General features: G+C 43.5%; 1 protein-coding gene and 1 long non-coding RNA gene across 2 annotated transcripts; both read left to right on the top strand.

Moving 5' to 3' along the window:
• Positions 1-42,962: 42,962 nt before the first annotated feature.
• Positions 42,963-44,291, top strand: LOC103626789 (uncharacterized). Its single transcript, XM_020537710.3, has 5 exons — positions 42,963-43,108; positions 43,218-43,378; positions 43,469-43,630; positions 43,725-43,871; positions 44,004-44,291. The coding sequence occupies exons 2-5, from the start codon at positions 43,332-43,334 to the stop codon at positions 44,050-44,052; spliced, it is 405 nt and encodes a 134-aa protein (XP_020393299.1). The 5' UTR covers positions 42,963-43,108; positions 43,218-43,331; the 3' UTR covers positions 44,053-44,291.
• Positions 44,292-53,811: 9,520 nt separating this feature from the next.
• LOC103626788 (uncharacterized) lies at positions 53,812-55,272 on the top strand. Its single transcript, XR_002261989.1, has 2 exons — positions 53,812-55,003; positions 55,089-55,272. It is a non-coding gene; the product is annotated as an uncharacterized lncRNA (long non-coding RNA).
• The last annotated feature ends 16,817 nt before the right edge of the window (positions 55,273-72,089 follow it).

Raw genomic sequence — 72,089 nt, 5'->3', positions numbered from 1 at the left:
GGGTAGAAAGACGGGCTGCCTGGTTGTTCTGACGCTGGTATTGATTTCCTCCTTGCTGGTTGTTCTGACGGTACTGCTGCTGTTGAGGAAACTGCCTCTGGTGCTGCTGCGGCTGGTTCTGATGCTGATGCTAGTGACCTTGCTTGAATTGCTAGGGCGAGTTGCCTGAGTAGCGGGGACGACTGCTGCTCCCGGCCTAAGGTCCACCAATCTTGCATTTCCTATCCTCCATCTCCCGACGCTTCCTTTCAGTCATGATTGCTCAATCTATCAGATGTTGGAAGGTAGGGAAAGTGTGGTTCATCAAGTGATAATGGAGGGGATCAACCAATTCTATCAGAAAGTGGTACTGCCTCTTGGCATCTGTGTTTACATCCTCTGGGGCATAACCCGACAACTGCAGAAACTTGTCCCTGTACTCACTGACGGACATGGGACCTTGCTTCAGGGCGAGAAACTCCTCCTTCCTCACTATCATCAGTCCCTCGGGAACATGGTAGCGACGGAAGTTGTCCCTAAACTCCTCCCAAGTGATGGCTTCAGGGTTGACATGGGTGGCGAGGTAAGACTCCCACCAAGACTGTGCTGCTCCCCTCAGCTGTCGGGGACCATACAACACCTTCTCACAATCGTTGCACTGGGCAGTGTGCAACTCATGCTCCATGGTACGCAGCCAATCTTCCACGTCCATGGGGTCAGCAGAGTGAGCAAAGACTGGGGGATGGCCCCTCATGAACTCTGCCCGCTTGTCCCTGGGCACTTGAGGCATCTGGACTTGCACTAGAGGCTGAGGCAGTGGTGGCTGCCGCTGAGCTTGCTGCATGGCTGCTAATGTCTGACCAATTGCCTGAACTGCCTGGGTCTGCATCTTGAACATCTCCTCAATGGTCATTGGGGGTGGCGGTGGCAAATGCTGCTGTGGGGCTGCCTCCTCTTGGGGTGCCTGCTGCTCTGGCTGAGCACGCCTCGCACCTCTGCGCCTGTTCTCAGACATCTGTAGAAATCACACACATATCAGATCTGACTCTATAGTCTTTCAGCATAAGAAAAGGTATACGGAAATCTTCACAGTACTGAACAATTGATCATCTTCTCTGACATCTTCTCAGATAAAGAGGAAAGTGGAAGTAAATGGTTTACCCAACTAAATAACTGGCTTTATTAATAACTACACCAAGTTGTAGGGGATACCCACACCTTGGTGACAATCATTACCAAGATCCAACTTCATTACATGATCATCATGACAAGCATCCAACAAGAGATAACCAAACTAACTCTAACTAAGACTGACTAGACTAAGACACTGAATTAAGCATTATTACAGACTCCGTCTCCATCGATCTATGGATCTAAATCTATGCGGGTCCTACAGTCTGGGGTACCATAGTCGAAGCGACCACGGGGCGGTGAACGGTAAGGGTGCTGAATCCCAACAGGGGCGGGAGAACCACCATCCAAATAGTGGTGTGCCACGCATTCAGCACGCAATTCTGCAACCTTCGCACGAACCTTGCCCAGCTCATCAAGGGCGTGGTCCAACTCTGTGTTGAGCACGGCGACCAAATTGACCATGCTGCTCAACCTGGGATTGCCCTCACCAACTGGCGAGACAATCACACCTCGAGCACTGCCGGTCGAACGACGAGGGTAGTACTTCAGGTCAAGGCCATCAGCTACCCCGCTGAACAACGAGCAATACTGATAAAGTGCCCGTCGTGCTGCATCTTGCATGGCTGCCTCGGCAGTATCCCTATCAGTGATAGAATAGTGCTCTAAGAAGGCTTCTGCACCCCGGAGATCATCGTCCGGATGGTGCACCAAGCAAGTAGCCTCCCACTGGTCCGGGTATAGCCCGCGACGATGCTGGTAGACTACACAACGGTATTCGATAGACCAGGTGTGTCGGTCAAAGGCCTGACGCAGCAAGGTATCGAGAGCATCGTGGAAGTGACACCCGCGAGCTTTGTCACGTGTGATGGGTCTAGCGATCCATCCATCCGGCTCGGGCTCCTCCGAAAGCTCTATGCCATGGCTCGAACTGCCACCGGCGTCGTCGTCGTCTCTGTCTTCGTCAGGGTCTCCTCCAGCAGCTGGGATGCCCTGTGGTGGTGCAGGGGGCATCTCTGGCTGAGGTGTAGGGGAAGGCAGCCTCTCAGACTCCACTTCCTACTGAGGCAAGGGGGAAGAGTCCTGCTGCTCCTGCTCCTACTTCTACTCCTGGCGTCGGCGCTCCTGCTCCTCGTGCAGACGACAATGCAGTCTCTCTAGGTGACTGGACTGACCTGACACCGTGCGACGCAGGGGACGCTCCACCAGGCGAGAAGGCAAAAAGGGGATCACAGACTTACATGTAGTGCACCTGATACAGGCTATCTACAAAAGACATCGTAAGCACAAGAGAAAGAGTAGAACTTTGAGACCAGGAAGTAAACAGAGAGGAAAGTGAGACAAAATTTTTGAGATAAGTAGATAACATAGAGTTGGTCAAGATGACCAACTTTTGAAAAGACTCTAAGATCAAGGTAAGAGTAAGGGTCTATAGTCCTTAAGGCGACATTCTAGTCTAGGTTAGCGGTCCTACAGTCAGCAAGGCTTTGATACCACTTATGTCACACCCGATTTTAGAAGGTAAACCGATTGCGAACCATGTACATGCCAGGATTAGAAACTCACGTACACAACGATTACATAATTGGGCATCATCACACAATGCTCGAAATAAATAGCGGAAAGGTACTTTATTACATCAAGATGTCCAAGACATCCACAGCGTCTATTACATAATCATTGTTCAACTTAAATATCAAAGTGTGGAATTACGAAACGTAGATGCTAAGCCTACATAGGCAGCTGACTGGGGTTTGCCACTAAGAAAGAACTAGAACTCGTTGTGACACCCCAGTGTCACCTAGGGTTTCTTCTTTAAGCTAACCCAAACCATTATTACATGTAAACCAAATAGAGGAGTGAACATCAAAAACAATTATTAATAACGAAGGTTGAAGTGAGTCTTTTTATCTTAAGAAATTCTCATTAATCATGTCATGAACCTCAAAGTAAGAAGAAGACTCAAACCCTAATTAACCCTAAGAGGTCCATTTAAGCACATAAAGGGAAATTGGGAAAAGAATTGGGAGAGAAATACAAATTTTGGTAAAAACCAAAATACAAAGTTTTAGTTCACTAAATAACCAACAAAATATAGTAAGAAAGTTTTGCCATTTGAATTGTTCAAAATCCCCAAATCCGCCCGTGAACTAATGCACTTGGGGAAAATTCAGAAATTCAGAAATCTGAATTTCAGCCCCTTTCCAAAGATCAACTGTGTTCTCTGTTTTTCAAAACTTGAATCAAACAAGTCCAAATAGCAAAGTGGCGCCAAATCACCTTGAACACATCGTGACAAAGTTCGGAAACCTATCTCCACCATTTGACACAATCTTGACATGAATTTACCTCGGGACTCGACCTTGTGACACTGCCACCTTGGCGACGCGACAACTCTCTGTACACGGCCCCAAACCGCTCGACTTCCACACATAAACGACAAAGCTAAGTTGGGAGAGCAAATCTTGTGCAGTGATCATGCCCAAATACGCGAAGATTCCCAACCTATGAGCGTTTAAACTCGGGCAGAAGCAAAGAGCCACGTGCTCGACGTCGTGTCAGGCCGGCCGAGCGCGGACTGGCTGCGGCAGCGCGCGCCCCATGCGTGGTCGCCCCACCCTGCGTATCTGCACCTCGCCCCCTGCCTATAAGTACCCTAGGAGCCTTAGTCGTTTGCACTCGCGCACCCAAAGCCCCGCCCGAGCCAGAGATCACCGGAGTTCGCCGTGGACAGCGAGCACCACCGCCCGCCATCACTGCCCGAGCGCGGTCGTGGTGGCCAGTCCTTTCTGTTGACCCCCAGCGTCGCCTTAGCCCCTGGACAGCTTCCCTGATAGGGTGTGAAGCTTCTCCAAGTTTGAGCTGAGGCATTCCCTCACCGGAGAGGTGGATTCACCCTCGCCGGACTTCGGCCACCCGCCACCGCGCGTGGACCAAGCAATCCGGTGAGCCATTCTCTAATTACTTGCACCCTTGTCCTTCTTGACCTCTGGTGAAGCTCACTGACCGGTTCATTTGGACTATCGAGTCGTGAGCAGAACGGATTCCTCACCACCGACGAGCATCTCCCCCTGCGCACGTGGATCGGCCGACTCCGACCATTCCCGACGGCTATCCGCACATCGCCGTGACCCTCAGGACCTCCCCTATGCCCTCGACCACCTCACCGGAGCAGTCTCGCCGCCAGTAAGCCCCTCCACCCCTTTCTTCCTCTGCGGCCACTATTCCATTATGGAAGGACCGTGGGTTCGATTCCAATAAACCCTAGGAGGGTTTTCTGCAGAGCCTTAAACTCATGTGAATAGTGCACCGAGGACCTGTCTGTAATACACTTAAAACCTTTCGCCAGGGACCCTATTGCAAAACCGTTTTTCCTTTATCCATTTCTATTTAATCTTTTTAAATTCGACAGAAAACTTAGGAAAATTATATCTTGAGTTATATTCAACCAAAATTAACCAAACCAATTTTGCTGGATTCAAAATATTATGGACTATCAATAAAAAATGCTGAACTATATGGTTTCTGTATTGCTTTTTAGAGTTTAGAATTAAATAAGGAACTGCCCCAAATCTTGTTAAAATAAAGAAAAATAGTTATGCTTCTGTGCTGAACTTAAGAAAATTTGTAGAAGTATAAACCCCACCTAGGCACTGTTTAAAAATAGTGAGCACCCCAGTATTAAAGATTTAGACAAGGTTACTTATTAAAAGCCATATTTGCCCAAAACTTAGGAAAATGAGAAAGACACTGAAAATGATGAACAATGAATGCAATTATTTTTCCTAGTCTACTTAAGTAATAAGGAACCTAGGAAAAATAAAGGGAACTCTAGTCCAGAACCAATTCAAGGAAAATGTTTTATTAGGCACTAATCAAGCTAGAAAAGCAATTATTAGAATTATGAAAACCATTTCAAAATTGATAGGAAAAATCTAGTGGACTTATAACCACTAGGACACCACTACAAAAATGGTAAACACCCAGTCCATCATTTTAAGTAAGGTAAACAAATAGAACTTGATATTAAACCATATTTCAATTAAATCATAAGTAAGCCAAAAAGTGTGCAACAGTGGGCAAATAAATTTTTACCAGGTTAATATTGAAGTAAGCCACGAGAGAAAAATGCAAAAACCCAATTGAAAGCTACAAGTAATACCCATTGCCAATACTTCATGAAAAAGACCATTTAGTTCAAGAAATTCCTACCACCTTTCCCTTAAGCAAAAAAACTACCAAATTTCAGAATAATTGCTCTTGCACAACGAAGATAGGAAAATCAGAAATCTGTTGTTTGATATTTTTCAAATATAGTGGTAGTAGAAAGCACCCCTTTGGCTAGAAACTTTAGGAAATCATAGTAAATTAACTAATAAGTATTAGTGGCTAAAAATTTGTACAGGGTCCTATTATAACCCCTAAATGCCAGCAAAAATAAGTCTTAGAGAATAACCTACTGTTAAAAGGTAGTTGTAGTTCAAAACACCCCCTCTGCCCTAATATTTGATAATTTTATACAAAGAGAACCACTCACTTTTTAAGCCCCAAATTTTGAGACAGAGACTTATACACCAGTAAGAAGCCACTGTAATTTCTGCAGAATTTTGGGAAATTTATTAAGCTATCTTGTAGTTCAAACCCACCTTAAAAGCATAAAAGAAACAAGAAGGAAAAAAGGGAATAATAAATCTCACTCTAATGATTCAGCTAGAAACATTAATGAACTCTCATTAAGACCTTAAAGAGAAATCAATGGAACACCAAAATGAACTTACCAAATAGCTTAACCAAGCTTGACCCTAATTTGCTAAGCATGCCACAAGAACCTTCAGTAGCAAGATTAAGCTCAACCTTATTAAATTGATCATTCACCATCAAGATTAATTGCTAAATTGCATATCATACCATGCATGTATCTTACTCATTGCATTCATTAGATTGCAATCTTGCTAACGGAGAGTACATGCTCATCCCCGAGCAAGGAGCTGTCCACGAGGAAGACCAGGAGCAAGCTCCCGAGATTGCCATCGAGGATCTCCCTGCATCCTCAGCAATTGAAGGCAAGCCCCGGTTTATGCATAACCGTGTCTATATATGCTACTTTACTACACTTAATGTTTGTAGGCTTGTAATGTGCACTTAAGTGTAGGAGTTGCTTGAAACCTCTAGTTGCATGAACTTAGGATTCCTTTTTGAGATGGATACTAGTATGATAGATCGAATATCTGTTATGTTAATCAGGATCTCGATAGAAGTCGAGTGATTTTTCTAGCACTCGTCCGAGGTCAGGAATTGATTGTATACATCTTGATAACGGGATCTATGATGGTCCATGGACTTGGATCCAGGGAGGATGCCTTGTCCATGAGACGGGAAAAAGGAATTAAGGGTTAATGTGTGGATACCTGAGTCAAGCGTTTGAATGTACTAAGCACATGTCGGGAAATATGGTAACCGGTAAACCTAGTATTTGAGTGAAGCCGGGCGCGGACTTTACCCCTCACACGACCTGAGACTGGGTCTCCCATGCTAGCTATGGTGGGTACAAGTGCGGTCACTGCACAGCGGCATCCAGGGTCAGTGGAGCATTGTATGCCAAGGCGGTGAGGCCTGGTCGCGAACGGGGAATCGATGGGGACGGTAGACGTGTGTGGGGACAGAGTGCCCTGACATGTCGTGTGTTTAGGTTTACCTTGAAAGGTTTTAAAACTCGATTCGAATCGTTTGGTTCTCGCAGCTAATGAGACTGCTTGACCCCTTGTACTACATTGAGTAAGAAGTGAAATGAGGTTGCTAAGATAACTTGTTGATTGTACTAAGTGCTTGTTACCATGTATGCTTAGAAGGAGCAATTTAGCTAAATAATGATACTAGAAATGGAAAAGCTAAAAATGGACCTTAGATACAGCTAGTGCTTTTGGCAAACCAAACCCCTCAGCCAAACAACTGCATGGTCTAGAGGTAGAGGAGTAGTTTCCTCACACCGAGTAAGTCTAGCTGAGTATTAGTATACTCAGCCTTGCTTGTGGCATGACTTTTGCAGGTACGCTTCAGGATATGGTTGATGGTGTGACTTGGCCTACCACCCTGCCACCGGGTTGGATGGTCGAGTGGGATGCTGCTCCGACAGGAGAGGAGTAGGAGGAGTAGGGGGCTAGGCCTTGCCCGATTCCTTGTTTTTGACGTTACCGATTATCCGCTGTTGTTTATTTTGTGAACTTATTTCAGCTACTTGAAAAACTCCGATTTATGTAATAACTCCAGTACTTTAATTTGAGGTTTCCTGTTTTATTGTATTTCTTCTGTGACTCACCTTCGAGTGATATTGTGGTATTTGATCCTGGTTAAGTGGCTTTATCAGACTAGATCTGAGGGACTGACGGGTTATTCCGATTTAAGTGTGTTACGGCCCCTGAGGCGTGACTTAGGCACTTAAGCTGGAATAATTCGGGCGGTTCTGCCACAGCTGGTATCAGAGGAAATACCACCACAGTGAAGCACAATAAACCATGAATACCAATTTTCGAAAATCTAAAACTTGTTTAGAAACTAGTATGAATCGTGAGGACTAGACCGCTAGACCTAGGACGAAAGGCCTTAGGAATAGAGGGAGAAATAGGTGTCTAAGTAAGTAGGCCCTGTGGGCCAGTCCTTAGCTTTTTAAAAGGGATGCCCTAAGAGCACCCTTTATTTCGGAGAGGAGACGTTATTCTCAGCATGCATGCATTACAAAAAAACTAACTAAAAGGGATTAGACACTAAAGAAGTAAAAATTTGAGCTAACTCGCTTCCTTTTTAACCACTCGGGCTCTTTTATTTTCTTCCTTCCACCATAATCTTTACCTCTAATACCATTCCGCAGATGACTTCACCCACCCCCGCCAGTGGAGGAGACACTCGTTTTAGCTCTAATTTCCTTTCTCACGATGGCTTTCCTTCCATCTTGTGGGAAGTGCTTAACTCCGCCGGTTACCCTACGCCCCCTTTGTACACGGTGCAGCTATACGAGGAGCATCGGGTGCCACGTTGCCAAGTCTGGCTGACTTTGGAGGCTCATCCCCTTCAGCCGGGTTGGCGTTCTCTTGACTCCAAGACGATTGGATTCAGGACGGACGATACCACTGAAGCAGCAGCCATGAAGACTCTGACAACTTTTTGTGGCTACCATCCCCTGGAGATGGTGATGCACCCCTTGGGACTCTTCCCTGCTGAGAAGAAGGATGACCCCATGTGGTGCAACCGTGTGAGCCATGTGAAGGATGTATGGGCAATGTATCCTGACTTGGTTGGGAGGGTCACTGTTCCGTGCATGAGTGCGCTGTACCGCCTTCAAGCCCTACAGAGCGACGCCATGGCACATCTCGCTAACCTCGCTCAAACCACCAAGCTCACCCTCGACAACCAAGAAGACTTTGTGTCGACTTGTCTTCCGAGTTGGTGGAGAAGGACCTACAGGTGGAAAGGCTGAGCCATCGCATCACCACCTTGGAGCAGCAGGTGGAGATCCGAGACAACACTATTGATGTCTTGGAGAACTAGCTCCATGATGTGCAGCGGGAACTCGAAGAAGCTAATGACCACCTGGACATGCATCACTTGGAGATGGAGGCCAATGAGGCTGGAAGCGAGGGAGAAGAGGCTCCTGAGGAGTTAGGACCAGGCCCTGGTGCCAATGTGACTACCTCCGCGGTGCCCCCTTCACCCGCATCAAGTGTCGCTTCCACTACTCGGGGTTAATCAGTCGTTTTAGCGCTTTAGGCGGATAGAAACCTATGCGAGCTTAGTAATGGCAGATTTTGGACTAGGCTTACGGGTACTTTCCCCTAATTGATGTAACCCTGAAGGACTTTTGAGATCTGTGGGATGTTTGTAACCATGTTATCTTCATTCAAACCTAATATTATGATTATGGCAATTCCTTTCCATATGAGATAATAGCATATCGTTCGAAATTGTGAATTGGGATAACAATGGCGATAATCTCTATTTTCACATGGCAGCTAGACAGCGTCGCAGGCATAATGAGCAGGTTCCCCCGCCACCTCCTCCAGCTCCCACAGTGCAGGAGCTGATGGCTCAGCAGAATGAGATTTTGCGATAGCTTTTGTAGCGCCAGCCCCACCCTCAGCAACATGGTGGAGGCCAGCCGCAGTGACCTCCGGCAGGGGCAACCTACCAGGAGTTCCTGAGTACGCAGTCGCCCTTGTTCACCAAGGCAGAGGACCCGTTGGACGCCGACGTGTGGCTACTCGTCGTGGAGTCCAAGTTTCCCCTCCTCACGGGAGACTGCCCTGATGATACCAAGGCTCGCTTCACCGCATAGCAGCTTCGCGGCCTTGCTCGGACTTGGTGGGACCACTTCCGAGCTATGCTACCTGCTGGTCATGAAGTTTCTTGGGAGGAATTCAAGACTGCTTTCAGAGGACACCACATCCCAGCTGAAATTCTTGATCGCAAGTTGAATGAATTTCTAGCACTCAATCAAGGAACCCGCACGACCTTGCAGTATGCTCAGGCCTTCAACGACCTGTGCTAGTACGCTAGTTATCATGCTGATTCCGATGAGAAGAAGAGAGACCGCTTTCAAAGGGGTCTCAACACCAAGCTGCGTGAGCGTCTCAACACTGTTCGAGCTGATAGTTTCAATGAGTTGGTCAACCTGGCCATCTCCCAGGAGGATTGTATTGTAGCTCACCGGGCAGAGAAAAAGAGAAAGACACCAATGGTAGCACCCTCCACTCAGACCCAGAGGTTCAAGATTGTTTCCCACAATCAGCAGGGGATTTCAGCAGCAGGCAGGCAGATGGGTGATCAGGCCACCTCAGCAGCAACTAGCGCCCACTTGTTTTCTAGCTCCCGCTCCAAGGAACAATCAGCCTTTGCAGCAGCAGTTCCGCTAGGGAAATGGGAACCAATGCTTTACTTGTTGCAAGGTGGGCCACTATGCCAAGAATTGCCCAAGAAATCAGCAGAGGCAGATGCCAGCACCAAATCAAGACAAGGGAAGAAAGCAGAAAGTACAAGTCAGACAAGGGAAGCTCAACTTCACCACTCTGGAGGAGTTATCTGAGGGAGCCCCCATCATGACTGGTATCTTTTCAGTTTTAAATCAACCTGCATTAATTCTGTTTGATTCTGGTGCATCTCATAGTTTCATTAGCCAAAATTTCAGTGCTAAGTGTCAATTGCCTTTCTAACACACAAAAGGGTCATTCATGATAGCCACACCTGGGGGTAAAATTGCAACCAACCAATTAAACCAAAGTGTGCCTATTCAATTGGAAAGCCACATTATCAAAACCACCCTTCTTGTCTTGGGTTTGGAGAATGCGGATATTATTCTGGGAGCCAATTGGATGACCAGACATCAAGTAGTGCTTGATGTAGCCAGCCGCATCGTCAAAATCAATTCCCCAGTCTGTGGGAGTTTCACCCTATTTCTGCCGAGTCAAGATTCCACTCAGTCATGCGCTTTCGCTATGACGGAGTTACCCCTGAAGAAGATTCCAGTGGTCTGTGAGTATGCAGATGTTTTCCCGGATGAATTACCAGGAATGCCACCAGACTGGGATATCGAATTCGCCATCGAGTTGCAGCCGGGAACGACACCTATTTCCAAGAGGCCTTACCGGATGCCACCCGCTGAGTTGGCAGAGTTGAAGAAGCAATTGCAAGAATTGCTGGACAAGGGTTTTATCCGCCCATGTACTTCGCCTTGGGGATGTCCAGCCTTGTTTGTAAAGAAGAAGGATGAAATCTTGAGGCTATGTATAGATTACCGCCCACTTAATGTGGTGACTATCAAGAACAAGTATCCTTTGCCTCGTATTGATGTTCTTTTTGATCAGTTGGTCGGAGCCAAAGTGTTTTCCATGATAGACCTTCGCTTCGGCTATCATCAGATCAAGATACGGGCAAGTGATATTCCGAAGACTGCCTTCTCAACCAGATATGGGCTGTATGAATTCTTGGTGATATCATTTGGGCTAACCAATGCACCAGCATATTTCATGTATCTGATGAATTCTATTTTCATGCCTGAATTGGACAAGTTCGTAGTGGTTTTCATTGATGATATTTTGGTGTACTCGAAGAACGAAGAAGAGCATGCCGGGCATTTGCATTTAGTGCTTCAACGTCTGCGAGAGCACCGTCTTTATGCCGAATTGTCAAAATGTGATTTTTGGCTAAAGGAGATCAAAATTTTGGGTCACACTATCTCTCAGGCAGGAATACTTGTTGATCCTTATAAGGTGCAGGAGGTGATGAACTAGAAGCCACCAACGATTGTCCGTCAGATTCGAAGTTTTTTGGGATTAGCTGGTTATTACCGAAGATTCATTCCGGATTTCTCTCGAATTGTGAACCCCATAACTGAATTTTTGAAGAAAGAAGCCAAGTTTGTTTGGGGTCAGAAGTGCGAAGATGTCTTTCATGAATTGAGGCAACATCTGACCACAACACCGGTGTTAGCGCAACCCGACAGCAGCAAGCCATTTGATGTGTATTGTGATGCCTCTGGCACTAGACTGGGTTGTGTCTTGATGCAAGACAACCGAGTCATTGCTTATGCATCAAGAGCAATCAGGCCTCATGAGCAAAATTATCCCACTCATGACTTGGAGTTAGCAGTCGTGGTTCCTGCATTGAAAATGTGGAGACACTATTTGATGGGAACCCACTGCAACATCTTCACTGATCATAAGAGCCTTAAGTACATCTTTACTCACGCTGGTCTCAACATGAGGCAGATAAGATGGCTAGAGCTGATCAAGGACTATGAACTGGAGGTACATTATCACCGAGGGAAAGCCAATGTGGTAGCAGATGCCTTGAGTCAGAAATCGCAATGCAACTGTGTTATGATGGATTCTCGCATTAACACCCTATGTGATGAGTAGAGCAAAATGAAGATCGAGGTGATTTCTCCTAGTGCATTGTCTCACATTTCCGTTGAGCCAACTTTGCAAGACCAGATCATCATGGCCCAACTCAGTGATAAGGGAGTGCAAATTATTAAGGAGAACCTCCATCAGAAGACCAAAAAGTATAAATGTTTCCACCAAGATGGAAAGGGTATATTGTGGTTTGAAAGCAGATTGGTGGTTCCTAAAAATAAGGACCTCAAGAAGAAAATCTTGGATGAGGCCCATCTCTCCAAATTCTCCATGCATCCAGGGAGCACCGAAATGTACCATGATCTGAAGCCCTTATATTGGTGAACCAGAATGAAGAGGGAGATAGCCCAATATGTATTAGAATGTGACACATGTCAGAGAATAAAGGCATGCCACTTGAAATCAGCTGGAGCTTTGCAACCGCTATCTATACCTTCATGGAAATGGGATGACATCAACATGGATTTCATTGTGGGTCTGCCCAACACCTCTCGTCATCATGATTCAATTTGGGTTATTATGGACCGATTGATGAAAGTGGCACATTTTCTCCCAGTGCACACCACTGATAAGGCTCAAAAGTATGCAGAGTTGTACATTGACCGAATCGTGTGTTTGCACGGATTGCCCCGGACCATTGATTCTGACCGAGGAGCCCAATTTGTTGCCAGATTTTGGGAACAACTGCAAGAGTCATTTGGAACCAAGCTAATTAGAAGTTCAGCTTACCACCCGCAGACTGATGGTCAGACCGAGAGGGTAAATCAAATTCTTGAAGATATGCTGAGAGCTTATGCGATCGATTGTGGCAAGAACTGGGATAAGCACCTCTCCTTGGCAGAGTTTGCTTATAACAACAGTTATCAATCCAGCCTGAAGATGGCACCCTTCGAAGCTCTATATGGAAGAAGGTGTAGAACACCGCTCAATTGGTCTCAGCCTGGAGAAAGAGAAGTTTTTGGACCTGACTTAGTGACTAAAGCCGAAAGGAAGGTCAAACTAATCAGGAAGAATCTAGAAGCTGCTTAGGCCAGGCAGAAGAGTTACCATGATAAGAGAAGGAAACCTCTCCAGTTCGAGGTGGGAGATTTTGTATATTTGAAGGTATCAACCACCAAGGGAGTGCAGAGGTTTGGGATCAACGGCAAGTTAGCCCCTCATTACATTGGACCTTATGAGATCATAGAAGAATGTGGACCCATGGCATACAAATTGAAGTTACTTCCAAAAATGTTTTCCATCCACAATGTATTCCATGTATCCCAACTGAAGAAGTGTGTTCGATTGCCGACTGAGATCATAGCAGAACCAGAATTGGAGATAGAGCCAGATCTATCGTACCAAGAGTACCCTTCCATGGTTCTAGATTGCAAAGAATGATCAACTCGGGCTAAATCGATCAAGATGTATAAGATCCAATGGAGTAATCACTCAGAGGAAGAGGCTACTTGGGAGACCGAGGAATTCCTGTGTTCCAACTTCCCCGATTGCCTACCTAAGGAAATTGGTATGTAATCATGCCCAACCCCTCCTCCTGCCCTTCGAATCTAAAATTCAGAAAAATGATCTTAATATAAAGAGAGTTAACTGTAAAACAAAAATTAAAAGGACTTCCTTCTAAAGTCGCAAAGAGAATGACATTCGAAGAGCAGTTTACCAAGAAAAACCTTAATGAATAAACCACCCACATCAAGGAAGCTTTAACCCTCACTTCACCCCGGGAGGACTCCGACCCGAATCTCGGGATGAGATTCCTTTAAGGGGGGAAGGCTGTGACACCCTAATGTCACCTAGGGTTTCTTCTATAAGCTAACCCAAACCATTATCACATGTAAACCAAATAGAGGAGTGAACATCAAAAACAATTATTAATAACAAAGGTTGAAGTGAGTCTTTTTATCTTAAGAAATTCTCATTAATCATGTCATGAACCTCAAAGTAAGAAGAACACTCAAACCCTAATTAACCCTAAGTGGACCATTTAAGCACGTAAAGGGAAATTGGGAAAAGAATTGGGAGAGAAATACAAATTTTGGTGAAAACCAAAATACAAAGTTTTAGTTCACTAAATAACCAACAAAATATAGTAAGAAAGTTTTGCTATTTGAATTGTTCAAAATCCCCAACAGCCCTTAACTAATGCACTTGGGGAAAATTCAGAAATTCAGAAATCTAAATTTCAGCCCCTTTATAAAGATTGACTGCGTTCTCTGTTTTTCAAAACTTGAATCAAACAATTCCAAATAGCAAAGTGGCGCCAAATTACCTTGAACACACCATGACAAAGTTTGGAAACCTATCTCCATAGTTTGACACAATCTTGACATGGATTTACCTCGGGACTCGACCTTGTAACACTGCCACCTTGGCGACGCGACAACTCTCTGTACACAGCCCCAAACCGCTCGACTTCCACACATAAACGGCAAAGCTAAGTCGGGAGAGCAAATCTTGTGCGGTGACCATGCCCAAATACACGAAGATTGCCAACCTTTGAGCGTTTAAACTCGGGCAGAAGCAAAGAGCCACGTGCTCGACGTTGTGTCAGGCCGGCCGAGCGCGGACTGGCTGCGGCAGCGCGCGCCCCGCGGGTGGTCGCCTCGCCCCGCGCGTCTGCACCTCACCCCCTGCCTATAAGTACCCCAGGAGCCTTAGTCGTTTGCACTCGCGCACCCAAAGCCCCGCCCGAGCCAAAGATCACCGGAGTTCGCCGTGGACAGCGAGCACCACCGCCCGCCATCACTACCCGAGCACGGCCGTGGTGGCCAGTCCTATCTGTTGACCCCCAGCCTCACCCTAGCCCCTGGATAGCTTCCCCGAGAGGCTGTGAAGCTTCTCCAAGCTTGAGTCGAGGCATTCCCTCACCGGAGAGGCGGATTCACCCTCGCCGAACTTTAGCCATCCACCACCGTGCGTGGGCCAAGCAATCTGGTGAGCCATTCTCTAATTCCTTGCACCCCTGTCCTTCTTGACCTCTGGTGAAGCTCACTGACTGGTTCACTTGGACTATCGCGCCATGAGCAGGCCGGATTCCTCGCCGCCGACGAGCATCTCCGCCTGCGCACGTGGACCGGTCGACTCCGACCATTCCCGACGACAATCCGCACATCACCGTGACCCTCAGGACCTCCCCTACGCCCTCGACCACCTCACTGGAGCAATCTCGCCGCCGGTAAGCCCCTTCGCCCCTTTCTTCCTCCACAGTCACTGTTCCATTAGGGAAGGACCGCAGGTTCGATTCCGAGAAACCCTAGGCGGTTTTCTGCAGAGCCTTAGACTCATGTGAATAGTGCACCGAGGATCTATTTGTAATACACTTAAAACCTTTCGCCAGGGACCCCAGTGCAAAACCATTTTTCTTTTATCCATTTCTATTTAATCTTTTTAAATTCGGCAGAAAACTTAGGAAAAATTATATCTTGAGTTAAATTCAACCAAATTTAACCAAACCAATTTTGCTGGATACAAAATATTATGGACTATCAATAAAAAATGTTGAACCCTATGGTTTCTGTATTGATTTGTACAGTTTAGAATTAAATAAGGAACTGCCCCAAACCTTGTTAAAATAAAGAAAAATAGTTATGCTTCTATGCTGAACTTAAGAAAATTTGTAGAAGTATAAACCCCACCTAGGCACTGTTCAAAAATAGTGAGCACCCAGTATTAAAGATTTAGACAAGGTTACTTATTAAAAGCCATATTTGTCCAAAACTTAGGAAAATGAGAAAGACACTGAAAAATGATGAACAGTGAATGCAATTATTTTTCCTAGTCTACTTAAGTAATAAGGAACCTAGGAAAAATAAAGGGAACCCTAGTCTAGAACCAATTCAAGGAAAAATGTTTTATTAGGCACTAATCAAGCTAGAAAAGCAATTATTAGAATTATGAAAACCATTTCAAAATTGATAGGAAAAATCCAATGGACTTATAACCATAAGGACACCACTACAAAAATGGTAAATACCCCAGTCCATCATTTTAAGTAAGGTAAACAAATAGAACTTGATATTAAGTAATATTTCAATGAAATCATAAGCAAGCCAAAAAGTGTGCAACAGTGGGCAAATAAAATTTTATCAGATTAATATTGAAGTAAGCCACCAGAGAAAAATGCAAAACTCAATTGAAAGCTACAAGTAATACCCATTGCCAATACTTCATGAAAAAGACCATTTAGTTCAAGAAATTCCTACCACCTTTCCCTTAAGCAAAAAAACGACCAAATTTCAGAATAATTGCTCTTGCACAAAGAAGAAGATAGGAAAAATCAGAAATCTGTTGTTTGATATTTTTCAAATATAGTGGTAGTAGAAAGCACCCCTTTGGCTAGAAACTTTAGGAAATCATAGTAAATTAACTAATAAGTATTAGTGGCTGAATATTTGTACATGGTCAAGTTATAACACCTAAATGCCAGCAAAAATAAGTCTTAGAGAATAACCTACTGTTAAAAGGTAGTTGTAGTTCAAAACACTCCCTCTGCCCTAATATTTGATAGTTTTATACAAAGCGAACCACTCACTTTTTGAGCCCCAAATTTTGAGACAGAGACTTATACACCAGTAAGAATCCACTGTAATTTTTGCAGAATTTTAGAAAATTTATTAAGCTATCTTGTAGTTCAAACCCACCTTAAAAGCATAAAAGAAATAAGAAGGAAAAAGGGAATAATAAATCTCACTCTAATGATTCATCTAGAAACCTTAATGAACTCTCACTAAGGCCATAAAGAGAAATCAGTGGAACACCAAAATGAACTTACCAATTAGCTTACCAAGCTTGACCCTAATTTGCTAAGCATGCCACGAACCTTCAGTAGCAAGATTAAGCTCAACCTTATTAAATTGATCATTCACCATCAAGGTTAATTGCTAAATTGCATATCATACTATGCATGTATCTTACTCATTGCATTCATTAGATTGCAATCTCGCTGACAGAGAGTACGTGCTCATCCCCGAGCAAGGAGCTGTCCACGAGGAAGACCAGGAGCAAGCTCCCGAGATTGCCATTGAGGATCTCCCCGCAGCCCCAGCAATTGAAGGCAAGCCCCGGTTTATGCATAACCGTGTCTATATATGCTACTTTACTACACTTAATGTTTGTAGGCTTGTAATGTGCACTTAAGTGTAGGAGTTGCTTGCAACCTCTAGTTGCATGAACTTAGGATTCCTTTTTGAGATGGATACTAGTATGATAGGTCGAATAGCTGTTATGCTAATCATGATCTCGGTAGAAGTCGAGTGATTTTTCTAGCACTCGCGCGAGGTCAGGAATTGATTGTATACATCTTGATAACGAGATCTATGATGGTCCATGGACTTGGATCCAAGGAGGATGCCTTGTCCATGAGACGGGAAAAAGGAATTAAGGATTAATGTGTGGATACCTGAGTCAAGCGTTTGAATGTACTAAGCACATGTCGGGAAATATGGTAACCGGTAAACCTAGTACCTAAGTGGAGCCAGGCACGGACTTTACCCCTCATGCAACCTGAGACTGGGTCTCCCATGCTAGCTATGGTGGGTACAAGTGCGGTCACTGCACGGAGGCAGCCGGGGTCAGTGGAGCATTGTATGCCAAGGCGGTGAGGTCTGGCCGCGAACGGGGAATCAATGGGGACGATTGACGTGTGTGGGGACGGAGTGCCCTAACATGTCGTTTGTCTAGGTTTACCTTGCAAGGTTTTAAAACTCGATTCGAATCATCTGCTTCTCGTAGCTAATGAGACTGCTTGACCCCTTGTACTACATTGAGTAAGAAGTGAAATGAGGTTGCTAAGATAACTTGTTGATTGTACTAAATGCTTGTTACCATGTATGCTTAGAAGGAGAAATTTAGCTAAATAACGATATTAGAAATGAAAAAGCTAAAAATGGACCTTAGATACAGCTAGTGCTTTTGGCAAACCAAACCCCTCAGCCAAACAGCTGCATGGTCTAGAGGTAGAGGAGTAGTTTCCTCACACCGGGTAAGTCTAGCTGAGTATTAGTATACTCAGCCTTGCTTGTGGCATAATTTTTGCAGGTACGCTTCAGGATATGGTTGATGGTGTGACTTGGCCTACCACCCTGCCACCGGGTTGGACGGTCGAGTGGGATGCTGCTCCGGCAGAAGAGGAGCAGGAGGAGTAGGAGGCTAGGCCTTGTCCGATTCCTCATTTTCGACATTACCGATTATCCTCTACAATTTATTTTGTGAACTTATTTCAGCTACTTGAAAAACTCCAATTTATGTAATAACTCCAGTACTTTAATTTGATGTTTCCTGTTTTTTGTATTTCTTCTGTGACTCACCTTCGAGTGAGATCGTGGTATTTGATCCTGGTTAAGTGGCCTTATCAGACTAGATCTGAGTGACTGACGGGTTATTCCGATTTAAGTGTGTTACGACCCCTGAGGCGTGACTTAGGCACTTAAGCTAGAATAATTCGGGCGACTCTGCCACACTCGTCGTATTGCTGGAACTCCATGAAGTCATCCATGTTGCCAGCGTCACCTCCTGAGCACTGAGTACAGTGGGGACAACCTCGGGTGGGGTGGTTTGTAAAGCAAGGGTGAGTACACATCAATGTACTCAGCAAATGTCCCGTTTGGCTAAAGTGGACTAGTTGTATATGGGGTTGAGGTCAAGCAGTTGCTTTTAAGTTAGTCCAGTATTTATTACTATTAGTAAAGCCAACTTTTAGTAATAAACCCAGTTATTACCCAAAAGTACTTCCTCAAACGAGGAAATACCAGAGATCAGATTTTATAACATCATTGCTAATCATCATCATAAATGTATCCAAAGTTCTTCTATTCAAAGAGGATCCCAAGGCTGCTCTTAACCATGAGCTCGGTTGATATACTAGTTTTTAACACTCTGCAGAGGTTGTACACTTTACCCACAAGTCGTGATCCCTTTATGCCTCGGCTTGATCAAACCCTCAAACACTACCAAGGTGAGTCGGCAAAGTTTCACTACATAGCCTTTACAAAGACTCCCCTGATGCATAGCTGCTCGTTAGGTTTCACCAGTCGTACAAACGCAGTACACCTCCCCAAGGTCGGTGACTAACAAAAACCAAATCAAATGAACCTCTGCACCCCAACCTTGGCAGAGCGAGCACTACGCCCCAGCCCCCATTGACGGCCCTCCGACAAAGCCAACTACACCCACAGGTTCATCTAATTAATCAGCTAAGGGCATCCCATTCCACCATCGTGGTTGTACTGTTATCCCAGGTGGTCACTCCATGAATAGGTCCTTACGGAGAGGTACTCAGGAAAAAGGCCTGAGCCCCCAAAGGTATCACAAGATCATCCACATAATCAGGATAACAATATCGTATCATAAATGTTCACATCATGTTCATTGATTAAGTTAAGGCAATAGCAACATGCTAACCATGATAACCCAAAAAGGTAAACAAGGATAAGGTATATAGAAAGCTAGTCAATCCTTAGGTTTCATAAAGTAATGCGGGACAGTGAATTATAAAGTAAGTAGGACATAATAGGTCAGAGGACACTTGCCTTCACCAGGTTGTTGCTCAGGGAGGTCTTCAACAACACACTCAGGAAACTCAGACTGCTCGTTGTCTAAATAAAGCGAGCATGCATTCAATACATTTGGAAAGTTCAAATGAACATCACACCAAACATGTACAAGCATTGGAACACGTCTTAAAAAGGAACAATACTTCATAAGGGATAATGAATTCAAAGTATAACATGAACTATAACATAACTTAACTTCATTTGGAAATCAATTATTATTTCCCTAAGTGTTACTTACAAGTACATAATCATAGTTCAATTTATTTTATTGTGAGCAAAAATTTAGAACAGAGGTGAATTCTTGTAGTATTCATTGACGACATACTAGTATACTCTCAGAATGAAGAAGCACATGAAGATCATCTGAGATTGGTTTTACAGAAACTTCACGACAATCAGTTGTATGCAAAATTTTCGAAGTGCGATTTTTGGCTGAAGGAAGTTGCTTTCCTAGGTCATATTATCACGAATAGAGGAATCAAGGTAGACCCCGATAAAATAAGTGAAATACTAAATTGGAAACCACCCACAGATGTGTCCAAGATTAGGAGTTTTCTTGGATTAGCAAGATACTATAGAAGATTTATTGAAGGCTTCTCCAAAATTGTGAAACCCCTTACTTCACTATTGGAGAAAGGTAAAGAGTTCAAGTGGGATGAAGCATGTCAGAAATATTTCGAGGAACTAAAGGAAAGGCTAACCACTGCACCAGTGTTAATTATGCCTTATATTCACAAAGGATTTGATGTGTATTGCGATGCATCACATCTAGGACTTGGATTTGTGTTAATGCAAGAAGGAAAAGTGATTGCCTATGCTTCAAGGCAGTACGGAAGCATGAAAAGAATTACCCTACACATAACTTGGAATTAGCAGCCGTAGTACACGCTTTGAAGATTTGGAGGCACTACATGATTGGAAACAAGTGTAAAATTTTCATGGGTCAAAAAGTTTGAAATACATCTTCACGCAGAAAGAACTCAACCTAAGACAGAGAAGATGGCTTGAGTTAATCAAGGACTATGATTTGGAAATACAATATCACCCAGGAAAAGAAAATGTAGTGGTAGATGCTTTGAGCCGTAAAGTTCAAGTGAAGAGCATCACTACTCATTTGATGTCACAGGAATTGTGCTGGGAGATGAAACAACTCAATTTTGGAATGCTCAATAATATGGAAGCAACAGTTATGGAAGTTGAATCTACTTTGGAAGAAGAGATTCGTAAAGGAGAAGACACTGACGAGAAAATCAAGGAAATTAAGACACAAATTAGTTTGGGTAAAGCCCCAGATTTCACAGAAGATGATCAAGGCACAGTATGGTTCAAAACGAGAATCTGTGTACCAGAAATCGAGCACCTACGCCAACTTATCTTAAGAGATGCCCATGATTCAGCTTATTCTATTCACCCTAGAAGTACTAAGATGTACCAGGATCTTAAGGAAAAGTATTGGTGGTACGGTTTGAAAAGAGATGTGGCTACTCATGTTGCACTATGTGATGTGTCTCAATGAGTTAAAGTCGAACATCAAAGACCAGCAGGATTGCTACAACCTCTCAGAGTACCGGAATGGAAATGGGAAGAAATCAGTATGGATTTCATAGTTGGACTACCCCATACGCGGGATGGCTATGATTCGATATTGTAATATCCAAAATTGTAAAACATAATATAAGAGTGGACCCTCTTGATTGTTTTGCCATCCAATCCTCATTTCATGGGGATAATAATATTTAAGGAGATTAAAAGAAGGCATCTTCATATAAAAATATACTAATTGAGTTTATAATTTGAAGTTAACCCAAAAGTACAATTTAGAAAATTGGGATTTAGCCTAAATTTAAATTCAGAATTAAAAATAAGAAAGAGAGAAATATTCTGAAATACAAAACAGAAACTTATATCAAACTAAACAGTTAAGGTGAGTATAAATGTGCCATAAACTTGAATTGGAATCAAATCCTTGAATTTGGAATTTAAAACTGAAAGGAAAAGGAAATAGATAAAAAAAGAAAGGGAATGTTTATGACATCATGTATTCCTCCCATAAATAAATAACAAAGAAAAAAAATAATAATATTGTAAACAGTGAAAGTTAAATTCACATTAGTTGTAATTTAGACACTTGAAAATTTGAAGTCAAATATGAATTTGAAATTGAGTTGGAGTTTGAAAATAAATAAAAGAAACAAATCTGTGCCTGCGTTGGGCCAACATCTCCTTATTCCGGCCCAGTATTCCCTCGGCCTGGTGGGCCAAACAAACAGCCGCACGACCCACGTTTTCTGCTCGACTGGACCTGCACGCGGCCTTGCTCTCTGGAGCGTGGGCCCCGCTCGGCCAATGTCTCGCATGCGGCGGTGGGTCTCTGTCACGTGGGTCTTGGGGCAGCTCTATCTTCTTCCCCCAACAACCACCTCCGCATGGCTCGCCCTCCTGGAACCTGCCGCGATCTGGTCAAGGGATATCCCCTCGATCCGTAACCCACGCCGGAATCTCTGGCGTCCGCCGCCCCATGGCCCTGCCCAGGCACACATAAGATGGCCCCTGCGACCTCCTCTATGCCATCGACGAGTAGAGAAAAACAGTGAGCGCCATCAGTACCAAGCCATGGTTGTGAGAAGCTAGCATGCTCCGCGACGCCATCTCCCACCTCTGACCCCTGTGGACTCCCTCAAGCCCAAGCGCGGGACACCTTCGCGTGCTCCATGGTCGCGCGCGCCAGGCCTTCTCCATCGGTGGAGCCCGGCGTAGCTCCCTTGGCCGCGGTCTGCCGTGGAGCTCGCCCTGGCTTCCGCGACGTTCTTTACCTTCGGTAACCCGCTGACGCCTACTGTGTACGCGGTGGCAAATGGACTCCATGCGGGCGGCGGCGCAGGATCTGGTAAGAGCACCGTGGCTCCCCTTGCTACCTCCGCTTGCATCATGAAGAACCAGTCGGTAGGAGAAGTAGGGTTGAGATGTCGCCACCGCCTTTGATGCCGTTTGGGGGCCAGTAATGGGTCGGGGTAGCACACACTACCTTTGGGCATGTGGTCTACTGTACTGGGATCTCAGGATTGGACCGGGGAGTTTTCACTGGCAAGGTTGCCGCCATGGAGTCTTGGCGTCAACTGGTGTATGGCCGCCTCAAGGTAGGTGAAGGTGTATGGACCGTTGGATCTTAAGTCGGTGTTCAGATTAGCCCGGGGAAATGTCGACCGTTTGATTTAATCTAAGGGTCGCGGATGCCTCTTGTTGTCCTTAGATCGTGTCCATAGATGTCCCGATCGGACGGGTTACAATAGGAAAGCCCTTCATTAAACGCGATCCGTTGATCCCTGATCGGACGACCTAGATAGTGTACCGATTCGATTCTAATCAGAGCCGCGCATGTCTGATCCAACGGCTCTGGTTGCTCCTTACCCCTTCGCTGGGTCCCTTTTGCATAAGAAACCATGGGAAACCTAGAAACCAACCCGCACTCCATTGTGACTGTTTACTGAGTCTGGAGAACCTTTGCGTTTTAACCCTGAACTCTCTGCAATTTGCGTGCGCAGTCCAGACAGATTATAAAACAGAGAAATTCATTTAGAAAAAGATTTATAATACAAAATTAAGTCCAATAACTTGTTTAATTCCTAGAAAATTCATTCCAACTCCTTTTTAATCCATTTCAGTTTCTATAATTTTGTAAAATTATTGTTTATCATCTAGTGCCACTGTTTTGGACATGAAAGCCCCATTAAAATTAATCTCTTATTTAATCTTGTACAAAATACATAAAACCTTAGGAAATTCGTAACTCCTCCGTTTTAACTCCGATTTGATCCGTTCAAGTTGCGTTAGTCTCGTAGAAATGCGTAGATCATTATTACTCAGTTTGTACTTATGTTTGGTGTGATGTTAATTTTATCTATATCATGTTTGTTTGTATTGCTACGACTAGCGCGAGGACACATGTCATCCGAAAAGCAAGTTGGTACCTGGAATCTCAAGTGCCAGGCAAGTTGTGCCCTTGATCACTTACTTTTCCCAGCCATGTTCTTATTAATTTTAATGATCTGTCTAGGTTAATTTTGATGGGATCCTTTATGTTACCCCAGTTTTGATTACCTCTATACCTTGTTCACCCCTGAAATATTTTTGGGTAGTACTTGCTATTGCTTTATGTGGATTGGGTATGGAGTTACACTACTCATGATTATCCTGTCATTATCTTATTATTATTATTGTTCATGTTAAGATCATTAAATTAATGGGAACATGGAGCGACCACCCGGGAAAACAGTGCTACCACAAGGGTTTAATGGGACGCCCTTGGCTGATTAACTAGGAAAGCTAGTGGAGGTCTTCCTTACCCGAAAGGGGCAAGGGCAGTAGGGGAGTGGTCAGTGTAGGGAGGTCCTTGGGTTGATTTTGCTGCGATGGCGGTCAGGCAAGAACCCTGCACTGGAGCTTCCTATAAACTGTAGCGGGATTTCTGAAGCTAGTGGAACTTTGTAAAGGCCTCGTAGTGTTACCCTGCCTCGCCTCCTCGGTAGAGGTGTATGGGATTGGCCGTCTCTTGGCAGATGGGTAACATGACTTGTGGGTAAAGATGCGCAACCTCTGCAGAGTGTAAAACTAGTATACTAGCCGTGCTCACGGTCATGAGCGGCTCGGACCCTCACATGATTAATTATGGAACTTAAATTTAATTTGACATTTGCATCGCATTGGGATTATTTTACTATTACTTTTCTTTATTATTAAGGTTTGGTATTTACTTACACCTAGTAATTGCTAATAAAATTTTGACCAACTTATAAAAGCAATGCTCAGCCTCAGCCTTTATTTCATTGATCAGCCTTACACTTCATGAACTCCCACCTTTGGTGAGTTCATGCCACATTATTCCCCACGACTTGTTGAGCGATGAACGTATGTGAGCTCACTCTTGCTGTCTCACACCCCCCCACAGGAGAAGAACAGGTGGTTCAAGAGGAGCCACAAGGCGAGGAGTTCGATCTGATCTAGGTGGCGTTTCTCAGTTGACATTGGCGCCGACGATCCTTAGTTCGTTTTACATTTATTCCTTTATTTTGTAATAAGTCTTCCGCTATGTAATAATTACTCTGATGATTGTGACATTTATCTCTATACACTCTGTGATTATATATGTTGTCTTCTTTGGCGCATGTATGAGATGCACCCGGCTTTGTTCCTTAAAGCCCGGGTGTGACAGATATGGGTTACAATGGACAGGTTGACTAAAGTGGCACACTTTATACCTGTGATGACAACTTACTCAGGAGCCCAGTTAGCACAGTTATACAAGTCAAGAATTGTTTATCTGCACGGAGTACCAAAGAAGATCGTATTGGATCGAGGAACCCAATTTATCTCGTGCTTTTGGAAAAGACTACATGAGTCTATGGATACCAAACTAAACTTTAGTTTAGCTTATCATTCGCAAACGGATGGGCAAACGGAAAGAACAAACCAAGTGTTGGAAGATATGCTAAGAGCTTGCGCTCTAAAGCATGGTAGAAGCTGGGATAAAATTTTGCCTTATGTAGAATTCTCGTATAACAATATTTACCAAGCAAGTTTAAAAATGACACCATTTGAAGCACTTTACGGACGAAAGTGTAGAACACCGCTTTATTGGAATCAGACCGGAGAAAGTCAAGTATTTGGTCCAGAAATTCTCCAAGAAGCAGATAAGCAAGTATAGATTATCAGAGAGAATTTCAAAACAGCATAGTCGAGACAGAAAAGCTATGCTGACAATAGAAGAAGAGAGTTTATATTTGAAGTAGGAGACTTCATATACCTTAAAGTTTCACCGATGAGAGGCATGAAAAGATTTAAGGTTAAGGGTAAACTATCTCCTCGCTGTATTGGCCCGTTCAAGATTTTGGAAAGAAAAGGTGAAGTAGCGTACCAGTTAGAGCTACCCAATAGTTTGTCGGATGTGCATGACGAATTTAATGTGTCACAACTTAAGAAATGCTTAAGAGTACCGGAGGAACAATTACCTATGGAAGAACTCAATGTTAAGGAGGATTTGACTTATTTGGAGTACCCCATCAAAATTTTGGAAACATCTCGTAGAATTACACGGAGTAAAGTTATCAACATGTGTAAAGTTCAGTGGAGTCATCATTCGAAAGACGAGGCCACTTGGGAAAGAGAAGATGAACTCAGAGCAGAATCCCCCCAGTTATTCTCAGAAGTTCCTTAATCTCGAGGACGAGATTCTTTTAAGGGGGGTAAGTTTGTAACACTATAAAAACCATCAACTAAAAATAATGCATTTAGTTTATGGGTGGTAATTATGGTAATGAATTTTCAATCAAGAGTTTGATTTTTGTTTACATTTAGAATAGTTTTGTTTGCTCATTTTTTATTTTTGGATGTTTAGTGGAATTCTTCTATATTGAAAACCAATTAAATCATATAGAAATATTGGTCCAAAAATAAATATTTTAGTTATAAATAATTTTGGTATAATTATGATGATTTTTAGAATTTTTTAAAATATATTTATTTATATTTTTAAATAGAAAATAAAAAAACGAAAACCCAAGAAACCCTAGCTGCCCGATTTGGCCCATTAGGCCCAAGCCACCGCGCCCCCATTCCCCCTCCTCTCTCTCTCACTGACCAGCGGGGCCCAGCCGTGGCCCCTCTCCCTTTTTCCCTCCCTCCTCTCCTTCGCCACCGCCGCTAGGACTGCTCGCGCCCGCGCCACGCCCGGCTGCCCGACCCCGGCCGCGCCCGACCCCGTGACCCCTCCTCTCTCTGCGCCGAAAACCACCGTCTCCTCCCCCCACTCCCCCATGTCCTCTCCCCATTGAAGCCGCCATTGATGGCGCTTGAAGCCGCCGGCACCGTTACTCTCTCCCTCTCTCTCCCCCTCTCCTCCATTCTCTATAAATAGGACCGGTCCGAGCTCCTTCTCTCCCTCCTCGAGCTCGCCCTATCTCTCTCTCGCTCTCCTCGCTCCCAAGCTCGCCGTCGACCACGCCCACGCCATCAACCGGAGCTCTACTTGGCCGCGCCCTTGCCGTGCCCGGACCGTCCGCCGTCGTCCACGCCCGTGCAGTACCCTGGTCGGACCGTCCGCACCCTGCCCAGCTAAACTCCCCTCCGCGTCGAGCTCCTCCCTGCTCACAAGCTCTAGCCCAAGGTAGAAGACGACCATTTTACGTTTTGGCCCTCTGAAATTCCGAGAATTATTTCTGTATTTTTTGCATCACAAATGTATGTAAAAGTGATTCAAAAACCTTATGTGCTACTCTCCGGTGTATACGTGTAGTCGTAAACAAGCCTCGCAACAATATTTTGACAGGTGCGCGAATTTGTATTTCAAAAATAAATTATGTCATTAATCAGTAACTTGGTGATTTTTAGACTAGAAACGATTACGATTAATTTCGCTTTAGCACATGAACAATAATTGTTAGTAGTGTTTTAAGTATAATTTTATTGATATAAGGAAGTAGAAGAAAATACTAGACCATGTATTTTCGGTCAGATGAAAATAGGTTTTTACTAGTCATAATAAAGGTATTCATAAGTATAGCACTTAATTACTTAGAATTAGTAAAACACTTACTTATGTCAAAATAACCATGAGTATGTTATTAAAAGTCCAATTAGTAATTTACATTAATTCTTAGAATATTAATGTTAGAAGAATTATAAATAAACATTTTTAGCTATATGTATAATTTCTATTTAGAAATAAAAGGGATAAAACTTAAAAGTCTATTATTAGCAATTATTTTCCATAAAGATTGTTAATATATGTTTATCTATATTTTTAGATAAAACTAGTGTCATAATCACTGACTCATATTTTCACCAATAATGACTCGCAGGTAATAGTCATAATGATTAATAATTCACACTTTAAGACGTATTTATGAGTGTGATGTATGAATGTGTATGTAATGGTGAATGATTACTGAAAGGGAATTAGGCTTACACCTAGTTCATAATTAATTTTGGTGGTTGAATTGCCCAACACAAATAATTGGACTAACTAGTTTGCTCTAGTGTACAAGTTATACAGGTGTCAAAGGTTCACACTTAGCCAATAAAAAGACCAAGAATTGGGTTCAACAAAGAGAGCAAGGGATAACCGAAGTGTACCCTGGTCTGGCACACCAGACTGTCCGGTGCACCAGGGGACTTCACGCTGAACTCCTCACCTTCGGGAAAATCCAGAGGCGCTCCGCTATAATTCACCGGACTGTCCGGTGTACACCGGACAGTGTCCGGTGCCCCAGGGAAGAGCGGCTCTGGAACTCGCTAGCTTCGGGAATTTGCTCCGCTATAATTCACCGGACATGTCCGGTGTACACCGAACTTTCCGGTGAGAAAGTGGAGCAACGGCTACTTCGCGCCAACGGTCACCTGCAGGCGCATTTAATGCGCGCAGAAGCGCGCAGAAGTCAGGCACGCGCGGGACGGTGCACCGGACAATCTACAGTACTTGTCCAGTGTACACCGGACAGCCAGGCGGGCCCAGAAGTCAGAAGCTCCAACGGTAGAATCCCAACGACCTGGTGACGTGGCTGGCGCACCGGACATGTCCGGTGCACCATACGACAGTCAGCCACCACCAAACGTCTTGTTTGGTGGTTGGGACTATAAATACCCCCAACCACCCCATATTCAAGTCATCCAAGTTTTCCTACTTCAACTATTTACAAGAGCTCTAGCATTCAATTCTAGACACACCCAAGTGATCAAATCCTCTCCAAACTCCACACAACGCCCTAGTGATTAGTGAGAGAGATTTGCTTGTGTTCTTTCGAGCTCTTGCGCTTGGATTGCTTTCTTCTTTCTTTGTTTCTTCATTGCGATCAAACTCACTTCTAATTGAGGCAAGAGACACCAATCTTGTGGTGGTCCTTGTGGGAACTTTGTGTTCCAAGCATTTGAGAAGAGAAAGCTCACTCGGTCTGAGGGACCGTTTGAGAGAGGGAAAGGGTTGAAAGAGACCCGGTCTTTGTGACCACCTCAACGAGGAGTAGGTTTGCGAGAACCGAACCTCGGTAAAACAAATCCACGTGTCTCACTCCTTATTCGCTTGCGATTTGTTTTGCACCCTCTCTCGCGGTTTCGATTATATTTCTAACGCTAACCCAGCTTGTAGTTGTGATTATTTTTGAGAATTTCAGTTTGGCCCTATTCCCCCCTCTAGGCGACTTTCAATTGGTATCAGAGCCCGGTGCTTCATTAGAGCCTAACCGCTCGAAGTGATGTCGGGAGATCACGCCAAGAAGGAGATGGAGACTGGCGAAAAGCCCACTGCAAGCAACGAGAAAGCTCTATCGGGAGAGTCCCGCAACAAGGAGAAGAAGAAAGAAAAGAAGAAGGAAAAGAAGACCTCTTCTCACAAGTCGCATCGGAGTGGTGACAAAATAAAGAAGATGAGGAAGGTGGTCTACTACGAGACCGACACTTCATCACCTTCCACCTCCGGCTCCGACGTGCCCTCCATAACTTCTAAGCGCCATGAGCGCAAGAAGTTTAGTAAGATCCCCTTACACTATCCTCGTACTTCTAGACATACTCCATTACTTTCCGTTCCGTTAGGCAAACCGCCAACCTTTGACGGTGAAGATTATGCTAGGTGGAGTGATTTAATGAAATTTCATCTAACCTCACTCCACAAAAGTATATGGAATGTTGTTGAGTTTGGAGCACAGGTACCATCCGTAGGGGATGAGGATTATGATGAGGATGAGGTGGCCCAAATCGAGCACTTCAACTCCCAAGCCACAACCATACTCCTCGCCTCTCTATGTAGGGAGGAGTACAACAAGGTGCAAGGACTAAAAAGCACCAAGGAAGTTTGGGACGTGCTCAAGACGGCGCACGAGGGTGGTGAACTCACCAAGATCACCAAGCGGGAAACGATCGAGGGGGAGCTCGGTCGCTTCCGTCTTCGCCAAGGGGAGGAGCCACAAGATATGTACAACCGGCTCAAGACCTTGGTGAATCAAGTGCGCAACCTCGGGAGCAAGAAATGGGATGACCACGAGGTGGTTAAGGTTATTTTGAGATCACTTATATTCCTTAACCCTACTCAAGTACAATTAATTCGTGGTAACCCAAGATATACACTAATGACCCCCGAGGAAGTAATCGGGAATTTTGTGAGCTTTGAATTTATGATCAAGGGCTCACGGAAGATCAACGAGCTTGACGGTCCCTCCACGTCCGAAGCTCAACCGGTTGCATTCAAGGCGACAGAGGAGAAGAAGGAGGAATCTACACCAAGTAGACAACCAATCGACGCCTCCAAGCTCGACAATGAGGAAATGGCGCTCGTCATCAAGAGCTTCCGCCAAATCCTCAAACAAAGGAGGGGGAAAGATTACAAGCCTCGCTCCAAGAAGGTTTGCTACAAATGTGGTAAGCCCGGTCACTTTATAGCTAAATGTCCTGTTTCCAGTGACAGTGACAGGGGTGACGACAAGAAGGGGAGAAGAAAGGAGAAGAAGAGGTACTACAAGAAGAAGGGCGGCGATGCCCATGTTTGTCGTGAGTGGGACTCCGACGAAAGCTCTAGCGACTCCTCCGACGACGAGGACGCCGCCAACATCGCCGTCACCAAGGGACTTCTCTTTCCCAACGTCGGCCACAAGTGCCTCATGGCAAAGGACGGCAAAAAGAAGAAGGTTAAATCTAAATTCTCCACTAGATATGAATCCTCTAGTGATGAAAATGCTAGTGATGAGGAAGATAACTTGCGCATTCTTTTTGCCAACTTAAACATGCAACAAAAGGAGAAATTAAATGAATTAATTAGTGCCATCCATGAGAAGGATGATCTCTTGGACTCCCAAGAGGACTTCCTAATCAAGGAAAACAAAAAGCATGTTAAAGTTAAAAATGCTTATGCTCTAGAAGTTGAAAAATGTGAAAAATTATCTAGTGAGCTAAGCACTTGCCATGAGACAATCGACAACCTTAGAAATGAAAATGCCAATTTATTAGCTAAGGTTGATTCAAATGTTTGTGATATTTCAATTCCCAATCTTAAGAATGATAATGATGATTTGCTTGCTAAGATTGAAGAATTGAACATATCTCTTGCTAGCCTTAGGATTGAGAATGAAAAATTGCTTGCTGAGGCTAAGGATTTTGATGTTTGCAAAGCTACTATTTCCGACCTTAGAACTAAAAATGATATATTGCATGCTAAGGTTGTAGAATTAAAATCTTGCAAACCCTCTACATCTACCGTTGAGCACACTTCTATTTGTACTAGATGTAGAGATATTGATGTTAATGCTATTCATGATCACATGGCTCTAATTAAACAACAAAATGATCATATAGCAAAACTTGATGCTAAGATTGCCGAGCATGACTTAGAAAATGAAAAATTTAAATTTGCTAGAAGCATGCTCTATAGAGGGAGACGCCCTGGCATTAAGGATGGCATTGGCTTCCAACAGGGAGGCAATGTCAAAATTAATGCCCCTCCTAAGAAGTTATCTAATTTTGTTAAGGGCAAGGCTCCCATGCCTCAGGATAACGAGGGTTACATTTTGTACCCTTCCGGATACCCTGAGAGCAAAATTAGGAGAATTCATTCTAGGAAGTCTCACTCTGGCCCTAACCATGCTTTCATGTATAAGGGTGAGACATCTAGCTCTAGGCAACCAACCCGTGCTAAGTTGCCTAAGAAGAAAACTCCTAATGCATCAAATGATCATGGCTTTTCATTTAAAACTTTTGATGCGTCATATGTGTTAACTAACAAATCCGGCAAGGTAGTTGCCAAATATGTTGGGGCAAGCACAAGGGGTCAAAGACTTGTGTTTGGGTACCCAAAGTTCTTGTGTCTAATGCCAATGGACCCAAAACCATTTGGGTACCTAAAGTCAAGAACTAAACTTGTTTTGTAGGTTTATGCATCCGGGGCTCTAGTTGGATTATCGACAGCGGGTGCACAAACCACATGACAGGGGAGAAGAAGATGTTCTCCTCCTACGAGAAAAACCAAGATCCCCATCGAGCTATCACATTCGGGGATGGAAACCAAGGTTTGGTCAAAGGACTGGGTAAAATTGCTATATCACCCGACCATTCCATTTCCAATGTTTTTCTTGTAGATTCATTAGATTACAATTTGCTTTCTGTATCTCAATTATGCAAAATGGGCTACAACTGTTTATTTACTGATGTAGGTGTCACTGTCTTTAGAAGAAGTGATGATTCAATAGCATTTAAGGGAGTGTTAGAGGGTCAGCTATACTTAGTGAATTTTGATAAACCTGAACTCGACACTTGCTTAATTTCTAAGACTAACATGGGCTGGCTCTGGCACTGCCGACTAGCACATGTTGGGATGAAGAATCTTCATAAGCTTCTAAAGGGAGAACACATTTTAGGATTAACAAATGTTCATTTTGAGAAAGACAGGATTTGTAGCGCATGCCAAGGAGGAAAGCAAGTTGGTGCTCACCATCCACACAAGAACATAATGACGACCGACAGGCCACTGGAGCTCCTACACATGGATCTATTCGGCCCGATTGCTTACATAAGCATCGGCGGGAGTAAGTACTGTCTAGTTATTGTGGATGATTATTCTCGCTTCACTTGGGTGTTCTTTTTGCAGGAAAAATCTCATACCCAAGAAACATTAAAGGGATTCTTGAGACGGGCTCAAAATGAGTTCGGCTTAAGGATCAAGAAAATTAGAAGCGACAACGGGACGGAGTTCAAGAACTCACAAATTGAAGGCTTCCTTGAGGAGGAGGGCATCAAGCATGAGTTCTCTTCTCCCTACACCCCACAACAAAATGGTGTAGTGGAGAGGAAGAATAGAACTCTATTGGACATGGCAAGAACCATGCTTGATGAGTACAAGACTTCGGATCGGTTTTGGGCCGAGGCGGTCAACACCGCCTGCTATGCCATCAACCGGTTATATCTACACCGAATCCTCAAGAAGACATCATACGAACTCCTAACCGGTAAAAAGCCCAATATTTCATATTATAGAGTCTTTGGTAGCAAATTCTTTATTCTTGTTAAAAGAGGAAGAAAATCTAAATTTGCTCCTAAGACTGTAGAAGGCTTTTTACTAGGATATGATTCAAACACAAGGGCATACAGAGTCTTTAACAAGTCCTCTGGACAAGTTGAAGTTTCTTGTGACGTTGTGTTTGATGAGACTAACGGCTCTCAAGTAGAGCAAGTTGATCTTGATGAGATAGGTATTGAAGAGGGTCCATGCATCGTGCTAAGGAACATGTCCATTGGAGATGTGTGTCCTAAGGAATCCCAAGAGCCTCCAAATGCACAAGATCAACCATCCTCCTCCACTCAAGCATCTCCACTAACTCAAAATGAGGATGAAGCTCAAGTTGATGAAGTAGAAGATCAAACAAATGAGCCACCTCAAGATGACGGCAATGATCAAGGGGGAGATGCAAATGATCAAGACAAAGAGGATGAAGAACCAAGGCCGCCACACCCAAGAGTCCACCAAGCAATCCAACGAGATCACCCCGTCGACACCATCCTCGGCGACATTCATAAGGGGGTAACTACTAGATCTCGTGTTGCACATTTTTTTGAGCATTACTCTTTTGTTTCCTCTATTGAGCCACACAGGGTAGAGGAAGCACTTCAAGATTCGGATTGGGTAGTGGCGATGCAAGAGGAGCTCAACAACTTCACTAGGAATGAGGTATGGCATTTAGTTCCATGTCCTAACCAAAATGTTGTAGGAACCAAGTGGGTTTTCCGCAACAAGCAAGATGAGCATGGTGTGGTGACAAGGAACAAAGCACGACTTATGGCCAAGGGATACTCCTAAGTTGAAGGTTTGGATTTCGGTGAAACCTATGCACCCGTAGCTAGGCTTGAGTCAATTCGTATATTATTGGCCTATGCTACTTACCATGGCTTCAAGCTTTATCAAATGGACGTGAAGAGTGCCTTCCTCAATGGACCAATCAAGGAAGAAGTCTATGTTGAGCAACCTCCCGACTTTGAAGATAGTGAGTACCCTAATCATGTGTATAAACTCTCTAAGGCGCTTTATGGGCTTAAGCAAGCCCCACGAGCATGGTATGAATGCCTTAGGGATTTCCTTATCACTAATGGATTCAAAGTCGGAAAGGCCGATCCTACTTTATTCACTAAAACTCTTGAAAATGACTTGTTTGTATGCCAAATTTATGTTGATGATATTATATTTGGGTCTACTAACGAGTCTACATGTGAAGAATTTAGTAGGATCATGACACAAAAATTCGAGATGTCTATGATGGGGGAGTTGAAATATTTCTTAGGATTTCAAGTGAAGCAACTCCAAGAAGGCACCTTCCTAAGCCAAACAAAGTATACTCAAGATATTCTAAGCAAGTTTGGAATGAAAGATGCCAAACCCATCAAGACACCCATGGGAACCAATGGGCATCTCGACCTCAACGAAGGAGGTAAATCCGTCGATCAAAAGGTATACCGGTCGATGATAGGCTCCTTACTCTACTTATGTGCATCTCGACCGGATATTATGCTTTCCGTATGCATGTGTGCTAGATTCCAAGCCGACCCTAAGGAAGCTCACCTTACGGCCGTAAAACGAATCTTAAGATATTTGGTTTATACTCCTAAGTTTGGGCTTTGGTATCCTAAGGGATCCACATTTGATTTGATTGGTTATTCGAATGCCGATTGGGCGGGGTGTAAAATCAATAGAAAGAGCACATCGGGGACTTGCCAGTTCTTGGGAAGATCCTTGGTGTCTTGGGCTTCAAAGAAGCAAAATTCGGTCGCTCTTTCTACCGCCGAAGCCGAGTACATTGCCGCAGGCCATTGTTGCGCGCAACTACTTTGGATGAGGCAAACCCTTAGGGACTACGGTTACAAATTAACCAAAGTTCCTCTTCTATGTGATAATGAGAGTGCAATCCGCATGGCGGATAATCCCGTTGAGCATAGCCGCACTAAACACATAGCCATTCGGTATCACTTTTTAAGGGATCACCAACAAAAGGGAGATATCGAGATTTCGTACATTAATACTAAAGATCAATTAGCCGATATCTTTACCAAGCCACTAGATGAACAAACTTTTAACAAACTTAGGCATGAACTAAACATTCTTGATTCGAGGAACTTCTTTTGTTGATTTGCACACATAGCTCATTTATATACTTTTGATCATGTCTCTTTCATATGCTATGACTAATGTGGTTTCAAGTCTATTTCAAACCAAGTCATAGGTGTATTGAAAGGAAATTGGAGTCTTCGGCGAAGACAAAGGCTTCCACTCCGTAACTCATCCTTCGCCATCACTCCGAGCAACTCTGCATCTTTGGAGTAGAGATCACTCTTCTACTTTGGTATATTCTTCACTCACTTATTTATGACCAAAGGGGGAGAGAGTAATTCCAAGGGCTCTAATGACTCTGTTTTTGGCGATTCATGCCAAAGGGGGAGAGAGTATTAGCCCAAAGCAAAAGGACCGCACCACCACCTAATTTTAAAAAGAGTTTTTCAATTGGTATGATTCTCAATTGATAAATTTAAACTTGGTAATCTTATTGTGTTCAAAAGGGGATAAAGTAGCATTTCAAAATTGATATATCAAAACCCTCTTGAACACTAAGAGGAGAATTTTATTTAGGGGGAGTTTTGTTTAGTCAAAGGAAAAAGCATTTGAAACAGGGGTAGAAAATTTCAAAATCTTGAAAATGCTTTGCAAAATCCTACTTATTCACCTTTGACTATTTGCAAAAGAACTTTGTAAAGGATTTACAAAAGAAATTGCAAAAACAAAACATATGGTGCAAGCGTGGTCCAAAATGTTAAAAACAAAGAAACAATCCATGCATATCTTATGAGTGGTTATATTGGCTCAATTCCAAGCAGCCTTTGCACTTACATTATGCAAGCTAGTTCAATTATGTACTTCTATACTTGCTTTGGTTTGTGTTGGCATCAATCACCAAAAAGGGGGAGATTGAAAGGGAATTAGGCTTACACCTAGTTCCTAATTAATTTTGGTGGTTGAATTGCCCAACACAAATAATTGGACTAACTAGTTTGCTCTAGTGTACAAGTTATACAGGTGTCAAAGGTTCACACTTAGCCAATAAAAAGACCAAGAATTGGGTTCAACAAAGAGAGCAAGGGATAACCGAAGTGTGCCCTGGTCTGGCGCCACGCTGAACTCCTCACCTTCGGGAAAATCCAGAGGCGCTCCGCTATAATTCACCGGACATGTCCGGTGTACACCGGACTGTCCGGTGAGCAAGTGGTGCAACGGCTACTTCGCGCCAACGGTCACCTGCAGGCGCATTTAATGCGCGCCAGAAGCGCGCAGAAGTCAGGCACGCGCGGGACGGTGCACCGGACAATCTACAGTACTTGTCCGGTGTACACCGGACAGCCAGGCGGGCCCAGAAGTTAGAAGCTCCAACGGTCGAATCCCAACGGCCTGGTGACGTGACTGGCGCACCGGACATGTCCGGTGTGCACCGGACTGTCCGGTGCACCATACGACAATCAGCCACCATCAAACGGCTTGTTTGGTGGTTGGGGCTATAAATACCCCCCAACCACCCCACATTCAAGTCATCCAAGTTTTCCTACTTCAACTATTTACAAGAGCTCTAGCATTCAATTCTAGACACACCCAAGTGATCAAATCCTCTCCAAACTCCACACAACGCCCTAGTGATTAGTGAGAGAGATTTGCTTGTGTTCTTTCGAGCTCTTGCGCTTGGATTGCTTTCTTCTTTCTTTGTTTCTTCATTGCGATCAAACTCACTTGTAATTGAGGCAAGAGACACCAATCTTGTGGTGGTCCTTGTGGGAACTTTGTGTTCCAAGCATTTGAGAAGAGAAAGCTCACTCGGTCCGAGGGACCGTTTGAGAGAGGGAAAGGGTTGAAAGAGACCCGGTCTTTGTGACCACCTCAACGGGGAGTAGGTTTGCGAGAACCGAACCTCGGTAAAACAAATCCACGTGTCTCACTCCTTATTCGCTTGCGATTTGTTTTGCACCCTCTCTCGCGGACTCGATTATATTTCTAACGCTAACCCGGCTTGTAGTTGTGATTATTTTTGAGAATTTCAGTTTCGCCCTATTCACCCCCTCTAGGCGACTTTCAATTACCCATGTAATGGTGTATGTTTATTTATTTGGCATATGTATTCTTTTTGTATGTATGATACGCACATCGATGCTAGAAGTTGACTATGAAGTAGACGAACCAAACTCGTTCGAGGACAACCACAGAACACTTTCGAGCAAGGCAAGTGGATTCTCCCTCTACATATTCTATTTGTACCCAAGTAATGCATATAACAATGTTTACTTTTTGGATATATTGCATAATTTGATGGGATTTTCCTAAATAAGGATTTCCTAGAATTACCAACCCTATTCCTTGAATTACCCTAGGATAAATGCTATACTTAGCAATTTTTGCTATTGCTCAACTTGATGAATATGATGTCACTCTTTTAATGATATTATGTTCTGGAAATGAAGTTTATTTATGTTGTTAACCCGATGGTTAAACAAGAACATTTTGTGTTAAATGGAACATGGAGTGACCACCCAGGATAACAGTGCAACCACGAGTGTTATCATGGCTCTGGCTTTGGTAATTAGCTCTATAGACTTAGTGCTTAGCAACCCTACCTGAAAGATGGGAAGAGGGGGCGGCAGTGGTTTGGTGGCAGCTCATGTTAACATGGGGTGGTAGTCTTGGCTAAGTTACCTCACCTAGAGGGCCATCAATACTGACGTGGAAACCATAGCGGGTGGCTTTGTACTAATGATATTTTGTGAAAGCCTCATAATGGATCCCAGGCTAGATGGGATATATGGCTTGTGGGTAAAGTTGTACCACCTCTGTAGAGTGTAAAACTAATATGTCAGTCGTGCTCACGGTTAAGAGCAACCTGGACCCTCACATGATAATTGAACTTAAATATGGACAATAAATAGAGATCTAATGATCTACCAATGGTTTGCCTAAGTGGTTTCACTTAAGTTCTTTAGATATACTCTTATACCTTTGTTTAATTGTGATACTTGGGATACACACTTTTTTGTAAGACAGGTGCTGCTAATAAAATATTGACCAACTATAATGCTACTGCTTATCCATAGCCTATCTTGTTAACTTGCATTAACTTTCCCCCACTTGCTGAGCCCCGACCATAAGTGAGCTCACCCTTGCTAATATTTTGATCAGAGGGTGATGCTGGAGACTTCGCTGATAACGATGCGCCAGTCACCTTCGTGTGGAAGAGTGCCCATATTTAATTCCGCCCTACTTTGATGTTGATACTTGTTAAAGATACAATGATTCAGATGATGTAATTAAGTACTCTACTCTATTTATGCCATTATTGCATTGTCTTTTGATATATTACACTTGTGACGTCAACATATGTGTGGGAAATGGATCCTGGCCCACATATGCTATGCATTCGGTTTTGCCCCCAGAACCGGGTGTGACAATAAGAACTTGTGTTGTAGGGAATAAGGATTAACCTTTGTGGGAATCACGCAAAAGGCCAACAACTAAGGGATATCCAAAGGATGGTAATAATTAATTCTTAAGTGCACATTGCTTTTAATTAGTATATTCCTTTGTGTCTTTTCTAGCCACATACGAAAAATGAAGCACTTGAGAATGAACTTAAAAGATTTTACCTTGCCTTTGAAAAGTTCCAATTATATGGTAGATTGCAAGTTTATATTTTTATATTGTGACAATCTACATGATTTAAATTGGTTGTATGTATCTTGTGGCATATTTCAAATTAATTATCGTATTATTGCCTTGACCTAGACATAAAGAGGATTATCCCATGCTCTTAAATGAATAGAGTGCTAAGTAAGAAATTCAAATTCTTAAAGCACTTACCAAAAGGGGAATTCTCTATATGACTAGAGTTATGATACTAATGTTTCTATCTAAGTGTTTATGTAGTCTCACAACATGAGAATGTGTTTCTCAAATGGAACATGTCATTTAACATTCAAAGAAGATCAATCCAATACAATGTGATGTATTCCTTCTTGTTTAAATTGGTTTTGAGTCTTCTACATTAATCACTCACCATGCTATGAATTAAAATTTCCCTCTAAACTTAATTAAATAATCATGCTAGTTTCATCTTATTTCAATTGATGTTATGCATGATGCTTGTAAGGGTAATTTAGTTCATATCATGAGGTTTCCTTATTTTAGTGACCATCGTGCCATTCATATATAAATATCATCATTCATTAAATACTTCCTTGTACTACTGATACCTCTTTTCAAAATGCTTTTCGACTAGTTTTAAAAGAAAAAGAGATGACAAGCTAAAGAAGGAAGTCTCCACAAATGAAGAAAAGAAGAATATAGTAAGACCTTTCAATTGATATAACAAATGGTACGTTCTATATGGTGGTAAGCATTCTTAGGCATAAGTTGATTCATTACAAATTTGTCATGCCTTGACCAATATATGTAATGTACTCCTCTTGGGAATCTTAACTGAATTTAAAGTGCATTTGGCAAGTCATTAAAATACTTGATGCACATATCTAGTAGGAGCACATTAAATATATCTTGTGTCGTAGAGAATAAGTTTCCCTTGAGTAAGCTATACTAAGACAATCCATAATGGTAAATTTGCATCTCATTCATATGGATTGTAACCTTCGTTTTCTAAATAGCTACTCTTGATGCAGTTTAAAATTCTCTTACCATTAAAACTAAAAGTGCATATGAATCCTTTCTTTCAGTTAATATTCATCGTATGAGTATACACTAACATGGATATGTTTTTTAAAACTGTAAAAAGTGAAATTAGTGATCCATACTCTAAATTTTGGAAACCTGCAAATTAATATCTTAGAAATCTACTTATATCGGTATCCATATGCTTCACACTGAATTGGATCACTAAGTTGTAAATTCCATGCATAACTTGTCCTCATTTGTCAAGATATGATATGAATGCTTGTGCGACTAACCTTGATAAGCTAGGTGCACCCAAGGTCAAGCTAGGTACATCGTCAAGAAGACGACCTTCAAACAATGATGTATCACGAAAAGGTAATGCCAAGTATAAGGCCCTAAGAAACAATCATGAAAGAAGGGCACTTGGCAGCAACCCATCCAAGCTCATAACAGGATCAAGATTGGTTGCTTGAAGAGCAATTTGAAAGAAAATCATATAACAAAAGGAGAAAAGGCTCCTATAGCTTTTATCCGCGTGATTAAATATTGACTTGAAACCATGTAGGATGGTTGTCAAGTATATGGGGGTGCCTACACAAAGAGAAAGGCCACAATAAGGAATGTGTGGGTACCCAAGGCACTTACTACTAATCTCAACGGACCCAATTCAAATTGCGTACCAAAATATGAAGCTTAAACTTGTTTTACAGGATCACTTCTTAAATGGATCAAGCTGGGTGCTGGATAATGGATGTATAAATCATATTTGGAGTTAGTAGCAAGGGTGGTAACAATTGAATCTCAAGTGCATATTATTTTCAATTCTTACCTCCTTTATGACTTGTGTAGCCACTAAGGAAGAGGGAGCACTTGAGGGTATACATCAATTGTTGATTATGAAATAAAGGTCCAATTGGAAGAAAAATGGATCTTATCATATGATCAATAATTCAAAACTATGTGATGTATTATCTCTCTCTAATTATAATGGATTTGATTCTTCCATATTAGACACTCACCATAATATGGATTTAGTGAGCCCTTTAGACTTAATTGAATACTATGCATATTATCCATGTCATTCAAAATATATTGTGCATGAGGGTTTAAGGTAAATTTAGTCCATATTATGAGGTTTCTCTGTTTTAGCAACTCGCTTGCCTTCCTCATATAAAGGTTTGCTAAATAAAAAAAACTAGTGCTTGTTTTAAATTTGGTAAATCACAAGCTTAAAGGATACTATTCAACTAAAGTATGATGAAGTTGATAATACACCAAGGTATGAAAACTTACTCTCATTCAGTTGTTTTAGTATTCTATCCTTAGTGGGATGTACCATAGTATAGGTTAATTTCCTTGCAATATAAAATGTTCAATAGTGCATATAACTTTGACATCAACTATATGTGTGCACTAATTTAAAGTAATTTAATATATCCTTTTGGGTTTCAAGAATGATGATTCATTTGCCATCCACATATAAGGATCATCATTTGTGAAACCCTCCCTTGTGTTTTTAATGCTCTCTTTTCTAAGTGTTTCAACAAGGTCCTTCCAAGTGCATTCAAGATGGATTGAAAATCTACAAATATAAGAGTCTAGGTTCTTTCAATCATTGAGTATCAATTGGTCTCATATCAAGTATGATCGAATCAAGCAAAGATGAATGAAGTTCAAGATCACTTGGTTGGATGAAATCACAAAAATAAAAGAGATCATAGTGAATCAAGAAGGGAGTTGAACTATCCTGTAAACCAAATAATGAAGTAGTGACATAATCATATAATATCCTTTATTATGAGGTTTGAGGTTCATATTAGCATGCTTTACCTTTCAGGACTTCAATTGATATACTTTTCGTTCTTAGACCTTAAACTGATATAATTTTCATCATCTATATAAAGCATGTTATGTTAAACCAAGATATAGTGCAAACATCTCCTTTAACCTCGTATTGTTGATGTGCATGAGTGTACTTTGTGTACTCTTGTATGTACAAATTGAGGGAGAGTTTAGCCCATATCTTGTGAGACTAATGATTTCCTTCAAGTTCATGTTGTGTATTCTCACACCTTGAAGAAAGGAGAACATCAAATGAGGATGAGTGGTTCCAAGAAAATGATTAAATATTTACTACATGCCACCCATGGATTAGTTCTATTGTGGAAGAATATGTGTTCTCTAGCATAAGTTCAATTGTTTCAAATATATTATGCGTTGACCAAGGTATATGCTAAACTCCTCTAAGAATCTTAATTAAATCAAGTGCATGTTACAAGTAATTCGAGTACTTGATGCATACATTTAGGGGGAGCTCATTCTATATCATGTGTCCTTAAAGACTAACATTTTATTTTAGTGAATTTGTGTAGTTCTTTGAAAAGAATGAGTTTCTGTTGATTTTTTGAAGAGGATCAGTTTTTCTTTGGCATGCTAAATTGAATCAATCCAAGTCATGATGAAGACTGATGGGCATCAATGAAAATCATCATGCGTTGTGTAAGGAAGTCTCAAGTCTGTCAAAGCACTAAGTTGAAAAATGATGATTATGGTGGAGACCATGTGGAGTAGAATTAATAACAAACCGTAGGAAATAACCGTAGGAAAAACATAACTTCCTACGGTATTTCAACTTCCTACAACTTTTATAACAAACCGTAGGAAATAAATAACTTCTGAGAGGAAACTGGTAGCTCTAGGAAATAAACATAACTTCCTACGGTATTTTATAAAAGCTGTAGGAAGTTAACTTTCACATGCTGACCCATGTGTGCGGTCAAGCGAGCTGCTAACTTCCAACGTCCGACTCTAGGAAGTTAGCATGGGAAGCTAACTTTCTACGGCCTCCTCTAGGATGTTAGCTTTCAGTTGCTGATCCGAGGGCGCAGTCAAATGAGCCGCTAATGATGTGTTTGGTTCGGTGTCAACGAGGGATGGGACAGGATCAACCCTGGGTTGACCCCGTCCCTTATTTTTGAGGGATGGCCTCATCCACTATTTTTAAAGAATATTTCTTAACCCTAACTCTGGACCTCCAAACCAAACATGGGTCAAATTAGAATGAACCCACCCCATCCCTCTTCATCCTTCCTTATCCATCCATCCAAACACTACCTAACTTCCTACGGCCGTCTCTAGGAAGTTAGCTTCCAACTTTTGACCAGTCAAACGAAAAGCTAACTTCCTACGGTGGGCTCTAGGAAGTTAGCATGTGCAGCTAACTTTCTACGACCTCCTCTAGGAAGTTAGCTTTCATCTTTTGACCAGTCAAACGAAAAGCTAACTTCCTACGACCGCCTCTAGGAAGTTAGCTTTCAGCTTTTGACCAGTCAAACGAAAAGCTAACTTTCTACGACCTGCTCTAGGAAGTTACGTAACTTCCTACGGCTTTACTTTAGAAAGTTATATTTTTACCTTAACCCACGAATCAACCTTATCTTTTCCCACTTTCCTTTCTCTCCTGTTTCTTCCACCTATCGTAGAGCGTGCCCGAGATCTTCTCTCACTTTCCTTTCTCTCCCATTTCTTCCACCTACTGTAGAGTGTGCCCGAGGCCCGTTCGTCGGAGCTCTAGCCCCCGGCCTCGCCCGCCCCTGGCTGCCGCGCCCGCCCCCGGCCCCAACCACCGTGCCCGCCGGCGCGCGTTCCCTCGACCGCGCTTGCCGGAGCTCCTGCCCCCGGCCCTGCCCGCCGTGCCCATATAACCTGCCAAAACCGAGCGAACCACATCCTGTCAACGTTGGTGGCAGGCGATCCAAGGAAAGCGATGACGGCGTACGACCCCAAAGACGACGTCAACCGCCTCTTCGCTTGCTTCAAATGTGGCGTCTCCCCTCCCAGTACTTACGCTGCTCCCTCCCTCTTCCCCAATTACTCTTTCCATTTCCCCATCCACATTGCAATCTGTCTCACCGTCGACAATTCGCTCCGTGTTTTCCGTGGTGCCAGAGTCGGCCTTTAGGGAGAGGCCGCTCCTGCAGGCCAAGAAGTCATGGGACTCGCCCGTGTCGGAGACTGCCGGTAGCGATGGCCAAAGCTCCTCCGAGGTTTCCACCACGCTAGATGCTGCGACGTCTTGTGCTTCCACACCGGATGCCGCAACGAACAAGGTGAGGCCGAGACATTTTCCTTTTTTCCTACTAATTTCTAGACCAAAACAAAAGTTGAGGATCGTTCCGGCCAATCCCCTCGTTTGCTAGCGCGGCACCGTCGTCGACCAATTCTACAAGCCGCAAGCACATGTCCCCAGTCGTGTTCTACGACTCCCCTCAGGGTGCCCAAGTTAAAAAGCCGCGGAGCTTCCTGAGGCTGCTTCACGTGATCCGCATTGATCTGAAGAAGCAAACCGACTTCAACCCCAGGTGTGGCATCTAGTCCACGCGCGCCACATTGTGTTGCTTTGTTTGATACTACTCCATAACGCCTGTTTTAGTCTGACTTGCTGGTTGTCGTCAGGGATGTTATTTGGGCTACATTTCCTAGGCAAGACGAGGAGATCAGGTTCTCTAAGGCATACACACATACCAATGTCTTTTGCTATCAAGAGCGTATGTCCGGTACGAGAAGGTTCCTTGTGTCTACATACGACGAGTTCTGGAAAAGGTTGGGTCCTTAGCAAACTGCATGTTTTTACTCCATTCCACCTCCATGTTTATGCGTGCATAGCAGCGTAATGTCAAGTTTTGTTCCTTTTTCCTAAATGGCCAACCACTTCTTATTGTTGTATTCTTGCAGGTACAACGATATGGATTCCAAAACTCGCCATCACTATGAGGTTATCTAAGAGGTAAGCTATATCTTTTGTTGATTCCATGTTGAAATGGGTTGCATGGTATTTTGCAAGCAATTCTTTTTTGAAAGATTGGTTTCATGTTCTATTCCTAGATTTGATGTGGAATATATAAGTAAAAAGAATAGTTGGTAAAACGCATAAATGTCCTTGACCTTCCTTTACAGTGGAGGTTATTCTTGGGCTGCCAAATTGTTTCAAAATGAGTCTTTCCTTAACCTTGGGTAATGTGATACCCGGTTTGCAAAGAGGAGAAGTGGAGGTTATTCTTTTTGTTCTTTTTCCTCATTCGGGTGATGTGCTTTGGGAATTTGGAATTTGTGGAAAATATTCAACTGTAAGACAGTAGAATTTCTTTGGTTGGTTGTTTGCGACGGGGTCGGGAGCTATCACATGGGCGAGTTGGACCTTGAACCTTGATCCGGCCCATTAGTCTCCCCTAACCCTAGCCGCCCCCCTTTCCCCTTAGGATTTTTGCAGCTGCCCCCTTCCCCTCCCCTTCCTCTTGGGCGTCACCCCTCCCCCTCTCTTCCATCTTCTTTCTCCTCAAACCTTTGCAGCCCTCACCACCCAAAACCCTAGCCGCCCCCCTCCCCATTTCTCTTCCGCCCCTCCAAGGTGCAGCCCTCCCGCGTGTTCTCCGTCGTGTGGCTGCGATAAATTGGAGTTTGGAGGGAGGAAGAAGGAAGGAGGAAGGGAAGAACCCAAGGTGAATTCATGTTTAACTTTTATTGTTTTTGTGCTGCAATCAATTGGATTATGCGTTTATCTTTGCGAATCAGTAGAGGTGCTGTCCAGGAATTTTGTGAGTGGGTGGACAGCAGTAGTTCTAGGGATTTCTGGGAATTTTCGTGGGTTAATTAGTGGGAATCAGTGGGATAATCATGTAGAGCTTTGTCATACCTTTCCAACGAGTACTTATGCGCTCGATTCGGAGTTATAATTTAGGAGATATCATTGTTTGAATCCGGATATGTTGCTGTCCAAAAAAACAGATTTTTCAGGTGGGTGAACAGCAGTAGTATTAGCAGTTTCTGGGAATTTTTCATGGGTAATTAGTGATAACCAGTATGATAATCATGTAGGGCTTTGTCTTATATTTCCAATGAGTACTTATGCGCTTGATTTGGAATTATATTTTAAATGATATCGCTGTTTGAATCCGGGTATGTCGCTGTCCAAATGAGAAAAAAAAACAGATTACAGGGTTTATCTTGAGGACTGTTTTGGGCTAATTAGATGTTGGAATTTTATTATAAATTGTATACAAAACTTGTGGGAAATTTGATGTAGATGCCTCTAGAGTTTTTGGTTGTCACCACTGCTGTCATAATTTTAAAATTATGAAATTATTAAGCAGCGTCGCTGCAGTTTGGTGGGTGCGGGGAGAAATGTTACCCGTGGTGGGGTTTGAGATTGTGCGTAGGTGCGGTGTCGTTTATGAGGCTTATTATGTGAAATTGGTGCACTAAGTTGTGTGTCAAAAACAGGTGGTGGACTTTCAGATCGTATTTAGGGATTTGCCCAAACTTCCGGTAAAGGCAAGTAAAACAGTGATGGTTATTCCGTCTGTCGAATGAAGAGTCTTATACTTGATTATGTTTGTGCTATTTGTGTTCGTATTCATATTTCTAATTGAGTACCATCGTTGGAAGATATTCATGTTTTATTGATTACATATGTTGAGTTTGTGGTTTGATCATGTTACCCATATGGTTTATTATGTGGAATCGGTGGAAGTATATGTCTAGCACATTTTGTTTGGGAAGAACTCATGTTGTTGACTTGCATAATGCATTCGTCATCCATTGCATTGAAGTTTTGTCGCGATCTTATGGTCCGACCGTACCGGTACAATGAGCATCATATGTTGTCCGAGAAGGGGTATGATGCAGCTTCATATCCTTAGAGATATGAAGGCAGAAGTCATTACTGCATCTATAGCCATGTGCATTCATGGGAGAGGTGTGGAATCTATTATGTGGATGTGAATAGTGTGGATCTTTACATTGTGATTCATCTTGGCATTAAGTAATCAGTTACTTGCTTACTTGCTGCAAATTATTATTCAAGAAGGAAGTTTTGAACTACGTGGTTGTTTAAGCACGGTTGGTTTACATTGTCCAATTGTTGTTTGCTCTGTTTACTTGCTGAGATGTGTCATCTCACTCTTGCATTGTCTGATGCAGGCACCTGATTTCTGCTTTGGGAAAGAAGGGATGTAGCAGCACGACCACTACACCTTTAATAAAGGAACCACTGCTTAATAATGTTGTTAATCAGGGAGGGTCAAGTCTAGGGAATTATTATGTTCTAGCCTTTCATGGTAGTTGAGCTGATTTTTTTTTGGGGTGGGCTGAGTTACCCATTTTTTTTAATTAGTCATGAATGTGTTTTACTACTTTTGCATTTTGATTATACTACGTGAATTATCTGTCTTTTATATCCTGTATGAACTCTATGTCCCCCCCTTGTTATGTTTCTTTCAAGGGAGGTGCTGCCGGATTTTGCAATATTTTCTCTCTTTATTTCATTTCTTGTGTTGCATAAGTTTAGTGGGAAGGGTATTTGGTAACATCCAATGTGTGGAATCAGCGGGGGTGTTATAGTTGGTATCAGAGGAATAGGCTGTAGGTCCTAGCAAGTGGAATAACAATAAATTGACACACTGCACATGTAGGATGGGTTTTCTACTTTACTATTGATATGTTATGTTATTGTCTGTGCTAGTTTGTCATTATCTGAAGTGATGCTATGCCAATCTTATTTACTTATTATTCTCACCCCTGTGGCAGCAGCTATGCCGCCTCGTAGGGCTCGAGGTAGTCCGCAAGTTCCCAGTGGGGACTCGATGAGTCCGGCGGCAATGTTAGCCACGATGCAGGCCATGCAGCAGGAGTTGGCCATTCTGAGGCAAGCTATTCCTGTTGCCCCTGCGGGTGCTGCTCAGGGTGCTGGTGGAGGAGGAGTGCCCGGGGGCGCTGTCCCTGCGGGTGCTGCTCCAGGTGGCGAGGCTGAGGTGCCTCTTCTAGTTAGTGGTCTTTCTCTGATTGAGTGGATGGGCATGAAGCTGGATGCTTTTGATGGTAGTGGTACTCCGGTCGAGGCGGTAGATTGGCTAACTTACGTGGAGGATAAGATGAATGTCTTTGAGATTGTGTATGGTGATCGTGTTCGCTTTGGCACACAACTGCTGAAGGGAGAGGCTCAAATTTGGTGGAGAGGCGTGCAGGCAGCACACTCCTCCTCACCAGGAGTCCTGACTTGGGATGTCTTCATTAGGCAGTTTGAAAGGAGGTTCTACCCGGTCACCTTTCTGGAGAAAATGAAGATTGATTTGCAGTCTTTCAAGCAAGAGAAGAAGTCTGTCACAGAGTATGAAGTGGACTTCAACAAGATGGTCTGCTTTGTCCCTCATGTGGCTTTTAATGAGATGGAGAAGGCGACCAGTTCCGTCAGGGCCTGAAACCTTCTATCAGGCATGCCTTGGGAGCCTTTCCGTTGGTGGACTTCCGTACTACAGTGGAGCAGGCACTGGGTGTGGAGATGCAGCATCAGTATACCATGGAGTCGCAGAAGTCTTCGGGTGTTGATCAGCCTCATGGCCAGGATGCGAGGAGGGGCAACACTAGAGGTCCAGCCCACAAGAGGGGCAAGTCTCAGCATCAGCGCCACCATCCTTACCGTGGCAAATCTTCTGACTCGGGTACTTCGGGAGGAAGTACTCAGAGGTTTCGGGCTGTTCCTAAGCCCGGGCTGGGGCTGGTGTGTTTCTGTTGTGGTGATGCGCATCGCCGTGCAGAGTGCTAGTGGAGTGGCAGGTGTTCTATCTGCAGTCAAGACCACAAGGATGTGGTGTGTAGGAGGAATCCTATTGGGAAGCTCACATGGGAGCCGGTAACTTCCTCCTCTTCTTAGGGCACTATCAACATGATGTCAAGTGCTGAGCAGCAGTTTTTAGTTCCACTTCCTCCGCAGCAGTTTTATGTGCCTAGGACTTCTCAGTTCATGCCGATGCATGGTTTTCCTCAGTATCTGGCTACGCCTACTCCTGCACCGACTACTCCTATGTCGTCTTAGTTTGGAGCTCCGCGTCTGCCTCACCCGGCGGCTCAGTGGGGTTCTTCTGTTAATTTCACTCCGGGAGCTTCCTCTTCTGCAGGTATTTCCGGGGCTTTTGTGCTACCCGCTGGGACGACAGAGAGCAAGGAGACGTGGTGACAGGTACGATTTCAGTTGATTCGTTTGTGGCCCATGCTCTTTTTAACTCTGGCGCTAGCTATTCGTTTGTTTCGGAGGATTTTGTGTCGCGGGCTGGTCTTTCGGTGCCGAGGTTGGATCACCCACTTTTTGTTAGTTCTGCTAATGGCTCCATTAGTAGCTGTTCAGTTTGTCAGGAGTGTTCCGTCATTCTTGCTGATGAGGCCTTTTCGGCCAATCTGGTTGTGATTTCCTTGGGGGCATTGGATGTTATCTTGGGTATGGATTGGTTATCCCCGTATTGCGCAGTTATATCCTGTTTTTGGAAGACAGTGTTATTGCAGGCGCCATTAGGTAGGGAGGTGGTATTCTTGGGAAGTTCCCCTAAGTTCACGTTATCCTTGCGCAATTGCTTTCGGATCGCCGGTCCAGGAAGTCGGGAATCTTTTTCTCCATGGTGGTGGAGGGTGAGGCTGCCTTGCGGGTGCAGGACATCCGGGTGGTGTGTTACTTTGCTGACGTGTTTCCGGAAGAGCTTTTAGGCATTCCTCTGGAGCGTGATGCAGCTTTTGAGATTAAGCTGATTCCGGGTACGTAGCCCATTCATAAGGCTCTGTATCGAATGGCCCCAAAGGAGCAGGTTGAATTGAAGCGGCAATTGGATGATTTGCTGGCTAAGGGTTTCATTAGGCCTAGCAGGTCTCCATGGGCTTCCCTAGTATTGTTTGTTGAGAAGAAGGATAAAAGCAAGCGGCTATGTGTGGATTATCACGCTTTGAATCAAGTGACTATCAAGAATAAATATCCACTCCCCCGTATTGAGGTTCTCTTTGAATAGTTGAGGGGTGCCCAGGTGTTCTCCAAAATTGATTTGAACTCTGGTTATCATCAACTGAGGATTCGTGAGGAGGATATTGAGAAGACCGCTTTTTGCACCAGGTATTGGCATTATGAGTTCATAGTCATGTCTTTTCGCTTAACTAATGCCCCTACTGCTTTTATGGAAGCAATGAATAGGATGTTGCATGAGTTCTTGGACGACTTTGTGGTCGTGTTCCTGGATGACATTCTGATTTATTCTATGATCGAGGCTGAGCATGAGCAGCATCTCCGTCTCGTTCTGGGTGCCCTAAGGGAGAATCAGTTCTATGGCAAGTTGAAGAAGTGTGCATTTTGGCTGTCCGAAGTCGCTTTCCTGGGGCATGTGATTAATCAGCAAGGCATTGCGGTTGATCCCAAGAATGTTGCGGCTGTGGTGGAGTGGAAGAGACCCTCTAGTGTCTCTGAAATTCGAAGTTTCTTGGGGCTCGCTGGATATTATCGGTGTTTCGTACCAAATTTTTCCAGCATTACTAAGCCCTTGACTATACTCTTGGAGAAGGGTGTTCTCTTCATCTGGTTCAGCGATTGCGAGGTCAGTTATCAGACATTAAAGAACAAGTTGGTGGACGCCCCTATCCTAGCTTTGCCTGAGAGAGGTAAGCGTTTCATAGTTTATACGGATGCTTCGCGTATTGGTCTTGGTTGTGTGTTGATGCCGGAAGGTAGAGTGATTGCTTATGGCTCAAGGCAGTTGAGGAAGCATGAGGGGAATTACCTAACTCATGATCTTGAATTGGCCGCGATGGTTTTTGCTCTAAAGTCGTGGAGGCATTATCTTTATGGCGAGGCTTGTGACATTTACACCGATCATAAAAGTCTCAAGTATATTTTTTACTCAGAAGGAGCTGAATTTGAGGCAGCGTCGGTGGCTCGAATTGATTAAAGATTATGATTTGTCTATTCATTATCAACCGGGGAAGGCAAATGTGGTGTCTGATGCCCTTAGCAGGTCCAGGGTTCCAAAAGTGGCCTTGCAGTTGATTGCTGATCTGGACCGTTTTGGGATCGCCTTGTGCTATGTCGGCACCGCTAGTGAGGAGACTCGTATGCTTATTCAATCTTCCCTCATGGAGAGAGTGCGTGTGGCTCAGTAGCAGGATCGTTTATTGCAGGAAGCTCGAAAGAGGGTTGGCGATGGTAAACCCTGGGAGTTCTGCATCGATGAGAATGATTTGGTTCATTTCAGGGGTCGCCTTTGTGTGCCTCAGAAATCAGAGGAGAAGATGAATATATTGAGAGAAGCTCATAAAACGCCTTACACCGTTCACCCTGGCGAAACCAAGATGTACCGAGATCTGAAGCAAAACTTCTGGTGGAAGCGAATGAAGGTTGACGTTTCTAAGTATGTGGCCACATGTGAAGTATGTCAGCGCGTGAAGGCCGAGCATAAGCGGCCTGCAGGTTTACTGAAGCCATTGGAAATTCCGGAGTGGAAATGGGAGCATATCACCATGGATTTTGTGGTGGGTTTACCTCGTTCTCCTCGGGGCAGAGATGCTATATGGGTGGTAGTGGATCGCTTGACTAAGTCTGCGCATTTTATTCCCAAGAAGACCACAAATTCAGCTTCAGATTTGGTCCCCTTGTATATGAAGGAAGTAATCAGGCTTCACGGGGTACCTAAGTCCATTGTTTCTGATCGAGACTCCAAATTTGTATCCAAATTCTGGGAGAGTCTTCATAGTGCATTGGGCACCAAGCTTTCTCTTAGTGTCGCTTTTCATCCTCAGACTGATGGTCAGTCAGAGCGAACGATCCAAACCTTGGAAGATATGTTGTGCGCTTGTGTTCTGTCTTGGAAGGGTAGCTGGGAAGATCATCTTGCATTGGCAGAGTTTGCTTATAACAACAGCTACCAGGCTAGCATCAAGATGGCACCATTTGAGGCTTTGTATGGCAGGCGGTGTGTCTCCCCTCTTTGCTGGGAGACCTTGGGAGAGAGATCCCTAGTTGGTCCTGATTGGGTACAGCATACTTCTGAAAAGGTTTGGGAAATTCGTCAGAATATTTTGGCCGCTCAGAGCCGTCAGAAGAGTTATGCTGATGTGAGGAGGCGGGATTTGGAATTTGCAGTGGGTGACCAAGTCCTTCTCAGGGTATCACCCACTAAAGGAGTTGTTCGGTTCGGTGTCTCCGGAAAGCTTAGCCTGAGATATATTGGACCGTTCACTATCTTGGCCCAGGTGTGCAGCTTGGCTTATCGCTTGCAATTGCTAGATTCCATGGCAGGGGTACACCCAGTATTTCATGTCTCTATGCTGAGGAAGTTCTTGTGGGATCTGGACCATCAGATTGAGATGGAACCAATTGCGGTGCAGCAGAATCTGACCTTGGAGTGTCGTCCGGTGCGTATCTTGGAATTCTCGGAGCGTGTTTTGAGGAAGAGATCAATTAAGTATGTCAAGGTCTTATGGACTAATCAGTCTGAGCGCGAGGCTACGTGGGAACTTGAGGAGCTGATGCGGCAGAAATATCCGGAACTTTTTGTTGTGAGTAAGTGTTGTTGATTAATTAATTTTTTCCCTTTTGTCGTTCCGATAGAAGCGTCAGAATTCGAGGACGAATTCTTTTTAGAGGTAGAGTGTGATACCCGGTTTGCAAAGAGGAGAAGTGGATGTTATTCTTTTTTGTTCTTTTTCCTCATTCGAGTGATGCGCTTTGGGAATTTGGAATTTGTGGAAAATATTCACCTGTAAGACAGTAGAATTTATTTGGTTAGTTGTTTGCGACGGAATCGGGAGCTGTCACATGGGCGAGTTGGAAATTGAACCTTGATCTGGCCCATTAGTCTCCCCTAACCCTAGCCGCCCCCCTTTCCCCTTGGGATTTTTGCAGCCGCTCCCTTCCCCTCACCTTCCTCTTGGATGTCACCCCTCCCCCCTCTTCCATCTTCTTTCTCCTCAAACCTTTGCAGCCCTCACCACCCAAAACCCTAGCCGCCGCCTCCCCCCCCCATTTCTCTTCCCCCCTCCAAGGTGCAGCCCTCCCGCGTGTTCTCTGTCGTGTGGCTGCGATCTCAATTGGAGTTTGGAGGGAGGAAGAAGAAAGGAGGAAGGGAAGAACCCAAGGTGAATTCATGTTTAACTTTTGTTGTTTTTGTGCTGCAATCAATTGGATTATGCGTTTATCTTTGCGAATCGGTAGAGGTGCTGTCCAGGAATTTTGTGAGTGGGTGGACAACAGTAGTTCTAGGGATTTCTGGGAATTTTCGTGGGTTAATTAGTGGGAATCAGTGAGATAATCATGTAGAGCTTTGTCATACCTTTCCAAATAGTACTTATGCGCTCGATTCAGAGTTATAATTTAGGAGATATCATTGTTTGAATACGGATATGTTGCTGTCCAAAAAAACAGATTTTTCAGGTGGGTGAACAGCAGTAGTATTAGCAGTTTCTGGGAATTTTTCGTGGGTAATTAGTGATAACCAGTATGTTAATCATGTAGGGCTTTGTCTTATATTTCCAATGAGTACTTATGCGCTTGATTTGGAATTATATTTTAAAAATATCACTGTTTGAATCCGGGTATGTCGCTGTACAAAAGAGAAAAAACAGATTACAGGGTTTATCGTGAGGACTGTTTTGGGCTAATTAGATGTTGGAATTTTATTATAAATTGTATACAAAACTTGTGGGGAATTTGATGTAAATGCCTCTGGAGTTTTTGGTTGTCACCACTGCTGTCATAATTTTAAAGTTATAAAATTATTAAGCAGCACCGCTGCAGTTTGGTGGGTGCGGGGAGAATTGTTACCCGTGGCGGGGTTTGAGATTGTGCGTAGGTGCGGCGTCGTTTATGAGGCTTATTATGTGAAATTGGTGCACTAAGTTGTGTGTCAAAAACAGGTGGTGGAATTATGGATCGTACTTAGGGATTTTCCCAAACTTTCGGTGAAGGCAAGTAAAACAGTGATGGTTATTCCGTCTGTCGAATGAAGAGTCTTATACTTGATTATGTTTGTGCTATTTGTGTTCGTTTCGTATTTCTAATTGAGTACCATCGTTGGAAGATATTCATGTTTTATTGATTACATATGTTGAGTTTGTGGTTTGATCATGTTACCCATGTGGTTTATTATGTGGAATGGGTGGAAGTATATGTCTAGCACATTTTGTTTGGGAAGAACTCATGTTGTTGACTTGCATAATGCATTCATCATCCATTGCATTGAAGTTTTGTCGCGATCTTATGGTCCGACCGTACCGGTACAATGAGCATCATATGTTGCCCGAGAAGGGGTATGATGCAACTTCATATCCTTAGAGATATGAAGGCAGAAGTCATTACTGCATCTGTAGCCATGTGCATTCATGGGAGAGGTGTGGAATCTGTTATGTGGATGTGGATAGTGTGGATCTTTACATTGTGATTCATCTTGGCATTAAGTAATCAGTTACTTGCTTACTTGCTGCAAATTATTATTCAAGAAGGAAGTTTTGAACTACGTGGTTGTTTAAGCACGGTTGGTTTACATTGTCCAATTGTTGTTTGCTCTGTTTACTTGCTGAGATGTGTCATCTCACTCTTGCATTGTCTGATGCAGGCACCTGATTTCTGCTTGGGGAAAGAAGGGATGTAGCAGCACGGCCACTACACCTTTAATAATGGAACCACTGCTTAATAATGTTGTTAATCAGGGAGGGTCAAGTCTAGGGAATTATTATGTTCTAGCCTTTCATGGTAGTTGAGCTGATTTTTTTGGGGTGGGCTGAGTTACTCATTTTTTTTAATTGGTCATCAATGTGCTTTACTACTTTTGCATTATGATTATACTACGTGAATTATCTGTCTTTTATATTCTGTATGAACTCTATGTTCCCCCTTTGTTATTCTTCTTTCAAGGGAGGTGCTGCCGGATTTTGCAATATTTTCTGTCTTTATTTCATTTCTTGTGTTGCATAAGTTTAGTGGGAGGGGTATTTGGTAACATCCATTGTGTGGGATTAGTGGGGGTGTTACAGGTAACTCAAGGGTTATTGCACCTTTTATTTTTCACCAGGGACAGGGCTGTATTTTTCATGAAATATATTGTTATATTTAAGAGTATATTGTGCAAAATGACTAATTTATATTTATTATTAGTATATATGGTAGAATACTTCTAAAAATAAATTTTATAAATATGTGTATACTTTTTACTCTTTAGTTCGATGTGACATATACTAAACGTTAGCCCATATAACCAAACATATTTTACTCTTTCCCCTCCTATACAAAGAGGCATCAACCCTCCTTTTGAGTATACACTTTTACAAGTCACTTATACAAATAGTATGATTAGCAGTTAAGCTCGTACAAGCGACAAAAGTAGGATCTGGAACAGTTTTGAGCCAGATAATTTCTCTCGTGGAAACCGCCCAGATGTCTAAGGCTCCTATTCAGATGTTTGCTGATTTTGTAAGTACACTTCTCAATTCCTTAGCTTATAAAAATAATCTCTTAACTCTATATTATAATCTTAAATCTGCAAAGCATTGATTTGGGCAACTTAAATCCGCTATGTTTCTATTATTGTTAAAATGTTCACTCTACCTTTTCTATTTAGCATTTCTTGTAGAGAAAATTAAATCCTTTATTGCAAATTCTATACATTTGTTTGCGTTCCTGATTACCTGGCATGACCTGGTTGATTTTTTCTTCCTTTTTCAAATTCTTATATAACACCTTTCTTACAGCCATAGTATCTTTTTGTTAAAAAATCTTGGATATACCAGAGTACACATGACATAATTGCATACACCTTTTTCTCTATTATGAATACCTATAATTGCATGCACCTTCTTACTGGTGTTACAACATTTCAGGTAGCCAGCATTTTTGTTCCTATTGTCATCACACTGTCCTTCTTGACATTCCTTGCATGGTAAGTTTCAACATCTATGTGGTCAATACTGTGGGTGTAAGTGTAAGTATTTAAGTTTCTAACTCATGTGTTATTGATTTTCTAGGTTTCTAGGAGCATATCCAAACTCATGGTCTGCTGAAAGTAGCAATTGTTTTGTTTTCTCCCTCATGTTCTCCATATCTTATATGTCTTATTATGATTATGGATAATACTTTTGTGATGTAATTGATGAGACTATGGATTTAAATATTGTTATGTGATTATGTGTGAGATGTTTTATGTGAAAATATGTTGTGCTATATAGCTGTTGATATATTTGTTATGTTGTAGAATGTGGTGTAAAATAAAAATAAACAACATTTGTAATGCTGGTCAAATTAACTTCCTAGAGGCCAATTGGGTCGTAGGAAGTTACAGTCAGTCGTAGGAAGTTAGCCAGCTAACTTCCTAGGGGCTACAATCAGCCGTAGGAAGTTAGTCGTAGGAAGTTAGTCAGCTGACGGGGCTGATGGCGTGAAGCTACTAACTTTCGAGAACCTTCTAACTTCCGAGAGGCTTCTTTGGCTGTAGGAAGTTAGCTAACTTCCTAGAGAGCTATAGGAAGTTAAGCTAACTTCCGATAAAAAATTTCCGAGAGCCAAACTTCCAACGGGATGGCTTAACTTCTGAGAGTTTAGCTAACTTCCTAGAGTTTAGGGCTAACTTCCTAGGGTTTAGGCTCTAGGAAGTTCACTATTTTGGTGTAGTAATAAAGGTGTGTCACTCGATGAACTATTGTATTACATTTGTATATCTAGGCTCTTACATGCTAGTGTGTGCATGTATATGCAAATTTCTTAAGTCACACCATAAGGTTGCACTTGTGGTGACGATTAAAGAATCTCTAGATATTTGATTAATACCTCTTGTGGTGATATCATAAGTTAGTCTTAAGTCATCTTAGTGAGATATGAGTCAAACGTGCTAACTTCTCAATAATCTTGGCTTAAAATATTGCATATCATGTCTATTAGTATACCTTTTGATTATTAGTAATTCCTTCAATTGGTACAATTTCCCATTTTCATACTTTATGTGTACCAAGGTTCAAATTTTAGAACATAATCCCTAGGCCTCACAAGTCCAAGTGCACAAGCTAAACAATTATTCATCACTTGTATGCACACATTTAGGGTGAGAATGGTCTATAATTTGAATCTTTGAGACTAACTTCATTTTCAAGTCTATTATGTGTGTAGTCTCAAATTAGAAAGGAATCTTCAGACAAAGACAATTGTTTCCACTGCAAATTTTGATGGGTATCAAAGATTAGTTGCTCCTATAAATGTATCTTTTATACATTTCATAGGAGAATGAGTTTCTCTTGTATATGCTACTCCAACATCATCTAAAATTGGTAAATATGTATCACATCCTTTTGGATTGCAAATATCTAAAGTAGCATAGCTTATAAATTCTCATGTCTAGAACTTAATTGATTAAATAGTACACATGTTTCTTATGTTGCATGATTATCTTCAATTGATACTCATTTTATGTAAATGGTACTTTAAATTGCAAATAAGTACTCTCAAAAGGTATCAATTGAAATTAGACATATGTGTGCACTAAAACTTGAGGAGAACATAATATAATATGCAATTAGTGATATGATTATCTATCAAATTATATTAATTGGTATTTTTCATACATTATCACTTGTTGTATAATCCATACTTGTGCAATTTTCATGTTGCCTTTTGTTATGATAAGAAAATGCTAGGTGACATCTAGACTCCAGGTATCAAGATTCATCTTTCAATTAGTATGACAATATTCATTTGATACCTTGGACCTATGTCACAACTATGCCAACAAGAGCTTGCAAATGACTTCTAAATCCAAAACAAGTCTGGAAACCCCTTGAAAAGTTAAACGCAAAGGTACATCACTTCATGTCACTTCTATGTACTTTTGTGTCATCTAAGGACACTTTTCATGATAGTGTGTTCAAATATTGCTTAATCATAATTTTTACCCTTTATATTCTTTGTATCCTTTTTTGGAGATGTATGACAAAGGGGGAGAACTTGTGCATTAAAGCTTACCTTTAGTCTTATGTAACTAAGTGTAAGAAGACTTTTGAAAAGGGGGAGAAATACTTGACAAAAGGGGGAGAATCATAAGTAAAACATAAGATGTAGGAAATTGATGAGTGCATAATATGTCATGAGCATCACATTTATTTTATGAAACAGTGCACCCCATGAATAGTTTGATATAAATTATCTCCATACTTTGACCCAAATATGTGCTTTTGGCATTTGAGTACAAAATTGGTATTTTCTGAAATGCACATATTTAGGTGGAGGAAACTATATCATAGGATTCAAAATCTTATTTATCAAATCTTATGTAAGCTTTTATGTGTTGTCATCAATCACCAAAAAGGTGGAGATTGAAAGTGCATTCATCCCTTTTGTGAGTTTTGGCGATTTGGATAACACCACATTTAAAGGTCTAACAAGTTTGCTAAGTGTTGAATAGGAAATTCAGTATGATGAACATACTTGAATAGTGTATAATGATCAGTGAACAAAGGTTCAACACAAGGTTAAATAACCAGTGAGACAATGCAAATGAATATAATATGGTCTCTATATAGGTTTGAATATATGGACAAGACCTGAGAAATCACTATGCATAAATATGATCAGAATAGAGGTTGAAGTGATTAAGAGGATTTGTCAAGCCTAAGTGAATGAGATATGAGGAATCATGAATTAGCTTGACCATATTACTATTAGTCCATATATGCTTCTATGAGAATCAAACTAGAGCTTGATTGATCTTAGCATTTATATCTAGATGACATTCAAGCAAGGTTCACAATATCAAAGAAATGATTCTCTCAATGGATGCTTAATATGATGTGACTCAAAAATGGCTTGATAGGGTGAAGATAGCAAGGAAAGGGCTTCGAAGAACTAAGCGAAGGTGAAGGCCAAGCGATGACATGTGGACCGAGGTACCATGGCTAAGGTAAAGAAGAGAGTACTTGCACTAAGTCGATGAACTAATCAGCTATGAAGAGTTATAATATGTTGATGCATCAGTAAGGTGACTTGAAGCCATGATTTGAACTCATATATGGTGAAATGGTACAAGTCACAGGGTTTGATTTGTGTTTGCTTCAAAAGGTGAGACAAAGATGTTTGTGATCCTTATGAAGCAACACCATGGAGAAATCACACATGAGACACCAATGACTCAAAGAGTTTACTTAATTATATTTTATTTAAATTGAGTATATGAATCGTCGTACTATCAAGAGGGATCCAAAAAGAAGGTTGGTGTTGGTACTAAAGCTCAAAATCCTGGATCCCAAACTTCTATTTTACCCTTGTTTATCCTTAGTGAAAGTATTTAGTACAACCTTTTTAAGTCTATCTTGGCCAAAATTGCTCTTTGGAAAATACTGGTTCAGCTGGTATTCAAATACTGGCTCAACTGGTTTCAGGCTGGTTCAGCTGGTATTCAAAAACCAGCTCAGCCGATTTTGACTGTGGTCCACCCACCGGCTTAGCCAGTCACTGAACCCGAATTCAGTCTAGTGGAAACCGATTCAGCCGGTTTTAAAACTGGCTCAGCCAGTTTTTGTGCAGAAAAGTCGAAAACGGCTAGTTTTGGAGCCCCACCTATATATACTCACTCCTAACTCTCTCCCCCACACAAGAGCATGACTCAAACTCCATTCCTAACCTAAGAAACACCTCCCACTCTCTCACACACCTCTTACCTCTCCCATTTCAAATCTTTGGAATAAATCTTTGAGTGAGATTGAAGAGCTACAATTTTTGTGCTTCATCTCCAAATCCTTCTTGTTCTGCTGGATTCGAGCTTTGGTACTACATCGAGTTCTTTGTGTATTCATTACTCTTGGAGCTTCTAGCTCCTAGACGACTAGGTGTCACTTGTGAGTCTCCAAATCTTGTGGAAGACCATAAGAAAGTTTGTATTACCCGCTCGTTTGAGCAAAGATTAGTGTGTGGGCTTGACCTTTGTGGTCGGCAAAGGGAGGATTAGGGTTGTAAGAGACCCGACTCTTTGTGGGCGCCTTAACAAGGAAGTAGGGCACCTTCGTGGTGTGACCGAACCTCGGGATAAATCTTGTGTCTCTTGTGTTCTTGCTCATTGTGTTTGTTTGTGTTCTTCGTTCTCTCACCATTCCGTGGAAGATTTGTTTATATATCTTTTTGGTGTGTGGATTTTGATAAGTGCCCTTCTCAGATCTACTACTTTGAACACTGGGGATCAATTAGAACATCTCTTTTCAAAAGTTAACTGGGTGAATTTTGAGATCAATTCAGTTTATATCTCACTCTTTAGTTGAGCTCGTGCAAACCAGCTGAACCAGTTTTGACACCGGCTGAACCGGTTTTACCCAGTTCGTTTCTAGTTTTTGTTGAAAAAGTTTCCACTTGCCTATTCACCCCCCTCTAGGGAACTTTCAGAGTTCAAATCCAAACAAACCACAAATTCAAATTTGAATATTTCAAGCATATGCGTCAAACAAAAAAGCAAAGTTTAAGCTCAGCATGATGCAACATTTCATGTCTCCCCTAGGGTTTAATCTACCATAGTATTAATACATATCCAAATAAATAATGAAAACTCTACTAAAAGGAAGAGAAAAGAAAACTATAGAGAGGAGAAAAGAGGTAACACCTGAATTTGGTAGATATCAGAGAAGAAATTTTATACCCCAAAATTCAGGGTGTTACAGTTGCTGTCTTCACCGACCTAGTGGTGTCCTGGGCGCTGGTGAATGTTGCGACCTCGCAACTGTGTTCGAAAAGGAAAAAAACTGGAGGACAAGAAGAGCGCCTTCGAATGCAGCATACTAAGGCCATCAGGGATAAGTCTAAGGCCGAGAACAAGAGTCAGAACATTCTGGAGAAGGCTGGCTTGCTTGAAAAAGAGAACAAGGATCTTGGTTGCAGGCTAAATGAAGAGAAGGATGCAGCTGACTAGGCAAAGACGGAGGCCCAAGCTGCCCATGTGGAGGCTCAAGCTGCCCAGAAGCGAACTAACGAGCTGGAGCTCGAAGTGAAGAATATGTCTGCCTACCGTGAGAAGATGGAAGCCGCCACGTGGGCTGGCGTAGACCCAATGCATGCACTTTTTTTATGCTTACCACGATCTAGGTGCGCAGACGTCCCCCTGCGACAAGTCAGAAGGGGAGGTGGGTACCCGCTTCCTCAAGTGGTTGCAGGAGGAGTTGGAGTCCCTCCTCTCTATCGTGACAGGGCTCATGTCCTACGCGTCGCTTGTTACCTGCGAAGGGGTAGCGAATGCCTTGTCCCGTGAGGGCTACAAGCATTTCAAAGCCTTCGACCAGAGTGACGAGGACTTCAACCAAGGAGTTTTCCAGGTGGAAGACGACATGCTAAAGCGTGCAACTGGAGCTCTATACGATCGAATGTGGGGTCGTCACGACCGTGGAGTCATCCGAGAGAGGGTCGACCGGGCGCTGGCGTAGGTATGCGATTACTCTGTTGTTGGGGGATATTCTTTTTGTTTGTTTTTCTGATGTGCTGGTATGTGGTCTTTGCAGGCGATGTGGGACGAAGAGGTGAAAAACCTCACCGGCCTGGAGAGCTCAGTGTCCAAACAAGATACTGATGAAGAGGCGGGTATCAAGGAGCAGTCATCGCTCGCTACGGTGGGCGTTACTGACCCTGGAGCAGCGAGAACCTTGCATCCATCTGCCTCTCCGTAGATGTAATGTTAGGAGTAGGATTGCTGCAACAATATTTTCGCTATTTGTTAATACTTAAAGTCGGTTGTTGCGCAGGTTCCGGCGACTGGGCCTGCGTAAGCAGATTTTAGCCTATTGGGCAAGGGGAAATAATTTTTTGGTGTTGTGGAAAGTGTTATGTCGTTGCTTTGTCGTAGTCCAATAGGCTTTAGCGATGGGTGATCCGATTTTGATTCATGGTCGTTGGGTAGCGAAGGATTACTGAGCCTGTTCGCAAGGATTGACGATGAGTCCTGGAAAGAGGACTTAAATTTTGTTTGTAGCGTTAGATGTGTCTGCGGCAGAGTCTAGGATGGGGAGCCTTCATCTAAGGTCTCACCGATTGCGACTAGAAGGAAGAGAAGAGTTGGATTACCAAAGTAGAGATTCGGAACCGCCGGTGAGCCGCCCCGAGGCATCAGAGGCTCCCGGAGGCATCATCGTATGGGAATGGGGGGGCTCGCCCGTGGGTTTTGCTTTGTGAGGTTCTTCGCATGTCACCTCACTAACCTCAAGAGCGGGAGAGGGCTCGGTCGGAGGAGGGGCCTTGCCGGATCGTCCTTGCACCAACAACCGAATGGGGCTTGGATGAGCAAGACCTTAGGGCTCTTTTTATGGTGAGGAGATTAGGCTTATATTGTTTAATTTCCGGGAGGCTAGCCTAATCTCGAAGGCGGAACCTTTGTAATATTTGACAAATTGGATTAGGTGTGCTTTGGTGAATTGAGTGAAATGCTGCCCTCACCCCCATTCGCCGAGAGACGGCTATGCGGGTCTTCGGTTGTTGAATGTACTAATACTTTTTTCCTTTTCCTATGAGTGGCGATTTCACACTCTTAGGTGTTTTTGTGCATTTGTGCTAATCCGACTGCACCCTTAGAAGGCTTTTTGCTTGGATAGATTTTGCGTCTCTCGGACGACTTCACACCCTTAGGTGTTTTGGCGCACTTGTTGTGCTAATCTGGCTGCATCCTTAGGCTGCTTTTTGCTCGGATAGATTTTGCGTCTATCAGACAACTTCGCACCCTTAGGTGTTTTGGCGCACTTGTTGTGCTAATCCAGCTGCACCCTTAGGCGACTTTTGCTCGTATAGATTTGATTGTCACACACGATGGCTGACTTAAGACTTAACATCATGGTGACTGTCATGCCGTCAAATAGCGAAGGCTGACCTCGTGGCCTTTTTCGACGTGTTTGGGCCATACTTGTTTCTTTTGTGGGGGATTTTACTATTTATTTTATTACATGGCGCCGCCTCATTAAAAACCTCACCCCCAACGAGGAAAAGAGTATAGGCCTAAATGGAGTAATGTGTCAGAAATTGTTACAAAGGCGCGGAGGCCTTGGCTGTGCGTAGTCTCACTGATAGAATTTTCTGAGATTGTCTATATTCCAGGAATGTTAGAGGTCTTTGCCTATTTGTCTTGTAAGTCTGTATGCATTTGGGGCTGTTTTCTTTTTGAATATGAAAGGTCCTTCCGACTTCGGCTTGAGTTTGCCTCTGGATTCCGTTCTACCGGTCCTAATGAGAACGTGGCCCCCCTCTTTGCACTCTTTAGGAGTGACAACTTTGTATCTCCAGGCCTTTGTTGCTGCTTGGTACTTGCTTAATGTGTCGAGGGCATTGACACATTCCCTGTCAAGGAGGTCTTTCATTGTTGGCTCGTCGATGTCTAGGGTGGCCTTAGGGTTTGTCTAGGGCAAGCCATGCATGCTTGAGCTCGTGCGGAGTCAATGCCTCTGTTCCCTACATTAGTCTAAATGGTGTGAACCCGGTGGCACGTGACTCAGTTGTGTTGAGTGCCCAAGCTACTTCAGGTAATTGCTCCGCCCACTTGCCCTTTTTATCTTCTAGTAGTCTTTTTTGATTATGGTGAGATTTTACCATTTGCGCGCTCCACAACTCTGTTAGATCGTGGGTGGTAGACTGACGCGAAGACTGCCCACGTGCTGATAGAAGCATAAAATTCCTTGAAATATTGGTTGTCAATTTTTTCCATTGTCCATTGTCAACTCAGAGGGGACTCCGAAGCGGCAGACAATGTTCTTCGAGAAGAATTTTTGTGTTGTCTTCACCATGATCGTTGATATGGCTCTTGCTTCAATCCACTTGGTGAAATATTCTACTGCAATGAAAGCGAATTTGAGATTGCCTTGTGCAGTGGGCAGTGGTCCGACTATGTCAAAGCCCCATTGTTGCAACGGCCAGGTGTGGGTGATTAGCTTTGTGAACTGCGAAGGCGCCCCCGCACGAGGTGAGAAGTTTTGGCACACTTACCATGAGCAGACCACTCAGTTTGCTGCACACATGATGGCTAGCCAGTAGAATCCCTGGCGCATGACCTTAGCAGCGAGGGCTATGGGTCCTGAGTGTGAACCCTATATGCCTCTATGGACTTCTTGGAGGAGTTCAATGCCCTCGACCGTTGCGATACACTTGAGCATAGGTTGAATTATTCCCTTTTTGTATAGTTGCCCATCTATCACTATGAAGTCACGGCTTAAGTGCTCCAATCTCTTGGCCTCGGCCTGGTCAGTGAGGTGATAGTTGCCTTGAAGATATAGAGTTATGGGTGTGAGCTAGTCTTCGGACATTATTTTAACACCCCATGTGTTCCTCAGTACCCCCCACTTGTGACCTATTATCACATATGGTTTGGACTGAGAAAAATGCACCAAAATTTAGGAGCCAAGCCCTAACCAGGTTTCATCACCATAAGAAAGCATACATTAACCATGTCAAGCCCAAGAAGGGAGGTGAAGTGCTAAAATCCTAGAATTCTCCTCTTTAGAGCATTAGAGCACCAAAGAGAAACTCAGTAAAAAGACCAAGTAAATCACATTGTCATGACTTGGGCCAATTATAAAAGTTGTAATACACTAAATAACCTACAAAAAATAGTAAGAGAGTTGTCCCAAAAGGGTTTTGCAAAATCTCCAAATAAGCCACTCAAGTGGAAGCTTCCTATAAAAATCTGAATTTTAGAATTCTGAAATTCAGCCCCCTCGCAAAGATCAAACATGTTCCCCATGTTCCTTAACTCAAAACCACTTGGCCCAATTGACAAAATGTCGCCAAAATACCCTTAGAACACCCTGGAAAATTTTGAGGCCAAACCAAATCCATTTGACATGATTTGGCACACTATTCTTCTCGGATTGGGGCTGTCAGACAGACTAATCTTGGGGATGCGACTACTCACTAAACAACCCAAGAAACACCTTGGCTTCCACAAAAAAATGACAGAGGGTAGTCGGGAGAAGAAATCTTACAAAAGGATCTTGCCCAAATTCGAGGAGATTTGGAGCAAACGGACGCTTGAAAATAACTACACTAAACCCTGCCACGTGCTCGACGCCGTGGCGAAGGGGCTGAGCGCGCACTGGCCCTTCTCCGTCCGCGCCCCGAGAGCATGTCAGGCCCACCGCGCACCCTTGCCTGCTCGCGCGTATAAATCCCTCCCCAAGTGCGCAGCAATCCACTCCGCACCCCGCCTCACTCCCCCAAGCAAGACCCTAACTCCGATGAGCTCCACACCACCCGCCCGAGCCGCCCGAGCAGCGGCCACCGCGACCAGCGTGACCCAGCCATCCCTCGCCCACGCCAACTACTCGGATGGCCTCCCAGAGTCCCATGAAGCTTCCCGAGACCTCAGACTGAGCGTGACCTCACCGGAAACTCCAGATCAACGTGAACCGGGTAAGCCACTGCGCCATTGTCAGATTCCTTGTTCGCCCAGCTTCTACGTCATTTGGTGAACCTCCCTGAGTCATCCAATTGAACTAGACCGCCATGTGTAGGCCAAGCTTCTCGCCGCCGACGAGCTTGTCCGCCCCCACGCGTGTCTAGGATGACTCCGACCATCACCAACTGCAATCCGACCATCAACGGGTATGCCAGGACCTCCCCGATCTCTGAGACCCCTTCGTCAGAGCTAGACCGCCGCCGGTAAGCCCTGCCGCCCTTTTCTCTGCCGCTGCTACTGTTCTGATGGGGTTAGGAGCGCGGGTTGGATACTTAAAAATAGGGAAAATGGTAGGAAAACTTTTAGACTGAGGTTTGGAAAATTTATGGAGATACTTGACCAGTAGTTGCAATGTTTAAAAATGTTAAGCACCCTAGTACCCAATATTTAGCAAAATTTATCCCCTAAAACTTGATTTTACTCAAACTTGGGAAAAATGGAAAAAGGCACTAAAAGTAGAAACCAGAGAGCAATATTATTTTTTCTAGCATGACTAAGTGATAACGTTCAGGGGAAAAATATATGGAACCCTAGTCCAGTACTGTTCTGGAATTTGTGGTTTAATTTAGGTATTGAGTATTTCAGTAAGATAATGATTAAAAATAATAGGGCATATGCAATAATGTTAAAAAAAAATTAGTAGACCCTTGACCACTATTGTGCCAAGACTAAAATAGTAAGCACCCCAGGATATCTAAGTAAGTGGGTTAAACAAATAAAACTAGGATTTTTCCAATACCTCTAGAAAATAAAAAGAGGGACCAAAAGTAAAAAAACAATAAGCAACCTTATTTTTCCCGAAGCACTTGAGATATGTGCTATAAGGGAATTACACAGTAGAATATACCCCACCCCCCTGCCCCATGAGAAAGTTTATAGATTCTAATAAATCATACAACCCATCCCCTATAAGTAAAAATAACCAATTTTAGGAATGATTGCTCTTGCGCGAAGAAGAAACTAGAAAAATTGGGAAATCTGTTGTTTGACATTTTTCAAATAGAGTGTTAGTAGAAAGCACCCACTAAGCTCCCAAATTTTAGAAAATCACCATTAAATAACCATTAGGTGTCTTTGGTTGCAATTTGGCATAGGAGCATAATATTACCCATAAACATCTGTAAAGTTATAGGGCTGTTGGGGCGAAGGCGAAGACGCCACCCTTCGCTCGATGCCTTCGCCAGACTCGCTGCACCAACGGAGACAAGACGATTGGCAGACTCTACCCTCAGTCTCACGCGTCGTAGGACGAAGGCCCATGACGAGGTCGTCCCATCTCGCGGCCTCGTCCATCATGGAGGCCCACGCGTGATCCGGTCCATTGTGGCAGGCCCTGCGTGTCCGCTACGCATTACGGGCCTAATTTGTAAAGGCTTCCCTGTAATTACAGTCTGTAACCCTGCTTTATGGGAATATTCCGGGGATAACCTGGGCGCCTGAGGGCACAAGCATCCTTAACTCAAGATGCTGGGCAATCAGGCACCTATAAATACCCCCGCACAGTGCCCTTGGAAGGCTGGATTAACAGAGCTATTGCCATCTCAAGCTAAAACCTTGTTTACATTGCTTTCACTCCCCCGTTGGATCAACTTGCCCAGGAGAGGAAGTTCCAACATTCAGCGCCCACCGTTCGTGCTACGGAAAAACCACCAGCTCGAAGGCTGACGAGGCCGCGAAGGCAGCACTGCTGGCTGAGAAAAAGGGCAAGGCCCTCATCGACACCACCCACCAAGAGGCCTGCGAAGACGACGCACTCAGCAAGAGGCAGTGCAACGAACAACCCACTCTCGAAGGCAGTCTCCGCACCTGCAGCTCTAGAGGACAACCGCAACCTCCCCCAGGCTTCGCTCCACCGGAGGGCGCGGACGTCACCGAGGACGGCGAAGTCATCGTCGTTTCAGCGGAAGAGCAGCTACAGTTGCGCGCCTTGCGCATCAAGAACTGCAACCTCCAGAAGCAAAAAGAGATCCTCGAGGTCAAGCGCCAACGTGTGTCTGCACAAACTAAGGTGCAACAGATGATACGTGACGAAGAGCAGAAGGCTCAGGAGCTCGAACAAGAGATCGCGCTCATGCAGCGCGAAGGCCACCTCGGCCTGCAACACGGCCCACCCCTCCAACAGCGCGCACAAGTCAAAGACCTGTACATCCCTCAGCGCGGCCACACCATCCCACACGCCGCGGCATTCCAAGGTGTCAACTACCTTGACGAGCGAAGTCCCCTGGCGCCACACCTGCAAGTGTCACCATGGCCCGCCAACTTCAGGGCAGGGACCTATCCCAAGTACAACGGCAGCACTGACCCAGCACAGTACATCATGAGTTATCAGGTTGCCGTTGCATCATCTAGAGGGGACGACGCCACGATGGCCAAGTCATTCATCATCGCCCTCGAAGGCCTAGCCCTCACCTGGTACACCAGGTTGCCCCCATTGTCCATCGACTCCTGGAGAAGTCTCCGGGACAAATTCTTGCTCAACTTCCAAGGGTACCGCCCAGACACCGACGCCTTGGCTGAACTTTCACTCTGCAAGCAGCTGGAAAAAGAGACTCTGCGGGAGTACTACTGCAAGTTTCTGACTGTGGCAGAACCACCCGAATTATTCCATCTTAAGTGCCTAAGTCACGCCTCAGGGGCCGTAACACACTTAAATCGGAATAACCCGTCAGTCCTTCAGAACTAGTATGATAGAGCCACTTAACCAGGATCAAATTCCACAATCTCACTCGAAGGTGAGTCACAGAAGAAATACAATAAAACAGGGAAACCTCAAATTAAGTACTGAGTTATTACATAAATCGGAGTTTTTGCGTAGTAAATAAAGTTCACAAAATAAAGTGCAGCGGATAATCGATGTCGTCGGTAATGAGGAAATGGGCAAGGCCTAGCCCACTACTCCTCATGCTCCTCTCCTGCCGGAGCAACATCCCACTCGACCGTCCAACCCGGTGGCAGGGTGGTAGGCCAAGTCACACCATCAACCATTTCCTGAATGGTACACTACAGTAAACGAAGAAATTTCCGACGGCTAAAACCATCGGACATAAGATTCAGACCGTCGGAGATAGGTTATGTCCGACGGCATTAACTTATCTCCGACGGTTTTAAGCCGTCGAGGATAATGCGTCGGAAATAGCATTATGTCCGACGGCCGCCGTCGGACATAAGCTATGTCCGACGGCCCCATCGGACCGTCGGAGATAAGATGTCGTAACCGTTTTACCCGCCGCCTGGGCCCACTGCTGTTATGTCCGACGGTTTAAAGCCGTCGGACATAACATATAACTTATGTCCGACGGTTTTAAGCCGTCGGACATAACATACACCTTATGTCCGACGGCCTACACTAAGCCGTCGGACATAACATTTTTCAGAAATTGCACAAAATTCTGAAATTTAAAAAAATCTGACATTTGCAAATACAAAACAGATTTCATACACATATACACATTCACATTCACAAATATACTCACATAAGTATACACATTCATACAGAGCCATCGGAGATAAGGAGGTCGTCGGATGTTTGTTAGTTTACTGTAGTGGTACCTGCAAAAATTGTGCCACAAGCAAGGCTGAGTATACTAATACTCAGCTAGACTTAACTGGTGTGAGGAGTCTACTCCTCTACCTCTAGACTATGCAGCTGTTTGGCTGAGGGGTTTGGTTTGCCAAAAGCACTAGCTGTTTCTAAAATCAATTTTTAACCTTTCAATTTCTATCATCATTAACTTAGCTAGATTTGCTCCTTCTAAGCATACATGGTAACAATCATTTAGTTCAATCAACAAGTTATCTCATGTAACCACATTTCACTTCTTACTCGATGCAGTACAAGGGGTCAAGCAGTCTCATTAGCTGCGAGAAGCAGACGATTCGAATCGAGTTTTAACCTTGCAAGGTAAACCTAAACACACGGCATGTCAGGGTACTCCGATCCCACACATGACAACCGTCCCCATCGATTCCCCGTTCGCGTCCAGGCCTCACCGCCATGGCATACAATGCTCCACTGACCCCGGCTGCCGCCGTGCAGTGACCGCACTTGTACCCACCATAGCTAGCATGGGAGACCCAGTCTCAGGTCGCATGAGGGATAAAGTCCGCGCCCGGCTTCAATCAGGTACTAGGTTTACCGGTTACCATTTTTCCCGGCATGTGCTTAGTATGTTCAAAAGCTTGACTCAGGTATCCACACATTAATCCTTAATTCATTTTTTTCCCGTCTCATGGACAAGGCATCCTCCCTGGATCCAAATCCATAGACTAACATAGATCCCGTTATCAAGATGAATACAATCAATTCCTGACCTCACACGAGTGCTAGAAAAATCACTCGACTTCTACCGAGATCCAGATTAGCAAGCAGCTACTCGACCTAGCATACTAGTATTCATCTCAAAAAGGAATCCTAAGTTCATGCAACTAGAGGTTTCAAGCAACTCCTATACTTAAGTGCACATTGCAATCCTACAGGCATTAAGTGTAGTAAAATAGCATAATTAACAGGTTATGCATAAATACGGGGCTTGTCTTCAATTGCTGGGGCTGCGGGGAGATCCTCAATAGCAGCCTCTGAAGCCTGCTCCTGGTCCTCCTCTTGGACAGGTCCTTGCTCGGGGATGAGCACGTACTCTCCGTCGGCAAGATTACAATCTAATGAATTGAATGCGTAAGATATGTGCATGATATGGTATGTGCTTTTAGAAATTACAACTTTAAAGGTGTATGATCTTCTTGAGTTAAACAAAGTTAACTTTACTTATGTAAGACCCTTGGGTGGTATACTTGGTAAATTGGTTTAAACTTAGCTAAGGTAAGTAGTAGGTTTAATTTTTGGGGTTCCACTGAATTCCTTTTAAGTCTTAGGAAGAATTGATAAGTTCTCAAGTTAGACTTATTGGGGTGAGGTTTACTTCTTCTTTCCTTTTCTTTTATTCCTTTTAATGTTTTGGAGTGGGTTTGAACTACAAGTTGCTTTTATAAAATTCTAAAAATTCTACAAAAATTACAGTGGCTGGGTACTGGTGTATGTTTCTCTGTCTCAAAATTTGGGGGTCAGAAAGTGAACAGTTTTCTCTGGACAAAATTATTAACTTTTAGGGCAGAAGGGGTGCCTTGAACTACAACTATTATTTAACAGTGGGTAATTCTCTAAAACTTATTTTGCTGGCTTTTAGGTGTTATAACATGACTTGATACAAATTGCTAGTCATTAATACATTTTAATTATTTTTATATGGTTTTCTCAAGTTTCTAGCCAAATAGGTGCTTTCTACTATCACTATATTTGAAACACATCAAACAACAGAGTTCTTATTTTTCTTAGTTATTGTTTTGTGCAAGAGCAATCATTCTGAAGTTTGGCATCTTTTTGCTTAGGGGAAGGGGTGGTATGTATTATTTAAATTAAGTGGCCTTTCTCATAAATCTCTAGCAATAGGTGTGAGTTTGCTTCTTTTTCATGGGTTTGCATTTTTCTCTGATAGTTCATCTCATCATGGACTTAGCTAATTTTTGGTTGCCCATTATCACATTATTAGGGGTTGTTCATGATTTATTTGGAAAATGCCTCATTATCACTTTGTATTTATTTTCCTTAATTAACAAGTTGGGCTGAGGTGCTCTCTATTTTTGTAGTGGGGCTCTGGTGGTTGTAAGTCCACTGGATTTTTATTAATCATTTTGGTTATAGTTTTGCTACTCTAATAATTGATTTTCAGTCCAAATAAGGCTACATAAAACATTTTAATTTAAAACTGGTCCAAATTAATGGTCTCTGTATTTTTCCTAGGTTCTCTGTTACATAAGTAAACTAGAAAAAATAATCTTAATCACTGTTCATTAATTTCCAATGCCTTTCTGATTTTCTCTAAGCTTTGGGCAAAATAGCTTTAAATGAATAACTACATCATAATTTCTAATGCTAGGGTTCCTACTATTTTTAAACAGTGTCTAAATGAGGTTTGAACATCTACAAATTTTCTTAAGTTCAGCACAGAAGAAAAACTAATTTTCCTTAATTAAACAAGGTTTGGTGGGTTTCTGTTTTTAATTTTAAACTCTAAAATTTAGAACAGAAAGCATAGGGTTTATCATTTTTAAATGATAGTTCATAATATTCAGGAGCTAGCAAAATTGGTTTGACAACTTTTTATGAAAAATTCATCAAGTTATGGGTTTTCTAAGTTCTCTAGTCATTTTAAAAAGAATAACAGAATTGGTTTAATGGAAATCCACTTTGCACTGGGGTCCCTGGCGGGTTTTTAAGTTTTCCTCGCGAATTAGTCCTTAAGCTACTATTCACATGAGTCACTGACGTTACAGAAAACCCCTCGGGTTCTACAAATCCTAACCCGAGGTCCTTCTTCTATCTTAAACAGTAACCGCGGCGGAAGAAAGGGCGGAGGGGCTTACCGGTGGCGAGATTGCTCCGGTGAAGTGGTCGAGGACGTAGGGGAGGTCTCGGGGATCACAACGGTGTGCGGGTCGCCGTCGGAGATGGCCGGAGTCGGTCGGTCCACGCGCGTAGGCGGGGATGCTCGTCGGCGGCGAGGAGTCCGGCCTGGTCACGGCGAGATAGAGCAATTGGATGGGTCAGAGAGGTTCACGGGATGCCAGAGAAGATATGGGTGCAAGGAATCGGTCGGAGACTCACTGGATAGCTCGGTCCATGCGCGGTGGTGGAAGACCGAAGTCCGGTGAGGTCGATCTCGGGCCTCCGGTGAAATCCGGCCGGGTCCGAGGGCTTGGCGAGCTTCACAGGCTACTGGTGGGGCTAGTCGAAGCACTGGCTCGACACGAGGGTGGCTGGAGTGGGCTGGCCACGATGGCCGAAGCTCTGGCGGCAATGGCGGGAGGAATTGAGCTCGCCGGAGCTATGGGGAAGTGGCCGGCCGGTGAGGGTGAGTGCGGGGCGAAGTGAGGTGCGCCCGGGGAGGCTTTATAGGCGCGGGCGGGCACGGCCGAGGGCGTGGGCGCGCGGCGGACTTGACCGGACGCCGGGGTGAGCGCGCGCGCGGGTTGGGCGAGCTCTGGCGTGCCGACCAGGGTCGAACACGTGTGCCCGTGCGTTCTGCCCAAGTTCTGGCGCATGTGGTCGCTCATCCAAGCCTGCTCTCGCCTTGGTCAGTGCACAAAACCTCTTCTCCTCCCTACAAGCTACCATTCTTGTGTGGGGGTCAAAGGATTTTGCCTACTGGTTGCAGAGATATGGAGCCAGGAAATCCGGTCTGTCTCCCTGCCCAAACCCGAGGCAAATCCAAGGTTTTGTCGTGTCTAGGGCTCGCGTCCCAATGCCATCTTCTGGCACACGACAGAGGGGTTAGTTAGACACAATTTTGTCAATGGGGCCATTAGGATTCGAGTTAGGGATCAAGGTGAACATCCCTGATCTTTGGCTCAAGGTCTGAATTTCAGAATTCTGAAATTCAGAATTCCCATTGAGTCCCCACATGAGAAGCTTGATTTGGGGTTTTATTTGAGTTATTTTGGCTAAGCTTTCTCAACATTTCTTGTTTCTCATTAAATATACTTCAATTTTTATAATTGGCTCAATTCAAAATTTTAAACTTTTCAT

Source organism: Zea mays, chromosome 5 (genome assembly GCF_902167145.1).
Source record: "Zea mays cultivar B73 chromosome 5, Zm-B73-REFERENCE-NAM-5.0, whole genome shotgun sequence".
NCBI classification, from domain to species: domain Eukaryota; kingdom Viridiplantae; phylum Streptophyta; class Magnoliopsida; order Poales; family Poaceae; genus Zea; species Zea mays.
Note: the sequence above shows the minus strand (reverse complement) of the source record. Positions and strands in the feature narration are given on the sequence as shown.

Bases quoted from the DNA above. Each gene is read 5' to 3' on its own strand.
- LOC103626789 (XM_020537710.3), top strand. From the start codon at position 43,332: ATGCTGCGACGTCTTGTGCTTCCACACCGGATGCCGCAACGAACAAG. The intron at 43,379-43,468 runs GTGAGGCCGAGA...CTCGTTTGCTAG, and splicing joins CGGATGCCGCAACGAACAAG to CGCGGCACCGTCGTCGACCA. The intron at 43,631-43,724 runs GTGTGGCATCTA...GGTTGTCGTCAG, and splicing joins CAAACCGACTTCAACCCCAG to GGATGTTATTTGGGCTACAT.